We start from the raw sequence: 58,316 nt of genomic DNA on the forward strand, positions 1-58,316 counted from the left end.
TAAATTAAAATAGTAATACACTTAAAATAACAATATAAATTGAAATAATAATTAAATAATATCGTTAATCATGTGACAGTCTGGCCTAGAGAAGCGGTTTGATGAGGGCGAGAAGTGGACGCCGGAGCAAGAATAGGATGCCTGGACTAGGAGCGGCTTCCGACATGCTTCTAAGATTGCAGCACTCTAAAGTACGGGGGTACATGAATGAATTGAATTGAACATCGAAATGGGACGGGAAATTGTTGATATATATGTAAAGAATTGGAGCTAATCACATGAGGTTTTTTTTGGTTGTTTGACTGTAGAGGTATAAGAACTCTAAAGTTAAATGTGCTTGGTTCGGAGAAACTTTAAGATGAGTGACCTCCTGAGAAGTTCTTGAATCCCTCAAAGGGATAAAATCGTGAAGCCAAAGGGGCCAAAGCAAATAATATCTCATGTGATCTGGTTTCGAGTCATTATAAATTTATTAAGTGGTCTCTAAATAGCTATCAAGCCACGTAGTCGCTGTGTAAAAGGTAATTGGTCTCTAAGTAGTCTCCCATGTCAATGCATTAGTGACCAACTAGAGACTAGATAGATACCACTTTTAGAATAGCTGATTAGCGACCACTTTATATGGTGATTATTTTTAGAAATCGCTCTGATTTTTTGTCACTATTTTTATTAGCGATAAAGGTTACAACGACCACTGTATGCGGTCTTTAAAGTGATCGCTCTTTAACAACCATTTAGAGACCACATTGGATGGTCTTGAAACTGTTGTTTTTTATAGTATATTTTGACTCAAAAAATCAAATAAATTTTAATAATTAAAATATGTACAGTTTCTGACACGTCTGCTATCAAATTTACCAAAATCTTAAAAAATTTGAGTAACAATTACATAAAAAAAAACAGTCAAGATAATTTGCTAAATATCTATGTATACATTAATGTATTATAAATGTATATATAAATAATATAATCCATACTAAATATATTCGTGTCGCTGCAGAGTTTGAAAGTCAGAAATTTTGACTGAGGCAGCCTGGTGGGGATTATAATCTCATTCCATACTCAATATGCTTATTTTTGTCTTTTTAATGTTTGTCATGTTAAATAAAATGAATATGAGCCTAAACAACTCTTCAGCAAAACAAGCTTCAAAAATGTTTTTATTTTTTTTTATTTTTTTTATTATAGTCTTCTCCTGAATTTGAATTTCAACTTCAACACATAAACTTCCAAAATAAAAATCCAAAACCTTAATACTCAAAACCGTTATATATATATATATACACCCACAAAATCTCTTTCCACAATCACCAAAACTCTTTCATTTCCTCAGAATCAAAATTTTGAAGATGGAAAACCAAACAAAGAAGCAAAACCAGTTTATGGAGATGATATCGGTAAACATCAAGATCATAAGCAAGGCTACAAATTTTTACACAAGGTGCATGGAGGATTGTGCTGGCAAGATTGGCTATCTAATGGGGAGGTACTCTTTTCTCTTTCTCAAGTTACAGACATGCCAAAAAGCTCCATTGTTAATTCTTCAAAGGCCAGCTACATTGAGGAAGTTAGACTACTTTTAGATCAATGTTCACTAATTAAGTGAAACAATTAGAAGATCATTATATTCTTTTTAAATTATTTTTTTATTTTATTCTTTTCATGTATAGGGTAGATATTGTATTAAATGGACGAATCAAGATGCAGGCCTTCTAAATTGTAGATTAATTTCTGTATTTTGGGCACTAAAAATTTAATTATAGTATTATTAGTATTATGAAGTTTACTTCATATGCTTGTATCAATATAGCATTCTATTTTCATTTTCATTGCTTGTTATTATTGATATAATCATAATTACAGAGAAAGCTAGCTGGTTAGGATGAGAGCTGGATTATGCCAAAGTAGAAAGAATTATTTTTAATAAGTATTAATTTGATTCTTTTCTTGTTAAAGCATATTCTTGTTCCATCTAATAATTTCGTCTTAATCATTGTCTAGGATTCTTATGTAATAGTTTTTGTCTTAAAAAAAAAAGAAAAAAGAAAAGAGCTTGTCTAGGATGTAAACACATTCTTAGTTTTCTCTGAGAATTGGGAAAGAAAGAAAAAAGTCCAACGCGTTTGCATTCTTATTAATTTGATTTAAAATTCTAGATTACTTGAGCGAAATCAGTGAACTAATTTTAATTGATAATTCTCTTTAATGTAAGGAAATTGATTAACAACTATGGATCCACAAAAAAGTTTGGTAGAAGCTATAATAATGGCTTGCTATCAAACTATACCAGTAAATATCTTACTATCATGGCATCTGATCAATCGCAGCTTTTAACAAATACGTAAAATCAAATGGTTGTTGTACTGGCGATTGAACCTTCTTTTGATTGTGCAAGCAAATGCTGCTTTCTCTCAGGCCAGACTGTCAAGAATTTGCCTGGTTTTGACGATGGACTTCCATTTAAACTTGAAACTGGGTACTCTGATTCTCACAACTACTGTTCTGTTTTTTCTCTTTCTCGATTTGTGGATTCTTGTAAGAATATAATGATAGGCTTTTCTTGTTTCTTCTAAAGATGAAAATAGAGTATAATGTTAGTGATTCTGAGCTATTTTACTAAATCACAAGGGAATCCTGAAGAAGACCCTCTTTTTCTCTGGCTAACTGGTGGACCTGCTTGTTTTTCATTCCATGGATTAATCTATGAAACTGGTACTTAATTTATTTCCTCTCAATTTATATTTGTATTTATATTCATATATGAACTTGATAAAATGAAAAACAATCGAAAGAGAGGAAACTAAAACCAATATGGTGGTGGCTAGATTCTAAGGCTAAAAGTGGGGCGCACCCATTAAAAGCAATTTACTGTTTATAGTACCCGGTCTGAATAAGGATTAACCTGGTGCGGAAGACGCTAAGTGAAAGAAGAAAAAAATTGAACAAATCAATAAATGTTGCCTTATATATCGTTTATTACAATTGAATAGGCCCAATGGAGTTTGATAAAGATAACCGGGGCAGTTATCTTGTAATGGACGATAACCACAACTGAATAGGTGCAACATCTCCAAGTAATAGGCAGGAATTATCATGTAATAAAGTTCTGGTGGAACTTGGAATGGCAATGGGCACGGAAAGGCGACTGTTTGCCATTATCATTTCCCAGCCTTATCAGGAAAAATACAAGCATGGAACGTGCGAAAGTTATGAACATTTTTAGGACCATATCACTACTAATCTTCCTCAAATGCTAACTGCATATTTTTCAAACTCTGGATACAGTAATTGTGAAAAAAGAAAAGAAAAACAATGATAGATGTAAAGAATAGTTATATAATCATTAATTTAATAATTATTCTTTTATTTATCATGTTACTTCTGTTTCTATTTTATAAATATTTAATGTTATTACAATAGTACCAATCATTTTTCTGAACAAAATAATAATAAATTAGCATTTGTATCCAGTACTTCGGCCTACTGATAATGGACCTGAGAAAATAAATATCTAAATATAAGAAGTTCAAAGCTTTAGCTTAATGATACTGAAATTATAATTTGAAGCCATCTGTGCTTATTTTACTCTTAAATTCTACAAAATTCATATGTTTTCCACTTTGTAATCCTGTTTCTATAGCATTTATACTCATTATAAAACTAAGCAAAGAAGTGTGCTTTGAAAGAATTGCATACTTGTCTAGACAAAGTAACAGAAAAACCAGGGCCTCTATTAAGATAACCAAGAAGAGTAGTTGCTGCAGAGTTCTGTTCTGACTGGACAAAATGATAGAAAAATTCAGTATCACCCCCCACTCGTGTACCTACACCATAGAAGTTTCTATGTTAATTTTATACAAAATGCATTACAGAAATAGCAGGGAGAAACAACAAAAGGACACATATCCAGTTTCTAAGTGTAAATGGAAGTTCAGCAGAGAAACCTGCAGGCAGAGTTTTGACAATGGAATTAGAGACTGCATTATTGCAAGAAAGAAGCAATCTCTTCTTGCCAATTGGAATCTTTCCAATGTCTTTGTTCGAGTCCATTTTTTGAACAGTTGGCCCAGGACCCTTTTAAATAATACAAGAGATCAACTTGCTAAAGGGTAGAAGACGAAATATAAGGTCAAGCATTAGAGTCCAGTCCAAACAACAAATTGCTGAAATTATTAATAACAATAAAAAGCCCACAAATCAGCCCAGTACAAAAGAATTCCAAAATATGGGAAGGCAAACAAGCAAGAGAAAAAGACTCTTAACATAGATGAGAAACTAAGATAGAAAATTAAAAGGGTTTTTTTTTTTCATAAAAAGAAAAATATTAAATGAGGCTCTGGAAAATTTCCTCCTTATCCAAAGTTTTTGGCAATTAGTTCCTTTCATAATAATTATAATAAAACCAAAAATTTAAAAAAAAAAATTAAAAAAAAAATTAAATTAAATAAGAAACTATGACAGCCCTTTCCTCACAGTTAGGAATCCCACCAAACAACATTTACAAGATTATAATTTCAAATAATTTCTTCTATGGGAATGTCAGGTAACCGATAGTTTGTATAACAATGAGCATATTTTTCATATGCGTTATGCATAGTAGTTCCAACAAGTGAAATTCCATCCAATTTTATGATTAATAATACCCTTTAGATCATAAAAGAAAAGTTTATTTAATTTTCAATTTATAATGATAATGATGATAATAATAATAATAATTTTCAATCAATTTAAGATAATTTATCAAAGATATTCTTTTCTTTTCCGAAATATTAAATTGTGTGATTATACGAATATTATTGCTGAGTTATGAATTATACATATCTAAAAATTATTGCCATTAAAGAAAGAAAAGCTGAAGCTCTGCTTCTTGATACAGACTGACTGGTAGTTAACTTAAGAACGACCCAACTGTAAGTCCAACTGTAAGTCCAAAAGGTCTCTTGAATTAATTTGGTTAATATACAAATTTGTCTTATATTATTGATTCGAATTTAGATTTACAAATCAAACTAATTTTTTAGAATAAAATATTATTTGTATATATGTCAGATTATTATTATTTTTATCTCTCCTTTATGAATCATCTGAATATTTCATGTAATCAAACTGTAAGAAATTATTTATTTTTTTGTAATGGTTCTTTTTATAAACTCTTGTTTGTTCCTAATAGCTAAGGCATTAGGTGATAACTTAATAAAAAAGAAAAACTTGAACCCAATACCTGAAAATGCACAAGTAATTATTTTTAAACTCTGATATTAAAATGTAAGGCAAATAGAAACTGGTGGGCACCAACCATGTTCTGTTTGTAATTCAATGGATCAAATTCTGAACATGTTTTGTACTTATATGTTGACTCACAGGATCTTACGATCTAACCTTCTCTAACAATAACAGTAACTATTATTGCTGAAGAAAATTAATTCTAGTAACCTACATATACTCATGACTTAATTTGGTACAACAGGATTCTTCCTAACTTTCTAAAACCCACATCCAGGAGCCTGACATCTCTTTCGACCGGCTTTCATTTACAAAAGAACCATATATATATATATATATACACCATGGTGAACTTATAAAGACTATATCCTGTTGAAGCTTATTCCCCTCTTCAGAATTAGGGGTCTCTACTGGTCCCAAGTAGCACTTCTCCACCATGGCTTCCACTTCTACAATGTTCTTACATCTGTTGTTTCTGCTTCTTCTCTCGCAAACTGCTTTCTCTGGCGAAATTGTAACCTCTTTACCAGGCTTCTCTGGCGATTTGCCATTCACACTTGAGACTGGGTACGTATCTTTTTGTTTTTGTTTTGTCTCTTGCTACTCTTAAAGTCTTTACAGGGTAAAAGGGTTGTGAGTAGTTGACCCTGAACTCCTGCACAACGAGGCAGACACTTGACCACCGGCCTGTTAGGAGTTGAACCTTTACATCTTCATTGCTTGTCTTGAAATGTCATGATTAGTTTTGTTTATGTGCAGGTATACTACTGTGGGCGACATTGAGTTCTTTTCTTACTTTGTTCATTCAGAAAGTAACCCTGCTGCTGATCCTCTTCTTCTCTACCTTAATGGAGGTCCTGGTTGCTCTGGCTTGAATGGGTTCTTTTACCAAATTGGTAGGCATTTAGTTTATTTATACGCTCAAATAATGAACATTATTCCTAGAAAAATGTAGGAAAATTTGTAAGGTCAGAGGAAATGCATTGTTTATTTTTTTCTTTTTTATGGTTAAATCTTATGAACCCAATCTATCTTTTACTCTGCTTACTTCTCCACTCAAATGAGTTCCACTGAGCTTTCTTTCGATAATTGGTAGATACTTGGTAGGCACATAGTTGAAATTTTATTAGATAATTCCATATATGAAATATATTAATTAATAGGTAAGAGCTGCCAATCCCTCTCGACTAGTAAATGAACTTCTAAAATTTCTTGCCCTTGTTCTTAATTATTTTTGCCTCTATTTTCTATTAGGACCACTAAGATTTGATCTGAATAACTACACTGGTGGACTACCAACTTTGCTATCTGAACCAACTGCTTGGTCCAAGGTACAAAAAGACACTTTTGACAAATTAATCTATGATCAAAGCTTAATTAAATAATTCAATAATATGCCGTAGTTGACTTGCTATGGTTTACTAGACTGTCAACATTCTGTTCTTGGATGCACCTGTTGGAACCGGTTTTACGTATGCAACTACGACAGAAGCTTGGAATTCAACAGACACACTGACTGCAGTGCAAATATACGATTTTCTAAGAAATGTGAGTTACTGACATCTTCATGATGACCCAGAAGATAAAAACGTTCTGTCCTCCTTTGTATTTACCTTATTATTGTTTGAACTATGATGCAGTGGCTGACTGATAATCCAGACTTCCAAACAAATCCAGTCTATCTTGGTAGTGATTCATATGCAGGACTCATTGTTCCTATGCTTTCTATGAATATAATTAATGGTAATCCAATCTTCTGAGGCCTTAATTTATTGAAAATTAAGCCTTTCCTTTTTTTTTTTTTTTGGTTGGTTCTACTGAATAAAGTTGTCATGATATTGAAAAACTTGCAGGCAATACAGCAGGACTTGAGCCATTTGTGAATCTCAAAGTACGAATATGAACTCCATATGCACATTCTTAGTCTGCATCTACCATGCCTAATATTATTTTTTTCACTTTTCTTGACTGTTTGAATTAATCTTAGGGTTTTTCAATCGGTTGCCCTCATACTGATACCATCGTGGAAACGAATGCAAAAATACCATTTGCTCATAGATTGGCACTTATATCAGATTACATGTATGAGGTGATCCCCATACTCCTTTCGAGCTCCTACTTCTGAGTATTACCTTATTTCAAGTTAAAATAAGTACGTATTCTGTAATGAATATCTGGGGATTCGTTGAATTCTTACACTTTCATGTCTATAACTCAGTTCACCCGATTTCTTACTACTTACAAGGACGACGAAAATAAGAAATTACATGCGCAACTCTTTACTGAATCATTTTCTTTTTAAATAATGCAAGGCTTTGTGCTAATCAACGAACATTGTTTACCATTCTTTCAGTCGGCTAAAACTAGCTGCAATGGGACATATGCTAATGTTGATGCAACAAACACAGAATGTGTAGAAGCTCTTGATGATATAACTCAGGTTTGTTCTGCAAGGCTTTTTCCTTAATTTTATTTATTTTATATATATAATTAAATGCCTCCGACTCGGGTTATAATTTGAGATCCTCACAGCCCTGGAGACGACTTTAGATACATAATGAGCTACACCTGATTGGTGACTGACAAATTAATTGCTGTATTTCTTAGTGCATCGAGTTAATCAGCCGCCAAAATGTTTTGGAGCCAAATTGTGCTTTCTTGTCACCTAAAGAAAAGGAGAAAGCAGTTCGAAGATCACTAAGGGCAATGAGAAGGATCAAACCATTGCCCAACTTGGGGGATCTTTATTGCCATGTAAAGTTTCTCTCCTGAAAACACAAAGTTCTGCTCATAAATGCACATACTAATATAATATGATACTAGCATATAAAAATTTTCTTTTGAGTCTCTTTAATTTGTTTTTCTTGCAGAACTTCCAATATCTGCTTTCTGATATATGGACAAATTATAAAAGTGTACAAGAGGCTCTTCATGTCCGACTGGTAATCAAAGTCGCAATTTGTATTTAATTAACCCATAAATTTTAGCATCAAACTGTGAAAAACTAATTGTGATGTTCGTTTCATGTAAACAGGGAATGATCCCAGAATTTTACAGGTGCAATATTAGCATAACTTACACAGTGGATATGAACACAGTGATGCCTTATCATCAGAATCTCACTGAAACAGGCTTGCAAGTTCTGGTTTTCAGGTGATTTTCGAAATCTTCAAAAATATGAACCGAATTTTATGATCATAACATCATGCCATTGTAGTGATTTAGAATTTGATGTTTCCTGCAAGATACAATATATGCTAACAAGAAACCTTTTATGTCTCCTTCTTTTTCTGTTTAGTGGTGATCATGATATGGTCATGCCTCACAATGGTATTGAACTGTGGATAAAGTCTATGGATTTGACAATTGATACTGATTGGCGACCATGGTTTACTGATGGTCAAGTTGCAGGGTAAAATAATATTTTCTTTTAATTTATGAATTTTTATTTTCTATTTTGAGGTTCAATATTACCATGGGCTATATAATATTGATAACATTCATCTTAAATAATTTTAATTATAGAAATGAAAACTAATATTTGATAGATTCATAACAGGGGATAATGATATAAATAGTCACTAAATTTTATATTCAAATTTAATTTAATTATAGAATTTTAATTTATTTCGTTTCAATCATTCAAATTCAATTGTGTTTCAATTTAGTCAGTTCGTAAATTGAAAATTAACAGGTAACAAAAATAACAATAAAAAAAATATAACATATCAATTTCTTATTGGCCAGATAATTAAGCTGGAACCAAATATTAAATGATTGAAATAAAATAAGTAAAAGTTTTATCACTAAAATAATACTAAATATAAAATTCAATAATTATTTACTTTATTATTCTTTTGAATGGAGAGACTACAATCAGATTGATACACGATTGACATTTGTTGCCTAAATTTTCCAGGTACACAAGGAGATATACAAATACTGGATACAGTTTGACATATGCAACTGTTAAGGCAAGTTTAGAACAACATAAGTTTTTGTAAGAATTGAATAAAGAGCAAACCTTTTGATACGTTTGTCTTTTGTTTTCTTGGACATGTATAGGGAGCTGGTCACTCACCTCAGGAGTACAAACGCAAGGAATGCTTTGACATGTTTCATAGATGGATTCGACATTATCCTATCTAAAATATTACCCATTTGGCTGAAAATTTTGGCGTAGGATTTCCTCTATCATGACTGATTGCATTAATGAAGAAATTATTGTAAAGGCCTTTTCCAAGAATTACTAAGCAAATATTTGCTACTATGGAAATAACATTCATGGCCATGTGAAAGAAAGTATCAACTAGTTTGATAATTATATTTCTTTTTATTTTTATCATTTCTGCATTTCATTGTTGGAATTTGCCTCTCAGTACTCAGGGTTTTTAAGAATAAAAAAAAATCTGGAGTGAATTAAGATTTTACTTTTAGAATTCTTGATATGGTTGTCCAAACCCTTTGCAATGAATTCAATTATCGTTGTCAAGCAAAACAAAGCATAATGAAAAGACAATTCAATTATCCTTTTGTGTATACGTCTTAATAATGAAAAGCCACAACTTGTTAGGTAAAACAGTTAAGAACTAAATACAGTTCAATTTTGCCCTGTTGCACAAATAAGCTCCTGAACTATGGGCGAGAATGCATATATCACCTAAATGTTCACTTTTGCCTATACATACTCTTCAACTTTTTGAAAATTACTATTCAAGCCATTTATTATTAGTTAACTGTTTGCTGCATAAGAAACTAATAAAATAATATTGCGGGTTCCAATCTTTTCATTTTCTTTTTTCTTTCATTTTTTCCTTTTTTTTCTTTCCTTTTCCTTCTTCTCATTTGGTTGTTCTTTATTCTTTTCCATAGCCTCCATTAATGAATTCCAATCTAAATCCTTAATACCGATCAACTAATCATTATCTTAATTAATCCAATACTATTAACAAAGAGAAAAGATTGTAAAATTAATTTAAAATCAAGAAAATGAATTAAAAGTTATATATCAAATTCTTAATTATCAAAAAAAGACTGATAGTAAAGATGATGGCAATAGTATATCATGCTAGTTAAAATTTTATTTCTTAAAAAAAATTCATTTTATTGGTTAGGAACTAAAAAATGAGAGAGAGACGGTAAAAAAAAATGAAACGGAGTAGGATCCGCTATTTATTTTTTGATAATTTTTTTAACCAAATAAATGATTGACTGATGGTATAGTTAGTCAAAGTATTTGAATGATGAATTCTAAAAAGTATAAGGATCTTTATAGGCAAAAACAAACATTAGAGCGATATGTGCATTTTGGCCTATAGTTTAGGGGCTTATTTGTGCAATAGGCCTTCAATTTTAAATGACAAGGCTTCTACATTTCTCTGAATTTTATTTTCCATTTACTTGTCAAATTTCTTAGAGTAAACATCCTTATTATATCCGACCATATGAGGCTTTATGTGATTAATGATCAAGTATTTATCTATTTTATGTATAATAGAAAAATATAAAAAAATTCTCCATTTGCTTCAAATATTTCATTCTAGATAAATAAAAAATCTATTAAATAAATATTCATCACCTGTATAAATATATATTTTGAACATCATTTAATGCTCATTTTTTAAATATAAATGTAATTATAGGCATGAGAAGGTGATATTAAACTAAAATGAAACTTTGTAAATAAGACGAAATAAAATTAAAAATATTAAAATTTTTGAGATAATTGGAGAAAATTATAAAAGATATTATTATTTTCAATATAATTATCAAATTTAAAGTAGCTTGGTTATACTGTTACTAGAGCAAGATTTGGGAAGTTTATAAGGTTGTCCAACAAATCGAGTGCAAGCACTCTATATTACTTGTTTTTGTAATACTTGGAGAGATCAGACATGAAACCTTTCAAATTATTATCTTCTAGTTTTAATGCTATGAAATATTATATTTATGAAAATTAAATTTTTACCCACACGTGATGGATGTATAAATCAATAATTAGATTTATCATTCTTCGTATATGTAATGATAAAATAATAACTCAATCTATATTAATATTTTTATTTATATATAAAGACTTTTTATCAAAAAAATTATTATTTTTATATCAACTTTATATCAAATATTAGTAAATAAAATTGAAATATTAGTAAAATTTTATTAAAATTTACTAATGAAATTTAGAATTTTAAAACCATCCCTAAAATCATGAAACTTTATATTAAAATCTCAATCTGCCATTAATTTTATAATTTTTTTTGTATTAAAAACTAATAGTGAAATACTATAGGTCGAAATTTCAAAAATATTAAATTAAATCAATTGTAGTAAAGACCAAGGAGCAGAAAAATAATTGTTGTAGCTATACCAAAAAAATTCTCTTATGGAAATACCTGGTTTAATTGACAGAGTAGTGAAACGACATGGTTTAATAGAAAATTATTCTGATATAATATAATAAATTAACTCATTTTATTTTTAATCACCTATTTTGCGAGAAAAAAAGCTGAAAAAAAAATAAATTAAGTATCACGTGTCTAAAAATTATGTAGCCGTCATTCAGTTGATGGACCAAAGTCACCAAACAAAAACATTGCTCCATAACCTTACATTCAAAATCAAAACTATACTGAAACTTGCACTTCAATAAACTTAACATTCAAACTATAGAATGTTTTTTTTTTTGTGTATTGATCATCAACAATATGTCAAACTCCCAGAAACATTCTGGTATAACAAGACTTCTAAATATCCCAGTTCAATTATATCCAAAAATAATGATCATAATATTGATTTGTCTCCATCCCATAATATATAATAACCCTGCAAACTAGCGTACTTATGCAATTGTAGAAAAAAAAAAAAAAAAAGTATATAGAAGCAGCAGCAGTGCCTACTAACTGCTTGTAGAAGATGTTAAAGTCAAGTTCCGGCACCGGTCACCTGAATCTTGCTTGTTTTTTGTTGTTTCTTGGACTAGTTTTCTGGGCAAATGTTGCTTTCTCTGGCACCATTGTTAAGTATTTACCAGGATATGATGGTGAACTTCCTTTTACACTTGAAACTGGGTATGTATGTCTGTTTCTTTAAAATTATTTTTTTTCCTCTGTGCCCATTCATTTTCTGTCATTTGCCCAGGAAAACAGAGATTCTTCATGTCAAGAACACAAATTCTTGAAAACCCAATTGCCCAAATATGTAATTTGCGTGATTACGAAATATCCATGAAATCAAAGAAAAGAGAAAGTTTTCAATGTTCGTTCTGTCTTTTAGTTTTCCATGTTCTTATCTATGAGCATAACATTGGCAGCATGATTTTTCTCTTTTATAGCCATGGACGACAAGTCGTCTGCTAATTGATAGCCAACATTTGTGTGTTGTAAAGTGATGAGCAGTTTTATTAGGATTTTCTTTTTTTGAATTTTATGCTTTATGCTCTTTTTCATTTCAAACTGTAATATTATTTTTAACTGTAATTTTTATTTCTTTTAAAGAAATTTTTTGTTTTTCTTTTTAAATCAATGGAGGCCAGTTCTCCTTTTTCTTTTGCAATTAATATTTAGTACACTACAGAATCATAGAATTAAAACGCTTAAAATTGATGTTCTTTTCCTCCCTTTTCATGCACAGAAAATTAACGTTCTCTTGTTTGAATTTTTTAGGTACATATCTGTAGGGCCAGCAGAGATGTTTTATTATTTCATAGAATCAGAAGGAAACCCCAAAGAGGATCCTCTTTTGCTTTGGTACAGTGGTGGTCCTGGTTGCTCTGCTTTCAATGGTCTAATTTATGAAATAGGTATCTTTTATTTCAGATTTCAATTTCATAAATAAACTTTTTATTAGGAGAAACGACTAAATTAATGATTTTATACTACTTAAATTTAGAGTTTTACTACTAAAATAACCCATAAAATGAATTTTTAAGTTGCATTGACAAGACTTTGTATAATGTGTAGGACCACTAGAGTTCAATATCTCAGATTACGAAGGGGGATTACCATCATTGGCTTATTACCCATATTCATGGACAAAGGTAAAAAAGTACTGTGGCAGAGTTTCTTTTCTCTCTTTAAGAGAACAAGTTATGGCCATGTAATATTTGGTATTAACCACTATAATCTTTTCTTGTTTAATGTATTAATCAGTCTGCAAGCATATTATTCCTTGATGCCCCAGTGGGTACTGGCTTTTCCTATTCAATAACTGAAGATGGGTGGTCCATGTCTGACACATCAACAGGATATCAAGTTTATCAGTTCCTCAAGAAGGTGATATTAGAATTTATTTCCAATTAATTTATATTTGTCTTCGAATTATTAGTATAAAGTGAAATATACAATATTAATTGAAATGAACCTGATTCTGAACTTCAAATTTTGATTTGTTTTGCAGTGGTTGGCTGAACACCCACAATACATCAAGCTTCAATTGTTTGTTGGGGCTGATTCTTATTCAGGCATATCTGCTACTTTAGCTATTCAACATATTTTAGATGGTGAGTCTGTTTATTGTACTGACTGTAAAGGTTCAATGTTATGACTTGACTGTTATTCTTGAAAGAAATTGTTTTCAATTTATTTGAATTCTGGTTTGTAACTTCAGGAAATGGCTATGGAGCAGAACCACACTTGAACCTTAAGGTACATGACTTTTTGGTAAAGAACTTGAATGATCCAATTATCATTTTCCTTACTTATCTGTTGTTGAAATGATTTAAGGGTTACATTCTTGGGTGCCCAAGAATTGATGGACAAATTCAAGAGAATTCGAAGGTTATTTTTGCTCACAGACTGGCACTTATATCTGATGAACTTTACAGGGTGATTACTCCTGACACAATTTTATTGAATCTATCTACTTGTTTTTTCTGAACTAACATATTGAATTCCATCTTTTCTGAATGCTTACAACAGGCAGCTAAAAATGCTTGTGATTCAGATTACTATGGTGTAACCTCAGCTGATTCAGGTTGCTATGCAACTCTTGCATTAATAAAAAAGGTGACAGATTGTTAATTATTATGTAATTTGATTCCATGCGGAATGATTATTACTTTTCTGAAACTGGCTGTTGCTAAACTTTGTGAACTTGCAGTGCTATAAAGATATAAACAAGAATGATATTCTAGAACCAAAATGCACCTATGCATCTCCTAATCCAATCGAAGAATCGGCTCGCAGATCACTCAGGGGAACTACAGCAGCAGATTTAATCATGCCACCTAGTAGAACTGCTGAGAAATGGTGTCATGTGAGTTCTTATTTTTCTGCTTTCGTACTTTTCACGTATTATATGTTTAAATTAATAATTCAATGATTGAATGACTCTCGTACTTACCGTTCGCTCAGAAATTTAAAGACCCCATTAGTTTTTATTTAAAAGATAATGCAGAATCAGCTTACAAATTGGTCAAAAATTTGCAGAACTTTAATTATTCTCTAGCCTATGTGTGGGCAAATGATGCAAATGTGCAAGCTGCTCTTAATGTCACTGCAGTAAGTAACTAAATTATATCATCACAACTGAATTGAATTGCAAAATTAGATAAAACTGAAAATCTAACAGTTAATCTTTATGATCAGAAAACAGTGCGAGATTGGAAGAGATGCAACAAATCCTTAGATTATGATTATGACATTACCAGTGTTATTGATTATCATAAAAATTTCAGTACCAAGGGATTACAGGCTCTCGTGTATAAGTAAGTAGTTGGCAATTTCTGGCATTTCAGTTGCTACTTTGAAATATAGAATTTGGGTACTGATATAATTTAACTGTTGAAAAAAGTGGTGATCATGATTTCACAATTCCGAATGTGGGCACTCAGCAATGGATAAAGGAACTAGACTTGACTATTGTTAATGATTGGCGACCATGGCTTGTGGATGGTCAAGTTGCAGGGTAAATATTTCTTTCTTTTTTCTGGTTTTCAGCTTTTAATTTTACTTTTCTTTTTAATATTTCTTACTCAATTATCGAATTAAAGTAAAATCTCTTTATAGTCGTACAATTAGAAATTTTATGACTGTAAAAAGATTATAACTTAATAGATGTCTGTATTCTAAAACTTTCTCTCTTAATTTAATATTTAATTTTATTAGTTAAATGATAACAACCAGAAATAAAATATGTTAATATCCTGCAATATCATATAAATAAAATTAATGAGATAAAGTAATAATATAATAAAACATTACCATAGTATATATTTTTTATATATAAATATTACTATATAGAAGAATGTCTTTTGAATCGGAATATAAAAATTTATAATTTATTATAATACATAATTTATTTATATTTATAACTGATTCAAATTAGAATTAAATTTTTTCATAAATATATAAACTCTATATAGAATTTCAGTATATTTCTTTACGAAAGCAATTATGAAAGTTATTTATTTAAAAATTCTAATTGCAGGTACACAATCAAGTACTCAGAGAATGGGTATCGCTTAACATATGCCACTGTGAAGGCAAGAATTAATTTTTGTTTTTGTTTTGTTATTTTATGATTTACAGTGAATTTTACATTTAGTGGATTGGGGATTAATAAGACATTTATGGGTATGCAGGGAGCAGGGCACTCACCCCAAGAGTACAAGCGCAGAGAATGTTATGACATGTTTGATAGGTTTATTCATTATTGGCCTCTCTAGATGAGGATTTCTTTAGTTTCAATTTCTTGGATGCCTTCTCCCTCTATTGGAAAAAGTCCAATTATTTCTGATTTTCCCACCTTTGAATTTGTAATTTTGTAATGCATAAATTATGTAATTGAGATGCTAAAAGCTTTTGATTCTAGTAAGTTTACCAGAATAGATTTTCTCTTTAACATATATAGTAAATTTGTCTTTTTTTATAATATTTATTGTCCATCTCGACTTGAATTTTAAATTATTTTTTAAATTTAACAATTTTTTAATTTTATTCATAATGATAATACTTTTTTTCAATTTTAGTATTCTGGCAAAAACTTAATTAATATTTTGATTGATTTTGTTGACACAGTACTGGAATAAATTAAATAATCGACTTTCGAAAATAAATTGCAGAATTGTTGAGCCAACCTGTCAAAACTCACTTTAATAAATGGATTGAAATCCTTGCATGTTAAATTTTAAAAATTTAAATTTAAATTTTAGAAAATGAATAAACAGTCATTTTAAAAATAATAGTCAGAATATTATTTTCTTCCTCTTTGGCATCTACACTATATTATTTTCAAAATGTAAATTCTTTTACTTTTCTAACAAACAGTCAAACACAGTCTTATTTACTACAAGGTTTTGTGTAACAAGGAGTTAATACAGCGTTTTAGGCATTCCTCGAGAATCCCTATCAAATAGATTTTGTTGCTTCTCATTCTCCCCTTCCCCTCTCTCTCTCTCTCTCTCTCTCTCTTAATTTTTATTCGTTAATGAAATGATGATTTAATGGATAAGAAAGGGAAGCGAGATTACTCAATTCCATTAACAAACTTTCATGGTCATGCAGCCTTCTTTGGTCACCTGTCCATTTGACAGTTAAGTTGAAAGAGAATGGCAAACTGACACTTGCCCTCATAAATTCCATGCGACTCCTGTCTCTATAATTAGTGTTGCTTTTGTGCATGTATACATCAAAGATAGAATTCATACTATAGTAAATAAATAATGGCTCCACTGGATTTCTCCTATTTTTATAATTAAATATTTAAATTCAACCTTGATTTAATCGCGATTTCCAACTATATCCATTATTATTTATAAATTTTTCAAGTAAAGAAAATAATAATATTTTCATTAATTTGGTTAGTTATAATAATAAAAAAAATAAAAAAGAAATCAGATAGACAATCTTCTACTCTACATCAAATAAAATTTAAGTGATAAAACTTAGATTGTCTTTCACTTTCCACTACTTTCTTCTCAACCAAACACTTAATAAAAAATATTAGCAAAACAAATGTTTATAACAATTTCTGTTTTGTTGATCGACTGATGGTTGTGATACTACTTCTGTTATGTTGACCCTTAATTTCCCTCCTGCCTTCTACTGTGGAATTGTGGAACACAAGATGAACTAATCTGGAAGGAGAGGGGCTGCAGAGGTATTTTAGTAATTAAAAATTAGCACAAAACCACGTGCGAAAAATAATGGAAGGTTAGCTAAAAAAACCACGTGCAAATTAAGTCTCTCATCTAAGAAGGGTCGGTCGACTAGCAGATTGATAAATAGGCCTATAATAATGCCCATTTGGCGAACACTGCAAGAAGAAAAAGTCATTAAAACTTTTTTAATTACGATGAAATATATATCATTAATTAGTTATTACCTTTTTGAAGGCTATAATTATTAATTTTGATTTTTTAAATAGAATTTTTAGTATTAAAATTAATTTATTTAAATAAGAAAAATAACTGTGTACACTCATAATTTTTTTGCAAAATTTGAGTGTTTATTTGGACCATAAATAAAACTTTTGCATTTTATTTTTAAAATAATTGAAATTGGACTCGGGATTGGGTATTTGACATTTTATCCACAAGTCACTATGCATATTTATAACAGATGTCAACCCATAATAAGAAAAACTTACATCACTGATCTTGGTGTATGGGTTTACTTTGAAATTTTCTCAAGTACATTGAGAGTATGATATTTCTAAACAAATTAAATTAAATATTAATACATAATTATATATTAAGTGTTGTATTTCTATTAATAATTTATTTATTATCGTTAACCGTCTATGCTTACAAATTAACCATAAAAATGTGATAACTAATATATAATATCATATATTAATATTTAATTTAATTTATCTTTAAATGATGAGATAAATTGAGTCTATATAAGAATTTCTCGTTTTATCTATACATCCTGCTCAATTACTACTAATTTCAAATGCATAAGACACATGACACATGTTAAAGGCGAATACCAAATCTATAAAATTTCTTTCTTTTTCTTTGCCTGTATTAGGTTGCTAGAATGTTTGTTAGCAGCCATTTTGAAAGCACACAGTTCACTAGATTTTTGAAAGTGAGGTATAGTCCAGCTCTTGTACCTGAATTTCATTGCTGAAATGGTTAGTTATATTTAACCCATTTATATAATTCATCTTCAATTTTAGATTGTGGACCAATTGAGCCTTGAGGCAAAATCCAAAGCAAAAAAGAGCCAAAATGGCTAGGCAGAGTCAAACACTTCTGTGCAATTCAAGAACAGACATTCTTAGAATGTGTTTGAGTACACTTCTTTTGCTTGTTTTCTCTCATGTTGCTGCTTCTCAAACTATTGTTGACACTCTTCCTGGCTTTCCTGGAAAGCTTCCCTTCAAAATGGAAACTGGGTGAGTATTTTCAGTCTTTTTTTCTTTTTCTTTTGGAACAACGATAAAATCCCATGACAAGAGATTAAGATTGTCCCTAAAAGTTTTAGAGCCTTCTTTGAGACCATTTTTCCTGTTTAGAATCTCATTCTTTGCTGGACTGCTCGTAAAAGAAATATGAAAAAGTATGAAATTATTCATAAGGCAAGAGCCCTATTATACATGAAGCCATAAGAACCCAGTACATTTTGTTGCTTTGCTAGTCTATAAATGTAAAATTTGCATGTAATGGACAAATGGATATTACTGTGTTTTGGCTATTTTTTTCTCAGATATGTTGGAGTTGGAGAAATGGAGGATGTGCAGCTATTCTACTACTTTTTTGAGTCTGAAAGAGACCCAACTTTTGATCCACTTGTTCTTTGGCTCACTGGAGGTCCTGGTTGTTCTGGTTTCTCTGCAATTGCTTTTGAAAATGGTATGCCTACTTAGATTGTTTACTCAAGAAATGTTGAGTTTGGTACTGAAATTCTTAATTATTTCCTTAGTTCATTCATTATGGGCAAGAATTTTATATTTAAATTTATTTAGTAGTTATAAATACAATATCAATATTGGATTCTAATTCTTAATTTGAACAAATAAATGCTTCATAGTTTTCTCTTTTCTTTAATAAAAATAATAAGGCCGATAGGACAGGAAGAATGCTATTAATTGTATTGACAGTTAGGATTTGTCAATATTATATAATATACTTGATCAAGTAGTTTATAATAATCTTACCAATCTAAAAATAAATAAATAAATAAGATATATATTGATACTAGGTATGAATAAAAGATAGTGCAAGAAAATAAAAAGGCATGATTGGCAGACCAAGCTTTACAATTAATCAGGGGAAATTTATTTAAAAAAAATAACCATAAAAAAGTCCATTTTAACTCTTCTTCTTCTTCCTCTTTATGTTTTTTTCTTTTTCTTTGACAGGTCCACTAGCTATTGCTTATGATACATATACTGGGGGCTTACCATCTCTTAAATTGAACCCATTTTCTTGGACTAAGGTGCACTAAATTTTTATATCTTTCTGCTTAATATTTCATGAAATTCTTTTCCTTTTTATTTTCTTAGTTATGTTTTTGTTTTTATTGATCATAGGTTGCTAGCATTATATACATAGATGCACCAGTAGGATCTGGATTTTCCTATGCAACGACTAACGAGGGAGCCAATACTTCAGACACATTATCAGCACACCAGTCCTATATTTTCCTAAGAAAGGTTAGTACAGTGACAATGCATAAAAGTATATTACTCTGTGAAAGGCTTTATCTATCATTTGTGGAGAATAATTTTACAGCAATGATCTTTTTATTTTGTTTGCCTATAGCACTAGATATCATTTGAAGATTATGTTTTACTGATTACATATTGAATATTATATTCTGAATCTACAAGGACTCCTATTTCTTAAAAGCACAAAATTATAGTTGAACAAAGGGTAAATTACAAAAAAGAGGGGGTAATTCTTGTCTTGAAATTTTATGTTGAAAGCCATCAAATTACCAATCATTGAATTTGTGCTTTGTAACAGTGGCTAATGAATCACCCCAAGTTTCTTGGAAGTCAAATATACATTGGTGGAGATTCATATTCTGGCATAATTGTTCCACTCCTAGTTCAGAATATCCTAGAGGGTAAGATCAATTAATCAAAATAGTTATATTCGTACTCAGGATTTTACAATCATTTCTTTTAAGTTGCAATTCACAATTTCTCTTTCAATAAATTGCAGGGATTGAAAGTGGGTTGAAGCCAAGTATTGATCTCCAAGTACATAATCTAACTACACGTATCTGCTTTAAATTTAGCTTTCATTTTCGTTCAGCAGAAAATTATCAGAGTTCTAATATATATATATATATATATATAATGCAATCTGACATGGAACAGGGGTACTTGCTTGGCAATCCAGTAACAGACTACTACGTTGATCAGAATTCAAGAATACCATTTGTTCATCGAGTATCACTTATATCAGATGCATACTATGATGTAATTCTTTTACCAACCAGCTTAATAATTTTTCAAATATATCTTTAATTTAGGCTTTATTCCATTTTTTTTTTTCTCTTTTTGGGTACTTCTAAAATTGGTTAAGATCGTCAACAGAGTTTGAATCCCTGAGTTCCTGCACTCAATCACCATGGCAGTAGCCCAGTGGTTTAGATTATAATTATTAAATTACTTGTTCTGCAATTCCAGGATGCCAAATTGTATTGCGAAGGTGACTACATGAACATAGAGCCCAACAACACACTATGTGTAACAGCTATGCAAAACATCAAACAGGTTAGAAAATTTGCAGCCCCTTTTGATTTCATTTGATGATGCATTGTATCTCAAGTTCCAATTGGCAAGCATTGGAAATGAAATATGGCTAATTTATATTTGATTTCTTGCAGTGCCTATTACAGATAAAGCTTACTCAAATCTTGGAACCTCAATGTGCTTTCTCATCCAAAAAACAAACAGATTTAGAATGGGATATCATATCTCAAGAAGCAAATGTTATCAATTCTCTCGAAGCTAACAAACTTCCTGAACTGCACTGCAGGGTAAAAATTCATCTACCTACAATATATTTGCTTCATTATCAGTCTTTTTTGACATTACTACATTTTCCAATTCTGTTTCAGGAATTTGGTTATGCACTCTCCTACAAATATATGAATAACGATACAGTCCAAAGCGCTCTCGGGGTTCGAAATGTATGTGATGTTAATAACAAGTTAACAACAACACTTTTCTAGAATCAAAGTAATTAAATTCAGTGATGGATTATATTTCTTAATCTTTTCATTTCTTTTTTGGGTTATGTCATCAGGGAACTGTGGAAACATGGAGCAGGTGCTTGAAAACATTCCCAACTTATACTGAAAATGTTGAAAGCACGCTTTATATTCATAAAAATCTCTCTAAAACAGGACTCAGAGCTCTGATATACAGGTCAATTCAAGATTTTTCTTTTCTCATCTTATATTGGCTCTTTCTTATAGATCTATATTTGATCGAGAGGACCTCATTACATTAATTTGGCTTTTGTTTTGCAGTGGAGACCATGACATTTCTGTTCCATACGTGGGGACACTGAATTGGATCAGGTCCCTTGAAATACCAGTTTTTGATGAATGGAGACCTTGGTACCTTGATGGTCAAGTTGCAGGGTGAGTCCAACATTCTGATACAGTTCCTTTACTTCTTTTCTTCTCTAATATAATCTAATCTCAGAAAGCATTATTAATTCTGTGCAGATACCAAGTAAAGTTTATGAATGAACATTTCCGCCTGACATATGTGACCATAAAGGTTTGTAAACTTTTGGTAAATCGTAATCGAACAAAATAAAATTATTATAGGAGCGAACCAACTTTAGCCTAGTGATACTCAAGTCATCTCCAGAACTGTAAAATTTACGAAATTTTAGTATCTACATACTATTTCTTATGGTTCAGTTGTGTTAAAATGAACAAATTCGGAGTAAATGGCTCAATTTTTGTGGTGTGGTTTTGTGTAGGGAGGAGGTCACACAGCTCCAGAGTACAAACCTGAAGAATGCCAAGCCATGGTTGATAGGTGGTTTGCTCGTTATCCTATCTAATTACTGGAGCAACGGTTGTATTTAATTCTGTAATCACATTACGGACAAAAAGAAAAAGATCATAATCATTTGTGATCTATGTAATATCAATTTTTGATGTAGAATTTTTAGTCCTACTTATGAGTTAATTAAGTCATTAATCTCTTTCAATAAACAACAGCTGCATCACATTGTTGTGAGTTCCTCTGTTTTTGTTCTTCTATATCAGAAAATTTAGTCATCAGGCTAGTGATTAGTTTAAACTACGTATTAAACCATTTTTAATTAAAATTAAGATAAATTAATAATAATCAATTGAATTTCAGTTTAATGTTAATTTATTTGCTAAGTTAAAACTGGACTCCGTGAATTTCAGTTTAATAGTTAAAGTCCAACAATAACTTCCTTAAAAAGTCTAACAATATTACCAAGCAGACCTATAATATATGTAATAATAAACTGAAAGTCATATTACTGATACTTAATGAGAAATCATTATAGTAAAATGAGTAACATATATATGCAAGAGATGTGAACAAGGAATAGACTAAATTATCCTCCTACTTAACCAATTAAATAACTTTGAGTAAGCTTTAACTATCTTTAGGGTGTGTAAAATGGATTAGGATCCTCTCATATTATTATTAACACGATAGATCATGTTTAATTTGAACCATTGGATTTACAATTAATGGTTGGGATTTGTTATTTGAAAAGTAACTATATCTTTAAAAATTAGACCATTTTAACCATTGAATTTACAATTATTATTACTACTATTATTATTATTATATATAGTGTTTTTAAAGATGTTTTATTCCACTATTGAAGATCAAAAGAATGAAGCTTTACCTGGTCCAAAAACCAGGGACCAAGGACAAAGAGATTTAGAGACCAAGGGGCATTGGCCTCAGGTCTGTACAGCTTTAGGCTGCACAGACATGTCATCACAGGCTTGCAAAAAAGGAAAAAGGAGCAACTTTCCTTGTCGTTTCAACCCTTCCAAATCCATAAGTTAACATTAACATAGATCATAGGAGTTCACTAGGTAGAAAGCTTAGCCATGTATATAACATATCAATCTCACACTGTAAATCTTAGAATTCTTATTGTAAAGATTCATCATAGATCAATTACACTATAAACATAATTTCTACATGGTATCAGAGCAGGTTTAACCTGTGATCATCTACCCCCAACCTCAAACACAAAATTTCAAAATGTCTCACAATGATGTCACAAAAATAACCAACATTGTGCTAAAAGGTAACTAGAATTACTTTGAATGGTCAAAATCAATGTATATTGGCCTCAGCGGCAGAAAAAAGCTGGGGTTCATCACTGGAACCAAGCAGAAACCAAAATTAGAAAGGCCAGAGGTCCCAACAGAGGAAGAATTAGAAAGAAAGGTGGTAAACGACTGGCCATTTGGTCATGTCAATGATCACCAACACCATGGAAACACAAATTTTCTGACTCTGCATTTCAATGGAGTCATCAAAAGCTATCTGGGAAAAAAATGAAGGGACTTTATGGCCATCAACACAATTTTGCCCACATATTCAGACTCAAATAAGAATTATCACAAATCACACAAGGAACGAAAAGTTCCTCAGATTATGCAACAGAAATCCTAACAAGATAGAAAGAGTTGCAGAATTACCTTCCACCATCAAACAATCCAGAAGAAATACAGAGGAGAGCGGAGCAGGATCTCGTTTATACTTACCTTGGGGGTTTGGATTCCAGTTACGAAGTTTTGCGTTCGCAAATATTTCTGTCCAACACACTCCCGAAGATCGATGCGGTCGTAGCCATCATCCAACAGGAAGAGACTAGACGCCCCATGATGAGCATTATTCCCAGCCTCGAAAACACAGAAAATTGGTCGTTTTTACTCGACACTCAGACCCGACCAAAGCGCTGCGCGCGAGGGGAGCGCCTGTTCCTATCGAAAGGTACGACCACAACCGAAAGCAGGGTCACACCCACGACAGGTGCTGGTACCTTCACCATCAGTTGCGGCCGTCTCATGGTCGGGGTGACCGAGGGAATAGCGTGACCAACAGAGTTGGAGGCGGAGGAAGCAGGGAGAAGGGAAAAAATAGGTTTGGCAGCAGTTATCTCGCAAACCCTAACATTTACAAAAATGACGAGTGGGGGTCGAGGGGCATCATATGCAACCAATCGCTCTGGTCGGGTTTGCAGCCTGGGTCAAATCCTTTTAAAAGATCCGAGCCCGCAGACCCAACCCAACCCGAGCCCAATAACCCGACCCGACTTTACCTGGACCCGACCCGACCCGACCTGAAAGTTGGCCCAATTCGGATCCGACTCATTTTTTATAGCAGACCCGACCTGACCCGGCAGAGAATTTGCACCAGCTCATTTCTCAGCTCCAATCACTTGTGAATCACAAACAATCACATGGGTCAGGTTCAGTTTCTAACCCCACTGATTCCTCTCAATTTTTTAAATCTCAAGATTGGATTATCGATTCCGGTGCAACTGATCACATGACATGGGACGCAACAAAATTACACAATTTTGTTCCAATTACGTCTCAACATGTGATCGTTGCAAATGGAGGTTAAGCCAAAATTTCTGGTTGTGGCACTTCCTCCCTACTTAACAAAAATATACATGATATATTATTGTTGCCTGATTTTAAATCCAACTTATTGTCTGTTGGAAAAATTACCCGTCATTTAAATTGTAATGCTATATTCTCACCCACTTCAGTAATGTTTCAGGATCGCATCACAGGGAAGATAATTGGTGAGGGGTACCTTAAAAATGGTCTTTACTACCTTAGAGATTCCACCACCCAATGCCTTGTGTCAATGAGCCCGGTCGATCAAGGGATGTTGATGCATCGGCGGTTTGGACACCAATCTGATCAAGTTTTAAACAAGTTTTTCTCTTATAAATTAAATTCTAGTTGTTGCGATATTTGCAAATTTTCTGAACATACGCGATTACCTTTTCTTTTATCTACTAGTGTCTTTAAAAAAATGTTTGAATTGATTCATTCTGATGTTTGGGGACCTGCTTCCATCACCGCTTACAATCATTTCCAGTATTTTGTCGCTTTTATTGATGATTACTCTCGAACTACTTGGCTCTACTTGTTAAAAGGGAAAAATGAAACCTTTACTTGCTTTCAAACTTTCTTTAACCTTATCCGCAATCAATATACTGCCAATATCAAAAAATTTCGTTATGACAATGGCACTGGATATGCAAACAAAATTTTTTCAGAATTTTTTACCAAAGAAGGAATTTTACACCAAACTACATGTATTAATACTCTTGAACAAAATGGAGTTTCCGAACAAAAAAACATACATTTTCAAGAAATCACCCGGACTCTACTTTTTCAAAATAATGTTCCCAACATTTTTTGGTCGGATGCTCTCCTAATCACCACGTATCTCATCAATCGCTTGCCTAGTGTCAGATTGAAAAATCTCACTTTCCTAGAAATCCTCAAAGGACAAAAAATCGAGCTTGGACATCTCCGAGTTTTTGGTTGTACCAGCTTTGTCCATATCAAACGACATCACAAACTTGACAAAAGTTCGGTTAAAACTATATTTTTAGATGTAATTCCCGGAATTTTTATATTTATTAATTATAATAATAATGAGTTTTTATTTGAATCAATTTTATTTTATCTTTATTTGGTCTTGTTGGAATGATTTAAATGCAAATTTTGAATTTTAATATTAGACTAATAAAGGAGTCATTCTTTCTATATCCTATTAGTTTGAATTTTTAAGAAATTAATTAAGTAAATTATTTGAAAAATAATTATATTTTGGTTATTCAAATTTTTCCCAAATACATATTTATATAAATAAAATTATATATTGGAAAGTTGTGGAGAAATTGTAAAGGGTGTTTTTATAAAAGGAGTTTAGGGAAAATAGGTATTTTAATTAGCTAGTGGTATTAAATTTTAAGTTGGAAAATAATTAGTAAATTGATTATTTAATTTAGTTATGTGTAGGACTTAATTGGAAAATTATTTTTGGATGAAGACTAAAAGTATAATTTCATTAATATGGGGTTTCAATGGAAATTTGTATGCTTGGTATTTTTATAAATAATTGTGTTGGCAGGTGTATATATGTAATTTTATATTTTTAATAATTCTAATTTGACCCAAATTAAATAGTTAGGAGCTTAATTGAAAGGCTAAAAAGAAGTTTGGGGGTTACATTGAAATAGGGAAAAGTTCAGGGGTCAAATGTCGGTATTGAAAGGAAAGGAATCGGGGAAAAAGGAAAAGAAGAGAGAGAGGTGTCGGGAAGAGAGAGAATCGCGCGGGGATAAAGAGATCGGCCGGGCGTCAGGCCAGGCCGGTGAGAGGCTGGCAGCTTGGTGTCATGAGCGCGCCGGCTCAAGTCGGCGAGCGGCCGCAAGGAAGGCAGCGGCTTTCGGAGGCCGTTCCGGCCGTTTCCGGCGGCGGTAGCTATTGATCTTGGTGGCGATCGACTCCCCTCGGTCTTGGCTTTGTTTTGGCGACGGCGGTGTCGACAATGGTGGCCGGAAACAAAGGTTCACGGTGGAGAGAGAAAATGGAGGCAGCCGACGTTTTTGGGCATTTTCGACGAGCTCCGGTGAGCTTTGGACGATTGGAGGGTGTATCCCGATTCTCCTCAGCTCTAGCTTCGCAATGGCACCAGTTTCATGGCGATCGAACTTCTTTTGCGAATAGATGGTCGAGATCGTCCGAAAATCTCTCCGGATGATCGGGGGTTAGATCGAAAAATCAGAAGCGGGGATCGTTGTCAATGCGTCATTTCGAGTCCGATGGTGTGTTCGGATCGTCGATCAGACTCCGGCGGCTGGAGGCGAGTCGACTGAGCGATCAAGCGTCTAAGCAATTTTCTCTGGCCCGTTAATTTTTGAATTCTTGGTGTAATTGTGTGTCTATTGATTGTGTTGAGTATTAGATGATATTTGTGAGTCAAAAATAATTGTCTGTCAGTTTACCTGCCTCGTGTTTTGTGCTGTGTAGCGGAGTCGAAAAAAATAGTGCTGTGTAATGGACTCCCGTTGTTTGGATTATTGGATATTTGAAGTGTTTTTCTGGCAGGTCTTGAACCCGTTTTATGGGGGGTAAATGTCCGTGTTGTAGGGGAGGTTCTGCCGAATTTTCGGTAGAATTTATTGAGTCGAGATTCTTAGACAGTCAGTCCTAGGAGTCTAGACCTAGGATTAATGATCGATTGTTTCAGCGCTTTGATAAATTATTTTCCGTGATTAGATGATCTGTCTGTTCGGCTCGCTCCAACCGAGGCTCCAGAGCAGAGCTAGGAGGTCGCCCAATTCTGGGAGTTAAAATCATTTAATCATTGCACTATTGCTAAGTCTGATTTTAATATGCTATTTTAGAATTTATGCTTAATATGATTATTAGTATCGCAATATAAATATTATTATTAGTAATATTATAATAATACAAACGTTATTATTTTTTCACACGAATTGCACGTTGCTTTACCATAAATTTTTAATCTTTATTTCAATATGTGTTGAATGATTTCATTAGACAATAATATTTATTAAATGTGATGATTGCGATTTGGGAATGTGGTTTTCTTAGAACATGCCACCTGATGGGTTACATCAGGACCGCTTGCGTACCGGTAATAATCATGGACAGGTAAGAAGATTATTATGAGTTTTGCCCTGATCGAGCATGGCTCTCTGGGCTGATTTAAGTAAATTGCCAGAGGTAAGGCTCCTGGTCGAGCGATGCTCTCTAAGCGTCGGCTTGGTTGGAATTAAGTGTTCAGGCCAGAGTTAAGGTCCCTGGTCGAGCGATGCTCTCTAGGCGCCGGCTTGGTTGGAATTAAGTGTTCAGGCTGGAGGTAAGGACCCTGGTCGAGCTTTGTTCTCTAGGCGCCAGACCTGTTGGATTAAGAGAGCCGAAAAGCTATTAGAATTTTGGGTTAGGGTTCTACTGAGCCACTCGTCCCGCAAAAGTAAAAATATATTTTTATTTATTTATGTATTTATTATGGTATGATTATAATATGAGTTGTATTTACGTGCATGGTTTAGTATACTGATTCGAATAATTAATATTTTCTATGAAGACTGCAATAGTCTCTAGATTATTTGATTTTGACTCACTCTCAAGACTGATAGTCTCATTTTTACTTTTTTTTTCAGATTCGGGACTGTTAGTCTTCCCGCGACTCTTACTCAGTAACCCGACTTCTTCATCATCGGGTGGTGTTTGATTTGGTATGTCAAATTGTAAAAATCTTAGACTCTCCGCAGTAGTAATAGTAGAGGTATCAGTGATAATTTTCTGAGTTTTGGGTCTCGCCTAATTCTTCTGGCAGACCGATTCAATTGTGTAAGATTTAATGTTAAAAAAATTTATGGCTTTAATAATATTAATTTGAGATGAAATTTGATTGAGTTAGTGAGTGTCGGGCTTACTACGGGATTCAGTAACCTTAAGCCTACCCATTCCCTAGTGCCGATCACAAGCCCACGGATGGGGTCGTGACATTAGGATACTCCTTTGGAAAAAATGGGTACAAATGTCACGACCCTTCTACTCACAAGACTTACATTTCTCGAGATGTCTCCTTTGCAGAAAATGAACCCTATTACCCTCATAATCCAATAAGTACCAATGGGCCCCACACTTTATTATTTCCGCATAATCTTTTCTTTTTTTACAGTCAAGCACAGTACATTCATCCCGAGGGGCAGTCCACTCCAGACTCCCAAGCAATTCCTTCAGGGGGAAATACTGAAGATAATGAGCCACAGGAAGAAATTTCCTTACGAAGATTCACTCAATCCACCAGGCCTCCTGTCGGGTTAAGGGACTATTTGTCCCATGAGGTATCATATCCTATCCAACACTTCATTAATTATGAGTCAATATTCAGCAAGTATAAAGCCTACCTAGAAAGTCTCACAAATCACACTGAACCCACCTCCTTTTATAAAGCTAACACCAACCCTAATTGGTGCAAAGCTGTAGAGGAAGAGCTTTAGGCTCTACAAAGAAATGGCACCTGGGATCTTATCTCCCTACTGCCAAATAAAAAACCCGTTGGATATAAATTGGTGTACAAAACAAAATATAAGCATGATGGAACAATTTAAAGATATAAGGATAGGTTGGTAGCAAAGGGGTTCACCCAAACCTATGGGGTTGATTACCAGGAAACTTTTGCTCCAGTAGCTAAAATAAGCAGTGTTCATATTTTATTGTCTGTTGCTACTAACTCAGGATGGAGTCTATTTCAAATGGATGTTAAAAACACATTCCTCCAAGGGTCCCTAGAAGAAGAAGTCTATATGACTCCTCCTCCAGGTTACAAATCTACATCCGATCATTCCTTGGTATATAACCTAAACAAGGCAATCTATGGGTTGAAGCAATCTCCAAGAGCATGAAACGCCAAGCTAAGCCATTTTCTCTTGAAAATCAGTTTCAATAAATGTGCCTCTGATTCTTCTATGTTTGTAAAATACACTCACACATGCACTATCATTATTCTTGTATATGTGGATGATATTATCATAACGGGTGACAATAATAAAGAGATTGAAGAGGTCAAACAAAAACTAAAAAAGGAATTTGATATTAAGGATCTTGGTCAGTTATCTTATTTTCTTGGGATAGAAATAGCCAAATCTCATAAAGGCCTTTTTCTGTCTCAAAGAAAATACGTTCTTGATTTATTAAAAGAAACAGGAAAAATAGGAGCCAAACCTATAAATACCCTAATGGAAACTAAAACCAAACCTAATTTGGAAGATGGTGACCCCTTAGATAACATAGGTCATTATCAGTGTCTAGTACGAAAATTAATTTACCTAACTGTTACTAGACCTGACATTGCTTACGCAGTAAGTATGGTAAGTCAGTTTATACATGCTCCCCGTACCAGTCACTTGGATGCTGATAGAATTCTTAGATATCTCAAAGGCACCCCAGGTCAAGGTATTTGGATGAAAAATAATAACAATGCTAACACTATAGTTGGTTTCTCCGATGTAGATTGGGCAGGAAGCTGTTACAGAAAATCAACTTCAGGATTCTGCACCTTCATAGGAGGAAACTTAGTAACATGGAAAAGCAAAAAACAAGTAAGATCCAGCGCAGAAGCAGAATATCGAGCCATGACATCAACAACCAGTGAGCTCATTTGGATCAAACAAGTGCTTGATGACATGAAAATAGAATGCAAAGGTCCGATGAAAATGTACTGCGATAATCAAGTAGCCAGACACATCGCATCAAATCTCATGTTTCACGAACGAACCAAACACATTGAGTTTGACTGTCATTTCATAAAAGAAAAGGTCCAATCTGGAGAGATTGAAACCCCGTTCATCAGAAGCCATGAACAGTTGGCGGACATATTCACAAAAGCGCTTGACAAAGTAAAACATCAAAACCTTCTTAGCAAGATGAGTTCTATCAACCTATTCGAACCCATCTTGAGGGGGAGTGTTGAAAATCAAAAGAATGAAGCTTTACCTGGTCCAGAAACCAGGAACCAAAGGATAAAGAGATTTAGGGACCAAGGGGCATGGCCTCAGGTCTGTACAGCTTTCAGCTGCACGGACATGTCATCACAGGCCTGCAGAAAAAAAAAAAGGAGTAACTTTTCTTTCCAGAAGTTAACATTGACATAGATCATAGGAGTTCACTAGGTAGCTTGAAGACCGTTACAAGCTTAGCCACGTATGTAACAGATCAATCTCACACTGTAAATCTTAAAATTCTTATTGTAAAGATTCATCACAGATCAATAACATTATAAACACAATTTCTACATTCACATTCCTAGTATGAAAGACCTTCTAGTGTGTTTTATAATTAAACTTTCCTCATTAAACATATAAAGATTCCAGTGGGAGTTCCAAATCATCTATATGAAAGAAAGAACCATAATCTCTATCATTTCAAAACAAACATAAACGAAAAGAAATCACTGAATCTTAAGTGAAAAAGGCATCTAATTAACTATAAGTTAGGTGTTTATCAAAAAGTATTTTGCTAATTGAAATAACAGCAAACTAAGAAAGAATTGATGGGTATTCATTTTATCAGGTTGGTGGTTGCTGAGGTGAAATGCTTATTATATTGTCTTCTAATCAATTGTGAGATTCTACGTGACCTGCCAAAAATGGGTCAGACGAGATTGCCGGTCCTCAATTATTAATTCCATCAATTATGTGGCTAATGCAAACCTGATAAATTAAAAAAAGAAATTCTACAGAATAGATCGTTCTGGCAGCACACATATTTTATTTGTAATAATTAATGTATAGTTTCAACTGAAATAAATTTGATGATCACCAGCTACAATTTCAATTCCAAAACTAACTTTCCTTTGACTTGCTGCAGATATTGGATGCAATTCTACCTAAAACATTACCGTCTGACATATGCTCCTGTTAAGGTAAGAATAACATTGTGTTTATTTGGCAGATTGGAGAATTAATTCTTTTTCTTTTTTTAAAGACATGTTTTCTTCTTGTTTTGGCCTTTTGCAGGGAGCAGGTTACACAGCTCCAGAGTATATGCCCAAGGAATGTTTTGCAATGATAGATAGATGGCTTGATTATTTTCATTTGTAATTTGTCATTTTGTTTGATACTTCCACCTTATGTGAAAGTGTAATAAAGGAATTACTACTTCTTTGATATGGATTCACTTATATGCTTTAGCAACAAAGTCTAAAATTCTTGACCCAGTGCTTTGCTATATCTAAAGATTTTACTCGACACATTTTAAATTAATTTTTAAATATATTTTTTTAAAAAATAATTATTGAAAAGATTTAGTTTACAATGAGCAACATTAAAAGTCTGCAACTCGATTGCATTCTCTAAGAATATCTGAACATTGCTTCCCAATCTTGAGCCAAAATTCGATGACAAATAATAAAAAGATTGGAATAACAATTGCTGCAATTGCTCTTTGAAGACCACCCTCCAAGCGATTTTTGAAATAATTTTTATCTCAGGTCAATTTTAGACCTGGAATTACTTAGCCCAAGGCTCAACATCCATAGCTGGACAGTATTTTATATAAAAGTGAGAAACTCTCAACGATGTTGACAAATGATTGATGAAACATTCGAATTTGAGACCTTTGTAATTTTTCTCAAGTAAGGATCTAAACAGTTTTTGTGAATTAATTATCTTTTCCCATATCTATCTATCAAGCTGTTTGACTTGACTCTGCCACTTTCAACTTAAGGCTATCCACATTCTTTGTCGTTTAAAAGATCAAAGTAGATAAGATGATAAAAGTTTTCTCTAACTCAACTAAAGTCTAAAGTTCAAATTTTGAGTTCGTATTTTACTAGTAATATAGTTCTGCCCAATACAGTATAGATTAACTCTAAATATATATACACCGAAAAGAAAAGGCGAGGTCGCTGAACTGGGCACAAATAATGAACCACACCCGATATTCATCAATGCGCACCTTGTGCCCTAATATTAAATACGATATTACCAATGAATTTTAATATTTCTAACATATATAAACATAGTTTTGTGTTTGAATTTTATCATTAATTCACCAAACTTGTCTTGCAAATGTAAGTCTCCAATATTAAATCATGTGTTTTTCTAGTCCCCGTCAACAAACTTTCATGTTGGGCTGATTGTTGGTTATCGATCTCTCTTCATCTGTTAGTCAAGCATGTTTGTTTGACAGGTAGACGTTTCTGTTCTTTGATAATGGATAGAAAAAGACAGACAAGATGGGGAACAACACATCAGAAAAATGATACAAGCTCTGGCTTGCATACTCATGGATGGAACACACATCTTAACCAGAAGTTCTTAACAAAAACTTTGCACTTTGCCAATGTGTCTATATACTTTTATACAACGCAATTCGACTAATAGGAACAAACTATAGACTTACAATTTTGTTCATGCTATTAATTGTAATGATTATTAATGATTATATGCTTTATTTTTAGCATTGACCTAGCGATAGCGTTTAATGTTATTTTTTTCTAATTAATTTTCCGGGGCAGAAAAAGTAAGATTTTAAATTTTAATATTTTTTATTATTATAAGATAGACACTGGATTATAAGTGGTTAATTAAATTCTGAAGTTTTTCAATTACATCAACCTATCGTTATGGACTTTAACTGTATATAAATGAAAGAATAAGTGGGGTACACAACACAAGCATAAAAGTAGCATTTCTGCGCCTATAATCAATTTAACAAAGTCCCAACTCCATGGCCACTTCAAGCTGCAACTTATTTGCTACAATTCTTTCCTTTTCCATTGTCACCTCACTCTTCTGCAAAACTGCAGTTTCACAGTCAATTATCAAGTCACTACCTGGGTTCGATGGAAATCTCCCCTTCTTTCTTGAAACCGGGTAAGCATATATATATATACATATGTCTACAGTAGCTATACGGTACTGAGTCTGATTTCTGTATACATATGTACAGGTATATTGGTGTGGGTAAGATGGAAGAAGTGCAGCTATTCTACTACTTCGTTGAGTCAGAAAGGAGCCCAGAAAATGATCCTCTAATGCTTTGGCTCACTGGTGGTCCTGGTTGCTCTGCTTTTTCGGGTCTTGTTTATGAAGTTGGTATGCTTTCTAATTCTACTCACTTCTTTAATTCCTGAAATCCTGATGGCACCAAATATGTGTATAATGAAACGGATATTAACGTAGTACATTTGGTCTTTAGGTCCATTAAAGTTCAATTATGTGGATTCCAAACACAACAAACCTGTCTTTGAATTGAACCCATACTCATGGACGAAGGTGACAGATTTATCATCATCTTGGAAATGATTTTCTTTTATTATTATTAAGTCATTAATAATTAAACTGTGGTTAACTTTCCCATTTGGTCATTAATTTCTTAATTTCTTGGTACGTAATTAATTTTTCCAGGTAGCCAATATAATATTTTTGGATTCTCCTGTGGGTACTGGATTTTCTTATGCAAAAACTGGGGAAGCTTACCATGTTAATGATACAATAGCAGCTGCAGAAATTTATGATTTTCTAAGGAAGGTGAGGAATCTGGTTAAATCACGAGATATCCATTCACAAAAAAAAGAAGATAGAAAGGAGATAACGAAAAAGGCAAAAAGCAGATATTGGCCCCTGAATCTCTGCATGTTCTGGTAATTGGACTCCTGAGCTTCATTTGGGTGAAAATTGAATTTCACAACTGCCAAAATTTATTACTTATAAACCCTTTTGCCATCCTTAATAAAAGGCTTAAGAATAACAAGTTCAGAGTTGAAAGACCCAATTGTACAAATGAAGTATAGGAATTCAATTTCAGAAATGCCAATTTTCAGAAACCAATATATGCATATTACTTGAGGTGAAATGCCATAATGCCTCCAGCTAGTATAACATAATAATAATAATAAAACATCTCTACCGTGATATTCTATATATAAATAATTTCTACTTAATAATAAAAAATTATAGTATATTACATTCTTATATTATGTATATGAATTAAATTACTAATTAATTGGTTAACATTCTGAATTATATTATGGAACAGTGGCTTGTGAGTAATCCCCAATTCCTTGCAAATCAACTCTATATTGGTGGTGATTCTTATTCCGGCATCATTGTCCCCATAGTTGTTCAAGAGATTCTTAATGGTAATGTGTGTCCATGAAAACTTGAAGAAACAGGTTTTTATTTTTATTTATTGAGCTCTGTTTTCTCTTTTAATTATTTCCTTGAAGGAAAGGAAATGGGACTTCAGCCACCAATGGATCTCAGAGTATGTCATTACAAATTAAAGATCAAATTATTTCAATAATGTCAAATTCATATTTAATTTTGCTAGTTTCTGCATAATCGGTATTATATTGAATTTTGACAGGGATATCTGCTTGGCAATCCACTAACAAATTATAGAATTGACTTAAATTCAAAAATATCTTTCGCTTACCGATTATCACTTCTGTCTAAAAAAATATATGAGGTAAATTATTTTATATTTTATATTCTTTTCTCTCTGTCTTTTAACAAAATTAGATTACCATTTAGTCTAATTAACTTGAAATCTTATTAGTTATCAAAAATTCAAGAATTGTACACTTGCAATTTCAAGAATTGATATTTATCGAAAGATTTAACCTTGTAAATGTTCTTCTAGTCCTTCAAGATAAATTGCAAGGGTGAATATGCATATCCAGATCCCAACAATGCATTATGCATGCAAGATATTCAAACTATCAACGAGGTGAGTTCTAAATATTTCAATATGTGTACATACAGCAGCAGAAGATTGATTTTTCATATTTGATTTGCAGTGTATTAAAAAATTAGATCCAGCACAAATATTGGAGCCTGAATGTAGTAGAACTTTCTCTCCAAATCCCATGGCATCAAGATGGGACCCAACTGCTATCTCTGACTATTCCATTGATGATGATATTCTGCTTTCACCTTCCCAAATTCCTGAACGTTGGTGCCGGGTAATTTCTGTTCCCCTTTCAAATTTTCGCTCCCAGTTGAATATATATATGATAATTTCAACAAATGTTTGGTTAATATTGCTTAAATGAAGTTAAAATTAACCTTAATTTTTCCTATATATATATAATATTATTAAGTGGTAACTTAATTCACTGGATGGTTATGCAACAAAAGAATTATTTTCTATACTCGTAATAAAAATATTAAATTTTTAAATAATAAATTTTTATTAATATTCTTAGACAATGACTGAAAAGTAAATTTAAATTTAAAATAATTTTTGGAAATGAAAAAATCAATTAGGGTAAGTTCCTAATTGACATATTATATTAGATAATTGATGCAATTGCTGGCTCTTAGTTCGAGCAACTAGTAAGTATTAAGTATTTGTTTTTCCCTTTTTTACAGGAATACAACTACCTATATTCCTACACTTGGGCAAATGATAAAAATGTTCAAGAAGCCCTACGCATTCGTGAGGTTTGTCATAAATTTATTGATCACACTTGCCATTGACAGAATAATAACACATATATCAACTTTGTTGACCATTAAGTTACTAAAAGATTTTCTAATTAAATAACATGATATGAAATCGACGGTCAGGGGACCATAAAGGAATGGGCAAGATGCAATTACAGTTTGTCCTATTCGTACGGTGTCATTAGCACCATTGATTATCACAAAAACTTCACCAAGACAGGACTCCAAGCGTTGATTTACAGGTAATTTAGGCAGTCTCTTCAGCTTAACATTACTGCTGGAGAGCATTATTCAGCTTCGATCCAGTGTTTTAAAAATTGGATCAGTCCGATAAGTTTAATCGATAATCCGTGATTAATCTGGTCGGTTCGCCATATATCGCTCAATTTTATAGACGATTAGCATGCCGGATTAATGTTCATCTTTTGGCTAATTATTGATGCACAGTGGTGATCATGACATGGCTATTCCACATGTGGGCACTGAAGAATGGATAGAATCACTTAACTTGACAATTGCCTCCGATTGGCAACCATGGCTGGTTGATGGTCAAGTTGCAGGGTTAGCATTTTGCATACAATATTTCTACTTGTCTGTCTTGAGTTCTATTCTTTCATCATAATTTTTATAGTCAGTGAATACTCAATTTCTTGATGTCTTTATAGGTATACGGTGGAGTATTCATATGATGAATATGCGTACCGTTTGACATTTGCAACTGTAAAGGTGAGAGTAATTAAGAAGTTACTGTGGTAATTTTATTATTTAATCAAAAGATGAATCATAATTATGCTATTGTAATTTGTCTAGGGAGGGGGTCACACTGCTCCAGAATACAAGCCTAAGCAATGTCTTGCCATGGTTGACAGGTGGTTCGCTATTTACCCTTTGTAGGGTCATTTACGAACTAATTATCTATCTATATTACAAGGCTTGTAAGGATGAACAGTAGCAATTGAAATTGATTTAGCTGTGTTGATTTACTTTTTCACCCACTGCCTGGTTGTAATAAAATAGATAACTTGAGCCAATTAGGGAGTACTCAGGTAACAGCGTTTGTTTTTTGAAACGAGAGGTTCCAGTTCGAGTTTTTTCTTTCACATTATGTGAGTTTTTACTTTTACAGTGAATGCAAAAGAATAACTACCCTATATTGTATAGTCAATCATCTATTGGCCCCTAATAAATTAAAAAAAATTAAGACTTTTTCATTTATGTATTATATTCTTAATATTAACAAATATGAATTTATACTACTAATTATCAATGAAGGCCATTTATGAATTATATAAAATAACGTAATCCTATTAGGAGAATGATTGAGCTAAATGATGATTTCGTACTCGTCCATTTATATGAGAACTGGACACAGTAATTATCATTTCCTGAATTGGAGACAGACAGGGTAACAGTAGTAGCGATTCCTAGTAACCATTTTTGTCGTCACTAAAAGTACAAGGAACGATTTCATTATTATTATTTTCTTTTAAGGAGACGATTTTATTTCTTTTCTTATTAACATGACCTATCTTTGCTCAAGATTGTGATTACTTACATAGTAAGTAAAGTTGGAAAGATGCATATATGGCATCAAACATCCTGCCCATCTACTGTATGTTTCCCAAGTTTTACTTATTTACCATTTAAATTTTCACCTAACACTTACCATTTAAATACTGATTCGATACTCTATTAGACAACTCGACATCTACCCACTGCCAATTGGAACAATCATGTAATTATGTGTTGCCAATTGCAATTGCACCTCTATATATAAAAGAAGGCATAGAGTTGTGTCTCTTCTTTTTCTTCGCCTAAACTGTGGAAGATGATGTTAGGTTATAGCCTTCTTGTATTAAGCATTTCAGGCATTGTTTTGTCCCAGTCCATAATCAAAACTCTACCTGGGTTTGATGGAGATCTCCCCTTTCATCTCGAAACTGGGTTAGTAAATCCTTTTTGCAAGCTTTCTAATGAGATCATGGACTTTCTGAATGATTTTTTGTATCATGTTAATTAAGATATGTAGGGGTTGCGCACAAGGAAGAGGTGCAAATGTTTTATTTATTTTTGGAGTCAGAAAGGAGTCCAAAAGATGACCCTCTTATTCTTTGGCTTATTGGAGGACCTGGTTGCTCTGCTCTTTCTGCTTTTCTCTATCAAACTGGTAAGTTTTTAGTTCTCTTGCTCTGCCTGAAACTGAAAAAAATAATAATAATAAGATAGAAAAATAGAATAAGAAAACAAAACAATGATACATGATTTAAAACAAAAAAGGAGAAGAAAAAAACTTCGTTTCATTTTTTTTTCATCTACGTTTCAGATTAAAATGTGGCTCACATGAAAAGCACTCATAAGTGGACCTTTCTCACCAAATAATGACAAAAGAACACCAAATTTTAGTTTCAAATGAAAGGTAAAATACATTTTAAGCCCTTTGATTTTTATTTTATCTCATTGGGTCCTTTTATTTTTATTAAGGACCTAATGGTCAATAAAAATTTCTTACAATATGTATACTTTTTTCAATAAAATTAAAAATAAAAATACAAAGACATAAAAAAAAACAAATTAAAAATATAAAAGCTTAATAAAATAAAATAAAATAATTCAGAGACTTAATAAATAGGATTCTCCAAAATAAAATTATCTTTGTTGCTTATTAGCATATTAAAAAAAGAAGAGCGAACTAATGAGACAATGCTCACTGAATGCATGTGAAACATTTGGATGTATCTTTTTGGTCCTGCAAGCCCTGAAGCCACCTTATGTTGAATGAAAAAGGTACATTTTAGTCCTTGTATAAAAAAAAGGTACATTTAGATTTATCTTCTTAAAATTAACAAATTTTCGTACTATATAAAATTTTACATCATTGATACCATAATAAAGAAAAATGTTAAATTACCCCCATTAAGCCCATAACTCTTTTTTTTTTCTTAAGAGAAAAAATTTTATAAATTAAGTTGTTCGAAACTTTGTATTTTATGAAAATTTTATATATTTGAAATATGTTTATCGAAACAACTAATAATTTATGCACATCTTTAAAATCACATAGAAGTTTTCTATAGAAACCGCAGTTGAATAGACACATCTTGTTATCTCAACTCAATTAGTTCATTGTACATTTTAATATTTTATATTTTGTATCACTAAAATGAAATAAAATGAGTTAAGAACCATATAGAATTTTAAAAATAAATAGCATAAAATAGCGGAATTAACAAAACCTGTAATTCTCCTAACCACCAAAATTATTGAATAATAAGTGACTAGAAATTAGGTGAAGAATGCTAACAATTGTGATCCGAGATAGAAATTTCATATCGAGCAAGCTTTTCAATAACTTTAATTTCGTGATAAATATGAGACTGTGAAATTTATGTTACTAACAGAATTCAAATATTTAGACCATTGCATTTGAAATTTCATAAGTGAGTATGAAAGAGATTAGCGACATACAAAGAGTCGCATTCAAGCCATATTGGAAAACCGTTGCAACAATGTTGATGATGCAAGCCATGTTTTGTCGTTGTAAACTATATTTTCTGACACTTAACTCATTTCGTCGCTAAAAATATCTAAAGCTTTTTGCAAAGGATTTTGTCTTCTCCTAAAAATGGTGCCGCCGCTAAATACTGCAATGGATAAGTAAATGGTCGCCAAAAGTTATTTCCTGGAAGAATCATGTCTACCCCAATGTCTGTATCTCACATGTATAAACTATTACTGATAAATAATTTAATCATAACATTGTTGGAAGATTTTCTTTACAATGAGGTTCCAGATGTTACTAAAATGCAGCCTTATAAATTTGTTTGTTACATTTTTTCAGGGCCACTATCATTCAACTATGCAAACATCAGTGGGAATAAACCAACACTTATGCTAAATCCATATTCATGGACAAAGGTCAGACACTTCAATTTTGCAGTTTCTTTTCTTCTTTTTTTTATCCGAATTAGTTCTCCGAGAACTACATAAATTGGATACTAAACCCAAAAAATATATTACAGAAATAACAGTTTTCTTGCTATAACATAGATGTCTCCCCTTAATATAATAATAACGAGAGAAAAGAAATTTCAAATTAGTTCAAAAATGGATGTCCTCTTGGAGAAATTATAACAATTTAATTTGACAGGTTGCAAACATGATATATTTGGACTCACCTGTGGGTACTGGATTCTCATATTCAACAAGTTTTGAAGGATACAGAACGGGTGATCGGTCATCAGCAGCACAGCTCTATGAGTTTTTGAGAAAGGTGTGAAAAATATCTCAACATGTTAATACCTCTTGATTGAGCTACCCAATCGCTTTGTATATTTATCTAACAATTATGTTATTAGACTAGTAATCCAGTATTGAGTGTCTGTCTTATAGTGTAGAACTCGTTGCTTGGTAATTTTCAAAGTGTTAATATTGCAGTGGCTTGTGGCACACCCAAAATTTCTGTCGAATCCATTATATGTGGGTGGTGACTCTTATGCTGGCATAGTTGCTCCAGTCGTTGTTCATGAAATATCTAATGGTACAAAAACTTAAATCTCAACAACTTATATTTGACAGCTAAAATTCCTTTTTATTTGATGGAAATGTGGTCTCTCTTTTTATTGCAGGGAATGATAAAGGGAATAAGCCTCAAATGAACCTCAAAGTAAACTATATATTAATTTCTGTTAAATTACGATTATTTAACTTGTTTACCAAAGCCTTATTTCAATTATCTTTCTGTTAAACTACTTGTTCTTCTGAAAAAAAATCAGGGATTTGTATTAGGCAATCCAGTTACTCATTTGGACATCGATTTGAATTCAAGAATACCTTATGCTCACCAAAAGGGTATCATTCCTGACAATCTCTACAAGGTGAACGAAATCAAGTCTAGTTGTCCTGGTAATAAAACATATCATCATTTCAAAGTATGCAAGCTTTTTAATGTTGTTACTCAATTAGGCAACTAAGGAAAATTGTAAAGGCGAGTATAGGCATCCAGATCGACGCAATGAAATGTGCATCAACAATCTTCAAGCTGTCAATGAGGTGATATAGTAGGGTTAGCAATTTTCAGAATTTCTCCACTTCCTGTCTTTCAATTTCTTTTGTAGACTTGGAAATAATTTGATACATATGATTCAAAATGTAATGATAGACGTTCGAGAAATTATACATGTACAACATCGTGGAACCAAAGTGTACCTGGGATCTAAGTGCTTTGCTGGGAGAGAATGATCTACTTGAAATCATGAGAAAAATTGATGTCTATACAGCATCTCAAAATTCCGTCGAGTGGTGTCGGGTAAAACATTTTATGTTATTTTTTCTTTATGCTACGTTCGATTGAAATCTATTAAAGAATTCATTTTATTTAAGAAGAAAAAGACATAAAAGAGAAAGTAAAATAAAAATGATAAAATTAAAGAAATATTTTGATATTATAGAATATATTGACAAACTAATATGAAATTTATTTGAGAATCTATATGTTTTATTAGAATGTAATTTAATTAAAACCAATCCTATACAAATTTGGTTACATAGAGTTTTGAATTAACTTGTACTTCATTAAAAACATATAAATTTTAAATTTATAAATAAATTCTATAAATTTATAAATTTCAACCAAACGTAAACAAACATCTATATGTGAATACTGAAGCAACTTATAATATTTTCTAAGAATTTTCTAAGAATTTGAAAAGATAAATTTTTACTATTCCACTGACCCAATGCTAGATGTGGCACTGCCATTGCATGTACTCACATTCATATTATTAACATAATCTTCTCCTTCTTTCTTTTTTTTCTTTTGTAATTTGGTTTAATAGGATTTTATGCTAGTGTATGTCCACTTTTGGGCTAATGATAAGAGTGTCCAAGATGCTCTTCATGTTAGAGAGGTATGCAGTACTTTTACATACATATATCATCATATTCATGTTGGCAAATTAATATTTTGGGAACTTTTTGATAATTCAGGGAACAATAGAGGAGTGGATAAGGTGCAATTCAAGTCTGGTTAGGTATGAATTTGATGTTCCAACCACTCTGGAATATCAAAGAAGCTTCACTAAGAGGAGCTACCGTGCTTTGATTTTCAGGTAAATTATATCAATTTCATTCTTTTTCTTTCTAGCAGTTAAAAAGGAGAGAAGGGCGATCACTACTAGAAACCTTTTTTGTTTATTTATGGAAGGTGCAATGAAATATGCTTACTTCTTCAGCCTATTAGATATAGATTATGACAAATAAAATCATACGAGTATATATTTTCATGTATTAAGATTTAGCAACCTTGAAATTGTAATGTTTCTCCCTGACAGTGGCGATCATGACTTGGCTATTCCATATGTGGGCACACATCAATGGATCGAGTCCCTAAAACTGAAAACGACAAGTGATTGGAAACCATGGTTCGTTGAAGATCAGTTTGCAGGGTAAGTAATTTCTACCCGAACTATTAATTATGAACTTTAACAGACATGTTTTCTAGCCCTCAAATATCTCAGTTTCATTAAATTCGTTATCAATTATTCTTTTTCTTTCTCTGCAGCAATGTGATTACATATTCAAAGAAGAAATACAATTTGACATATGCAACTGTTCAGGCAAAAATCACTTTCTTCTTGGCTGATCTTTTAAAATATTTCATTTCACATAATTAATAAGGGGTTACTTAGAATTTTGTTTCTTTTTCTCCTCTCTTTCTGCAGGAAGGGGGTCATGCAGCTACAGAAATAAGGCCTAAGGAGTGTTTTGCCATGATAGATAGGTGGTTGGCTTATAATTCACTTTAGCAAGATGATTCTATGGTAAAAGAGATCAATTTGACAATATAATCTATTTTACAGTATAATTGTTCTTTATCTTCATCAAGAATTTCGATTGCCTGCATGGATAAAGTATTCTGGTTCATCTTAGAAATGAAATGTAATGGGAAATTTATATTTGCTGTTCTGAAATTCTTTTTCAAAATTTGTTGAGATGCTGGCCTGTCCTACAGCATAATTTATTATCTAAAAGAATATAAATTAATTAAATTAACATAATCTATTAGGCAAAAGTGTATTCTGAATTGATATTTGAATGAAATTCTTAATTATCGTGATCGTTAAGTTTTGTCTTCGATCTATTTATTATCTATTATTTGATTGACCAATCTTTCATATTGAAATGTTTACAAGTGAAAATATCATGAAAACTGAGGAGTTCACTAATATTTTGAAATCTGATATCCTTGCGAACAATGTGTATGAATGAGATTAAGTTAGCTAAAGGATTATGTTCTATCTGTACATATATATGTATTTGTATTATTAATAAAAATTAAAATATAAATAAGAATACCGGATCAAATTACTAATATTTTTTATTAAATATTTATGTTGCTAGATATCACTTTATATATTATTAATTATTATAATCTATTACATAAAAATATAAATTAAATTGACATTTGAATGAATATTAATCTTAATTTCCATCAAAACTTTTTTTTATCTCAATACATTAAAATAATTTAGTGTTTTGGGAGGTATTTATACTGGTTTATTTTTATGATTCAAGTTATTTTATTTTTATTCAAAATAAAATAAAAGTTGATCTTTTATTTTCAGACCATTGAAATTATTTTTTATTTTTATGTATCTTATTTCATTTGTTTAAAATAAAATAAAAGTGGATATCTAATTAATTAATTAGTTATTGATATTCTTAAACATTATTACCAAATTGTGCTAAAAATATAAAATTAGAGCAAGTAAAATATATTATTTCATTATTTTTTTATAAGAACTAAGATTAAATTCTTAAAATCAAAATTTGAACTCTAATTTGATAAAATAACTAATTATTATTTAGTTTGATATTTGATATTAAGTTTAAGGACTAAATGGAACTTTTTCTTAATAAATTCAGTCCTTTTGACTAGTTTGACTACTATCAAAAACTAACAACTAACCTCAGTGACTTCATAATATTTAATCCAGTTCTTAATCATTATAATTGTTTTCATTCTCATTTTAATATTATATCCGCACTACTTTGGCATGCAATTAAGAAAAGAAGAAGAAGAAGAAGAAGAAGAAAACCTCCCTAACATACAAACCTAAAATATAAAGATTGTTTCTGGTGGGAATGGTAGGTAGTCCCACCAACTTTCCAATTATGTGGCTGATATAATTAAATATTTAAAATGATAATTAAATATTTGTACAAATGATAATTAATTGTGATGCATTAAATACAAACTGTTATTTGAATTACAATTATTTTTAATTCACTACAACAATAGATATATTTATAATCATATCTTTTAAAATGACTTTTACGCTATGTTTGGTTGAAATTTGTAAAAAAAAATTATTTTATTTTAAAAAAAGACATCAAAAAGAAAAGAAAATAAAAATAATAAATTTAAAAGAGATATTTTAGTGTAATAGAATGAATTGATTTACTAATGTAATATTTATTTGAAAATTCTATCTATTTTGTTATTGGTTATAATCAATTCAACACAAATTTAATTATGTAGAATACTAAATTAACTTTTACTCTATTTAAAGCATATAAATTTTAAATTCATAAATAAATCTATAAATTTATAGATTTCAATTAAAAACTATTTTAATTTTTTAAGTTTTTTTTATTTATTAACTACTTATTTTTAAGATTCTAGTCCTTAAAGAAACAAGAGTATTTAATTATCTATTTAATGATATTGACATTTTCAGAGTTGAGTGGATTATAAGAAGCATATGCATTCTCTTTTTCTTATATTATTATTATAATAATTATTATTGTTATTGGCTTCAACTTTCAGCTTTGTACTAAAAAAATGATGATAGATAAAATTTATTAAAATCTTTATAATTGGTGGCGTTTTATAATAGTCACTAATTTATATTTTTATTCACCTATAATTAGTTTCTAATATAATTTAAAATTTTTGTTATTCATAAAACCATTCAATAATTTATATAGATTTTATTTATTAAATAATATTAAAAATATAATAACTTCATTTTGTTCATAAAAACTTAAATATGCAATGCATGAGCATAATATTAATTTGGTCATATTACAATCAAATACGACAAACGCACAAACCAACCTTATCTATATTATTATTATTAATATTTATTACTATTACTATTATTTTATTTTGGAATCCTTTATTTATAAGCTCTTATTATTATTATTATTATTATTATTATTATTATTATTATTATTATTATTATTATGTCAAAGGGGCATGGATAGGTAACTTTTCCAAGAGTAATAAATAGAAATAATTTCCATTAATATTTAATAGATGAAAGAATTCAAATATGAAATCTCTTAAAATTCTACACTGAAGAACAAATATAAGTGTCTATTGATGGTAAATGAGAATTAATATATTAAATACCAAAATAATAAAGGCCAAATTATGTATAAAAAGCAAGGGAAAGTAAATAACCAAATTTCATAGGGAATTAAACTAAACTGAGCTCTTTTATTTTTTTTTTATTTAATATTTTTCTATATTAAATTATAATCCTTTTATATTTTATATTTAAAATATTTATTTTAAAAACCTAATTACTAATTAAATTTCAAACTTTATACTTTTTAACAATTTTATCCAGTTGTTTTAAAATTTAGAATAAATACTCATGCTTTTAATTTATTTTAGAAGCACTTTTCGATAACAATTTTTAAAATTTTACGATAAGAAAGATGACATAGCACGTCAAGTGTTTACTAAAAGAATAATAATTGTGAATCAACAAAAAAAATTATTCTAAATTTAGCAGTATAGACATTAAAAGTCTTATATATATACATTATTTTACATATACATCTAAACATAGTATATCTTTTGTTGACTTACTAAGTTTTTTTAGTAAACAAAATTAGCTTGCATATTATTTCTTTTAATTGTAAAATTTTATGAATTATCTCATTAGAAAACTATTTATTAGTTAATATAATATTATAATATAATATACCACTTTTTCTTAGTACAGAATTAGTATCATTATTTGATTAGAAAATTATTTATTAATTAATATAATATTAAAATATAATTAATATTCTATCTCTTAGAATTAGAGCCGGTATTTAATTAGAAATGTAATTTATTAATCGATAAATTAATAGAAGAATTATAAAATTAAGCATAAGCTTGAATATCATGTGTCAAAAGTAGCACACATGTCAAAATAAAAATCTTATGTGTCAAAAATTAAGGACACGTGTAAAAAAAAATTTAGTATTCAAAATTAATATATATATTTTAAGATATTATTTTCTAGAAATAAATTTTTTATCTAATTAAAAAATTAATTTATTAGTTAATATAATATTAAAATATAAATAATATGTTATTCTTAGGATAGAATTAGTATAATTATTTTATCGGAGAATTATTTATTAGTTAATATATTATTTTTTAGGATTAGAATCAGTGTTTAATTAGAAATGTAACTTATGAATCAATAAATGAATAGAAAAAATTATAAAATTACACATAAACTTGAATTCTATACGACAAAAGTAAATAAATATATCAAAACAAAAATTTTATGTGTCAAAAATTAAATATATATATTAAAAAAATTTAGATCTCAGAAATTAATATATATAAATATCAATTAGATCTCTTTGAAAGGATACTCATCTTTCCTATAAATACAAAATAAAATATAATTAATTTTTACTATAAATTAATTAAATAACATAGGTACGCTTTTTAATGTTAAACTTGATAAAATGTTTATGTATTTTCATAATATACGTTATAGTTTCGCTTAAATTTAACCAAGAATTTCTTATTCAAAACTGAACCAAAATTACCTCAGTGAAACCTTTTTACCGGTTCAATTTGTATGTTTTCAGTTCTTGTTCAGTTTTGCTTCCTAGTATACGAAAAGAAACTAAAAGGACATTTATTGGCAATTAATCGGATCAAATTTCAGCATACAAATGAAAACAACAGGTGCTTTGATCACATGGAGGCTGGCAGGTGCTTGCTTATCCATATATCTGATGATGATGGATAGCTGACCAAGCGACAATGGCTTTCTTATACACAATAAGACTATTAATTTCTTTATGAAATGTACCATGTTTTGCATATGTTTGTCCTTTTTAGGGTTGTTTCTCTCCTAACATACAGTTACAGAACCCATTCGTCAGTACCAGAGAGGAAAGTTAGCTACACCTTTACAAGTATAACTAATTTTCAGCTCTTACTCAATTTTGGTGCTATCCAAAATTGATCATTTGTATACAAAAGCCAAAGGAATCGACCAATTTTCGTTACTTAGACAAAGAAGAACAATATATGGAATATGTATATATAGCATTTTAGTAACAGTGGTGGCTATAAAAAGAAAAAGTTTTGAAACTTAAAAACAGGGATAGATTTTATTTTCTTCTTTTAGGAATAAAGGGTGTAATAGTATGGCATCAACATTATGGCCTGAATTACGAAATTGTTCATTCTGTAGGTATGGAAGGTATGGTTTCTGGGTTTGCTTCAATTTTTTACTACTACTACTTGCATCAAGTGTTATTTCTTCACAGCAAATTGTTGAGAGTCTGCCTGGTTACAAGGGTAAACTTCCATTCAAGCTTGAAACTGGGTAAGTCTAACTCTTTCAAGTTTGTATTTTTCTGGATTTGCAGATGCATATAATGTTCTCTTTGAAACTGCATTCTTTTTAATGTCAATCTTTTATGAAGTGCAAATGTTTCTTGGTTTTTTTTTTAGTTGAAAAATGATTTGAAGAGAACCTGTATTTTTTAGTTTATGGTGATGATGAATGATGTTGGATTTGTGTTTAGATATGTGGGTGTAGGGGAGTTGGAGGAATTGCAGCTTTTCTACTACTTCATTGAGTCAGAGAGGGATCCTGTAAGAGACCCTCTATTGCTTTGGCTTACTGGTGGTCCTGGTTGTTCTGCTTTCTCTGGCCTAGTTTATGAAATTGGTATGCTCCTTTTATCTTTGAACTTGTTATGTTTGTGTCAAAATAAGTCATTTAATTTGCTGTTCTATTAGAATTATTAACGCACATCTACAGCACAACTTGCAATAAGTTTGATCACAAAACCATCTCGAAGCTCTCAACTTTATGTTTTATTAGTCTAATCTCAACTTTGCAAATATATTGGTAGAATCTCATCTGTGATCTGCAAAGGACCAAGTCATTTCCTAGCAACCTTTTAATATGTTCAGTGTTCTACCTCTTCCGTTCCGACTGTGCATGAACTCGGGACAAGAAATTGTCCCCCTTCCAGGATTTAGCTGTCTTAGAAATGATCATTACTAAACATTTTTATGTTCTGGGCATATCTGATGGACTTCTCAACCATTGTGCAGGTCCACTAAATTATGATTATGATGCTTTCAATGGAAGTTTGCCATCACTCGTAGCAAATGAATTCTCATGGACAAAGGTGCCAATTAAGTTTCCCTTTGATCTTCCAGTTTCTCTGTAGATGTTAAAATCAACTGCAAAATTTCTTTATCAATCTTGTTTACATTCAGCATTGTTAATTCCTCCAGATTGCCAATATCATATTTTTGGATGCCCCAGTTGGCACTGGCTTCTCCTACTCGAAGTCCCAGGAAGGTTACTACACCTCAGACACAGAGTCATCACAGGCAATTTATCAGTTTCTTAGGAAGGTGAGCCTGAGGCCCCCATATTTATATGTTTATATCTTTATGCAGGAAGGCATGTTGCTTCTATTCTGATGGCAACTCATTGAAAGAGCTGCATCAAACTATCCCATTCTAGTTAAAATGATGGATTATCAAGTTTTTTTTACTTTGCAAGTTGTGTTGCAGTGGTTAGTAGATCATCCCAAATTTAAGAACAATCCACTTTACGTTGCGGGTGATTCTTATTCCGGCATGATTGTTCCAACGGTTACTGTAGAAATAGCAAAAGGTAGCCTAACTCAGCATACGAATTACATTGGAGCTTTTATCATTCAATTTCAGTTTTGTGTTGTTTCTGTGCTGTTTTATCATCAGGCTCAGATATTGCTTGGTGGTTGTGTTGCAGGAAACAAGGCCAAACACAGGCCATATATGAATCTCCAGGTTCTGCTTATAATAAATACTAATTCCTTGCTGTAGTGTTAGGTTTTTCCATTTCATTAATGTCATATCCATTTAAGTTTATTCTGTATGCTGAGGGCTAAGATGTTGCTTATATTTGAATCAGGGTTACATGCTTGGCAATCCAGTAACAGATTTACATAATGATGAGAATTCCAGAGTGGAATATTTCTACCGGGTGGGACTTATATCATCAGAACTATATCAGGTAATTTGATTTCTGCAGAGATCAAATTAAGCTCATATTTCTCTTTTGTATTGGTATAATAAGTCTATAGATAAAATTATTGCTTTCATTCAGCACTTATTATGTTAATTAAAGAAAAAAGCTATGAGAACAATTTACAGCTGGTTTATGCCTTTCCAGCAAGCTAGAGAGGATTGCCGGGGTGAATATATAGCACCAAATATCAGCAATGTTGATTGTATGGATGTTATACAGCAAATTGCAGAGGTAAGAGGAAGTACCACTTTCAGGTTTTGAGTCTCATACTTCCATCAGAATTTGTGTCCTTTTCTTAACTAATGTGAATGTATGACTGTTAAAAATGCAGTGCACTTTAAAAGTATGTGATGCTCAAATATTGGAACCAAAGTGCAGTTTTGCATCTCCAAAACCACAGGGGTTGAAATGGGGACCCAAATTTTTTCATGACCCTCCCATTGACATTGTTTCATCATCAGAAGAGTCTCCTAACAATTGGTGCAGAGTAATCCCTCTCTCCCTGTCTCCTCCCTTCATATAGATGCACAGCAGTGCTTTTGATTTTCAAGAAATTGATTCAACTCAATTAGATATCATTCCTGAAATACAAAACCATTAAATACTGTCACATTTTGCAGAATGCAAATTATGTGCTCTCTTACATCTGGGCAAATGATGAAGATGTGCAGAATGCTCTTCATGTTCGAAATGTAAGTCAGTTCCAAGAGTATTGTTGTTGTACTAGCTGAATCAGCATGCTAATTTCAAATGGGTATTTAAATCCAAATTTATATATTCAAAGCTTTTTGCTTCTACTGGAAATCAGGATACCATAATGGATTGGAAGAGGTGCAATAAGTCTCTGGCTTATTCTTATAACATGTTGAGTACTGTCTTTTATCATAAAGAACTCATTATGAATGGCTATCGTGCTTTGGTATACAGGTAAGTTTCATAACACAGACATTTATTCTGGAACTTGAAACATATAATTCTCTTCAACTAGCTTATGCATGACTATCACTCCAGACATTTCTATGGTGCTGTTATGTTCGTCATTTCTTATCCTTTTTCACTTTCTTGCAGTGGTGACCATGACATGCTAATTCCTTACACTGGTACAGTACATTGGATTCACACCCTCAATTTAACCACTGTTGATGAGTGGAGACCTTGGTTTGTGGAGGGTCAAGTGGCAGGGTTAGTTTCTAAAATTGTCTATTTGATCATCATTAGTTTTCTTTCAGAATGACTCGTTTTGTAGTTACAATTCCATGTAACATCGTAACAAGATTTGTCATTTTCCTTTTCCTTTGTAGATTCACAGTCAAGTATGCTCACAATATTGGAGATGGTTTAGTTTTTGCTACTGTCAAGGTAAGAAGAACACTCATAAAACTTGCCTACAGTGGCTGTATTTGCACCTAACCAACAAAATGATTGCCATGTGGATTGAGTGTTTGACACTTGGCTAATAATTGATTGTCACAAATCCTGAGTGAGTATTATATACTCATCCATCCATGGCATCATCTATTGGCCACTTTAGGCACCTTTTTCCCTGTATATTTTCCAGTATTCCTTGCACAATCAGAAAGTTGGAATACAAATTTTAAGTCTGTTCTTTGGCATTTTACAGGGAGCAGGTCACACGGCTCCAGAGTACAAGCCAAAGGAATGTTTTGCAATGGTTGATCGGTGGTTGTCTTATTACCTTATGTGATGAACACCTTGAACTCAAAAAATCTGTTAAAAGGATGTATTGTGGGGAAGGTTATTCAAGTAAAGATTAATCTCCTGCCAGTCTGTCAAACTAATTAATTGGTATAAATTTTTCAGTAAGGTTATATTTACGTCCAAGGTATTAGTAGCACCTTACACTGATCCATTATCATGTCTCCTTGAAACCAAATTCTGCGAGTCAATTTTGATTATTTGTATTTTTGTTAATGATTGTGATAGTATAATGCCAAGCTCTTCTCTGCCATATCTTGCATACTGAATTGTACGTTTGCTCATACCACTACTATTACTACTATCATAATCATCATTTTAAATTTAGAGAGCTATTTTAAATATGGTAATCACAAAGAGGGAAAATGTGAATTCATATAATGGAAACCATTTATTGGATCAAATGTTAGTCAAGGCTGACACGAAGGTGACAGTGGAGATACAATGACATCAAGAAAAGACAAGACAGAGAAGCCTAGTGATAAAGCATGGCATACAATGTCTGCAAGAATGTGAGAACCAAAATCACAACTGCACCAATAACGGAGATGATTGACCAAGGAGTGTTGAAGTAATCTCGCGTTAGTCTTGTTCGCCATCGAGGCCAATGAGAATTGTAGTATGCAATAATTTCTAGTGAAACTTTTGTGAAAGGGGAATGCACAATATGAACATCATTGTAGAGTCTGTTGAAGAAAGCAGAGACGTCCTCTGCGCTCAAGAAACATGTTACAATTCCTTTCCGACGGAGATAATCAATATCCTCATTTGTGTTGATGAGATTATCTAAAAATCCAGCATAAGATGTAATTCTATCTCCTAGATTCTTGTCACATTGCTCATATGCAATAAGATTTCGCAATAAAGATTCTGCATTGTCCAAAACTCTTACTGGTGGGATTGTCAGTACTCCGTTCTTGAATGTTATATTCATTAGGTTATGCGTTTCTCCAACTGCAAAATCCACTCCAGCTTGTAAAAGCTCAGTCACGCAAGGAATTGGCAGAAAGTGTCCATCCTCAAATTCTTCGCTCCCCAAGAGTATGATATTTCGTTGAAAGTCAAGTAAATGCTTGTTCTGGAGTCTCAGGTCCACTTGGATGACTCGTGTTCTCAAAGCACTCCCACGGAAGAAATTATGAGCAAGCTGAGGAAGGGGGGTTCTCTCGCTGTCATTGTCACTCTTGGTAAGGTTGAATAAGCAATCTAAGACAAACCAGGGAAGCTGATTCTCAAGCAAGAGCAAGTCTGTCACCAAAACTTTTCGTACCCAAGGCATTTTAAATAAAGGGTCATCTGCATTTGTTGGTACTATCTTTACAAATCTACGAAATAACTCTATAATAAAGCAACCATCAATTACCAACATCTCCACAAAGTGATCTCTAGGCATTTTCACTTCATCTCCATAGAATTCCAAGCAATTTTTCACTTTAGCAGCAATTGATGCGAGGAAACATTCCAGAGTTGTGTTAGGAGTTGGTGCTCGAGTAATAAGACAATCTAAGTACCAAAGCTTAGTCTTTTCTGCAAATTGGAACTTGTGTAGATCTCTATGATATGGACCAATTGGAACCAAATTTGGCCTGAAAAGTTGCTCATCGTGTTTACGAAGTGTACTGGGAACTCTAAATATGCAGCAGGAAACTGACATTGGAGAGTTGCGGAGCAATCTACTTCGAACACTAGATGACATTTGATCAATGTTAATATCAGTCTGCCGCTCCATTCTTTTCAGATTTTCTTGCCTCTCTCAGCTCCTTGTGACTATGAGATTATTTTTTTCAACTGCAGCAAAGTTCATCGAGACAGCAATTTGTTTCAAGTTGTACTGAAATTTTCAAGATCGAATTATGTTTAATCTATTTTGAGAAAGAAAGTGTAATTCTCTAATTTCATCAAGGTACTTTTTCAGCAAGAGCTATAACAAATAGCTAACAGCAATGCTCGTCAGCTTTTGCATTTATTCAGTTATTCTACTAAAACACCATGATGTGAAATGAGTTTCAGCTTTTGCATTTGCATTATACTTCTAACTCTTTTCTTTTCTACACAGAAACATCCACCTTGAACTTAAAACCACCGATACGCAGAGGCCAACTTCAAATTCTGATACTGAAATATAACTTTAAGATCTCTTACATATATAGATTATATGTTCATGTTAGCCAGATGAATAAATAAGCACAACACAGTATGATTGATCATTATCATAACAGCAAATATAAGGAGAGAAAAGGGCACCCGCTGTTGAGACAAAGTACAGTACAGGACTGGAGTTGGATTTAGACTGCTGCTAGTTGTGTGGACAGATGGCTTCTCCCAAGAACTTCCTGTTTTGAAGTGTATATTTGATGCAAAGGGTCGAGAGAAGCGGGGCTATCTTTTGTTAGGTTTCCCCCCTCTCTCTGTCTCTATTTGAAAGCTTTCATTTCATGAGGTCAACGCTCAAAGGTTTGGTCCGGCCACGAGTCAGTTCAGGTCTAGAATCAAATCGGAACCGGTTAAACTGGTACGAAATTAGGGAGATTGGTTAGGAGTTCTTATTCTAATACAAAATTTTCATTTATTTTAATTAGTTTATATTCAAAATTGATTATAATTGGTTGAAATCGGAACCGGAAGTCAAAATCGGCCGGTTCTAAAGATTACAAAACGGTAAATCGAGTGGTCCAGACAGACCAGATCTAATCAAAGTGCAATGTTGTATTGGATACCTAAAATAAAAGAATAGCCGAGAGCTGTTCATGGTATAGTCCTCATGCTGTAAACTCAAGGCATGTGAATATCCTCAAGCTAAGACCACAAAGAGGCACCTCGCCATGGGGGGTCTTTCTGCTCTTTTAGATTTCGATAGCCGAGTTAGCCCTTTTGGACAATACCAGAAACAGATCGTAGCAACTATTAGTTCATTGCCATTGGATCGAGGAGAAGATAGGGGAAGAATTTAGAAGGCCATGAGAGAATAAGAAATTGATTAATGGAAAACTTGCTTCTCTTTATTCAGAATGACTTCTCCTTATATAGGGAGGAGAGTCTCAACAAGAGGACAAAAAGAGGCTAAGTGGGAATCCCACTCATCCTCCACTCACAAGACAATAAGGACGATTCATCTTTCACTCACATGTCTAGTAGGACAATATACAATAATTCACTCCACTCCACTAGGTCCAGTCCAACTCGTCCTCAGCCCGCTCAGTTGGGATAATAGGCCCATCCGACTCCATCAGTCCGACAGGCCCAACAGCACAGTCAGGCCCACATAACGGCCCAGGCCCAGCAGCTCAACCAGGCCCACATAACAGAAATTTTAGCCCAACTTCAGGCCTTGGTTGAGCAACCCCATGGGTTCGGGTCTCCCCAGTTTGATAGGTCAGGTTCGGCTCAAACCATTTTAAATTCAGTTCAAAAAATTACTAAATCCTGTCAACAAGCCTGGATTATTGACTTTGGAGCAATAGATCACATGACTTGGGACCCACAAAATTACACAAAATTAATTCTATAAGGGATCCCCAGCATGTGACAGTTGCCAATGGAAATAAAGTCAAAATTCAAGGATATAACACCACTAATCTATTTAATTCCAATCTTATAAATATTTTATTCCTGCCTGATTTTAAATTTAACCTCTTATCTGTTGGCAAAATAACTCATGATTTAAACTGTAACGTTATTTTCTCACCATCTTCAGTTATATTTTAGGATCGAGTTTCCGGGAAGACGATTGGTGAAGGATACCTAGAAAATGGCCTTTATTATCTTCATAATCCTCCCAAGAAATGTTTTGTTTCGACCAATTCCATCCAAGGCATGCTAATGCATCAAAGATTTGGGCATCCTTTCGACAATATTTTAAATAAATTATTTTGTTACAATTTGGACTCTAGTAATTGTGATATGTGTAAATTTTCTAAACACTCTCGATTACCTTTTTTATTATCATCTAGCATGTCTGAAAATATTTTTGATCTAATACATTCAGATGTTTGGGGATCTGCCCCTGTTATTGCATACAATCATTTTAGATACTTTGTTACCTTTATCGACGATTACTCTCGCACCATCTGGATCTATTTATTAAATAAAAAAATGAAGTTTTTTCACTCTTCTAAGAATTTTTTAATTTCATCAAAACTCAGTATAATGCAAATTTAAAAATCTTTTGCTCCGATAATGGTACGGAATATATAAATCAAAATTTCTCCACTTTTTTTAAATAGCATAGAATTTTGCATCAAACCACAATGTGTTAATACTCCCGAACAAAATGGTGTTTCTGAACGTAAAAATAGACATCTTCTCAATGTCACTCGCACTCTTCTTTTTCAAAATAACGTCCCCTCTATTTTTTGGTCGGATGCCCTCCTAACCACTGCCTATCTCATCAATCATTTACCCTCTGTCATTTTAAAAAATATGAGCCCCCTAGAGATCCTCAAAGGTCGGAAAATAGAATTTGGCCACCTTAGGGTGTTTGGTTGTACCTGTTATGTGCATGTTAAACGCCAACATAAACTCAATAAAAGTTCTGTCAAAACTCTCTTCCTAGGATATTCCTCCACTCAAAAAGGGTACAAATACTATGATCCCTTAACTCATAAGACCTATGTTTCTCATGACGTCACTTTTGTCGAGACTAACCCCTACTTCACCAATCCTATCAGTGGTGACTTGTCAGTCATTATTTCCACTTAACTCTGATTTACCTCTTAGCAGCTCTAATCAGGATCATCAATTTCAGGAAGAGTCACCTCCTGTCTCAAGGCCACTTCCTTCAGGGGGAGAAACTCAACCTCAAGAAGAAGAAGAAATTACATGGAGAAGATCCACTCGTCAATCCAGACCAGCTGTAAAATTTAGAGACTATGTGTCTCATATGACAACATATCCTATTCAGAAGTTCATCTCCTATAATGTCTTATCTAACCAATATCGCAACTATCTTTGCCAGATCTCAAATCACACTGAACCCACAAATTTCTACGAAGCCAACACCGACCCTAAATGGTGTAAAGCTATTGAAGAAGAACTTCTTGCCCTAGAAAAAAATGATACATGGAGTATTGTTCCTCTTCCTTAAAATAAAAAACCCGTGGGATGCAAATGGATTTACAAGATTAAGTACAATAGTGATGGAACCATTGAGAGATACAAGGCCAGACTTGTAGCCCGAGGCTTCGCTCAAACCTATGGAGTTGACTATCAAGAGACATTTGCTCCAGTGGCCAAAATGAATACGGTCAGAATCCTTCTCTCAATAGCAATCAATCATGGCTGGAATCTATTCCAAATAGATGTCAAGAACGCCTTCCTACAAGGCATTTTAGAAAAAGAAGTTTACATGAGTCTACCTCCTGGACATAAGTCAACCTCAGATACTTCCCGGGTATGTAAGCTAAAGAAGGATATCTATGGCTTAAAACAGTCCCCGAGAGCATGGTATGCCAAACTCAGCCGTTTTTTATTAAGCATTAATTTCAGTAAGTGTGAATCTGATTCATCTATATTCGTTAAAAATACTCACAATCACACTATTGTTATTTTGGTGTATGTTGATGATATCATAATAACAGGGAATGATAATCAAGGGATAAAGAATGTCAAACAAAGTTTAAAAAGGGAGTTCGACATCAAAGATCTTGGTCAGCTGTCATATTTTCTAGGCATAGAAATGGTAAAATCCAACAAGGGCTTATTCCTATCTCAAAGGAAATATACCCTTGATCTTTTAAAAGAAACTTGAAAAATAGGTGCTAAACCTGCCATCACTCCTATGAGAACCAAAATTAAACTTAACTTAGAAGATGGAGAACCCTTAACAAACATAGGGCATTATCAGCGCTTAGTAGGAAAACTAATTTATCTTACTGTCACTAGGCATGACATCTCATTTGCAGTTAGTATGGTGAGCCAGTTCATGCATGTTCCTCGCACCAGCCACCTAGAAGCTATAGATCGGATCCTCAGATATCTCAAAGGAACTCCCGGACAAGAAATCTGGATGAAGAAGAATAATACTTCTAATATAGTTGGTTTTTCTGATGCAGATTGGGCTGGAAGCTGTGACAGAAAGTCAACAACCGGTTACTGTGTCTTTGTAGGAGATAACTTGGTAACTTGGAAAAGTAAAAAACAAAGTGTAGTGGCTAGATCAAGCGCCGAAGCTGAATATCGTGCAATGGCATCCACTGCAAGCAAACTCATTTGGATCAAACAAGTCCTCAAAGATATGAGAATTGAAAGTAAAGAACCAATACAAATGCATTGCGATAACCAAGCTGCTCGACACATAGCATCGAACCCAGTGTTTCACGAACGCACCAAACACATTGAAGTTGATTGTCACTTCATCAGGGAAAAGGTTCAAAAGGGAGAGATTGAGACTTCTTATATCAGAAGTCAAGACCAACTGGCAGACATATTCACAAAGGCTCTGGACAGGCAAAATCACCATTCGATCCTCAGCAAAATGGGTTCAATAAATTTATTCGAACCCACCTTGAGGGAGAGTGTTGAAGAAAGAAGAAAGTCAGAAGCAAAAGCTGAGGTCTCAGAGGCTGCACAAGCTAGGTTGCTTGTGCAGACCTATCATCACAGACCTCAGGGTAAAAGGAGCAACCTTTCTTGCATAACAGGAAAGGTCACTTCAACCCGTACCCTTAGCAGAAAGAGTCGTTAGGCAACCGTTAGAATAGATTTCTCAATCAAACAAATCATGTATATATACCTTTCACCTTCTTGTAAAGAACTCAGAATTGACATATACAAAATACACACAGTTATTCGTTGTTTCACAACATTCTTCATTGTTCTTCTTTTCATAATAACACCTTGAACTCAAAATTTCAATTATAAGGATATATTGTGGGGAAGGTTATTCAAGTAAAGATTAACCTCCTGCAAGTTTGTCAAACCAATTGGTATAAATTATTCAGTAAGGTTAGGTTATAGTTACGTCCAAGATATTGGTAGAACCTTACGGTGATCCATTATCATGTCTCCATGAAACCAAATTGTGGGAGTCAATTTTGATTATATGTATTTTTGTTAATGATTATGGTAGTGTAATGCTAAGCTCCTCT

The 58,316-nt window shown here is 32.3% G+C and overlaps 6 protein-coding genes across 10 annotated transcripts; 5 read left to right on the plus strand and 1 right to left on the minus strand.

Annotated features, from left to right (window-relative positions):
* Window positions 1-5,560: 5,560 nt before the first annotated feature.
* Window positions 5,561-16,066, plus strand: LOC8273844. The gene is made up of 28 exons (XM_015721110.3): window positions 5,561-5,790; window positions 5,983-6,119; window positions 6,478-6,554; window positions 6,649-6,771; window positions 6,864-6,966; window positions 7,077-7,114; window positions 7,211-7,312; window positions 7,577-7,663; window positions 7,831-7,977; window positions 8,094-8,165; window positions 8,258-8,376; window positions 8,522-8,635; window positions 9,143-9,197; window positions 9,289-9,369; window positions 12,133-12,290; window positions 12,885-13,021; window positions 13,182-13,258; window positions 13,371-13,493; window positions 13,618-13,720; window positions 13,828-13,865; window positions 13,944-14,045; window positions 14,139-14,225; window positions 14,320-14,475; window positions 14,649-14,720; window positions 14,808-14,926; window positions 15,013-15,126; window positions 15,649-15,703; window positions 15,803-16,066. Exons 1-28 carry the CDS (start codon window positions 5,660-5,662, stop codon window positions 15,884-15,886), a joined length of 2,811 nt encoding a protein of 936 aa, XP_015576596.2. The 5' UTR covers window positions 5,561-5,659; the 3' UTR covers window positions 15,887-16,066.
* Window positions 16,067-18,242: 2,176 nt separating this feature from the next.
* LOC8273845 (serine carboxypeptidase-like 2) lies at window positions 18,243-22,383 on the plus strand. Its single transcript, XM_002522087.4, has 15 exons — window positions 18,243-18,259; window positions 18,346-18,564; window positions 18,876-19,021; window positions 19,531-19,607; window positions 19,702-19,824; window positions 20,138-20,240; window positions 20,339-20,376; window positions 20,497-20,598; window positions 20,809-20,895; window positions 21,009-21,161; window positions 21,243-21,314; window positions 21,431-21,552; window positions 21,657-21,770; window positions 21,858-21,912; window positions 22,121-22,383. Exons 2-15 carry the CDS (start codon window positions 18,398-18,400, stop codon window positions 22,202-22,204), a joined length of 1,443 nt encoding a protein of 480 aa, XP_002522133.1. The 5' UTR covers window positions 18,243-18,259; window positions 18,346-18,397; the 3' UTR covers window positions 22,205-22,383.
* Window positions 22,384-33,336: 10,953 nt separating this feature from the next.
* LOC8273847 (serine carboxypeptidase-like 7) lies at window positions 33,337-37,269 on the plus strand. The gene is made up of 14 exons (XM_015721124.3): window positions 33,337-33,592; window positions 33,669-33,814; window positions 33,918-33,994; window positions 34,127-34,249; window positions 34,758-34,860; window positions 34,948-34,985; window positions 35,088-35,189; window positions 35,364-35,450; window positions 35,521-35,685; window positions 36,095-36,166; window positions 36,293-36,411; window positions 36,617-36,730; window positions 36,835-36,895; window positions 36,980-37,269. The coding sequence occupies exons 1-14, from the start codon at window positions 33,447-33,449 to the stop codon at window positions 37,061-37,063; spliced, it is 1,437 nt and encodes a 478-aa protein (XP_015576610.2). The 5' UTR covers window positions 33,337-33,446; the 3' UTR covers window positions 37,064-37,269.
* A 525-nt stretch (window positions 37,270-37,794) lies between these two features.
* On the plus strand, window positions 37,795-43,124 carry LOC8273848 (serine carboxypeptidase-like 17). 2 transcript variants are annotated; one of them, XM_048375701.1, is made up of 14 exons: window positions 37,795-38,113; window positions 38,199-38,336; window positions 40,008-40,084; window positions 40,317-40,439; window positions 40,604-40,706; window positions 40,795-40,832; window positions 40,942-41,043; window positions 41,132-41,218; window positions 41,328-41,474; window positions 42,004-42,075; window positions 42,155-42,276; window positions 42,499-42,612; window positions 42,729-42,783; window positions 42,889-43,124. In XM_048375701.1, exons 1-14 carry the CDS (start codon window positions 38,083-38,085, stop codon window positions 42,970-42,972), a joined length of 1,293 nt encoding a protein of 430 aa, XP_048231658.1. In that variant the 5' UTR covers window positions 37,795-38,082; the 3' UTR covers window positions 42,973-43,124. The 2 variants fall into 2 exon arrangements, with proteins under 2 accessions (XP_048231658.1, XP_015576611.1); XM_015721125.3 differs by having other exon boundaries at window positions 37,799-38,113; window positions 38,191-38,336.
* On the plus strand, window positions 42,962-51,484 carry LOC8273849 (serine carboxypeptidase-like 18). Of its 4 annotated transcripts, none has more exons than XM_048375699.1 (15): window positions 42,962-42,987; window positions 47,671-47,805; window positions 48,008-48,153; window positions 48,546-48,622; window positions 48,732-48,854; window positions 49,017-49,119; window positions 49,237-49,274; window positions 49,399-49,500; window positions 49,660-49,746; window positions 49,847-50,002; window positions 50,136-50,207; window positions 50,324-50,442; window positions 50,584-50,697; window positions 50,817-50,874; window positions 51,137-51,484. In XM_048375699.1, exons 1-15 carry the CDS (start codon window positions 42,977-42,979, stop codon window positions 51,218-51,220), a joined length of 1,425 nt encoding a protein of 474 aa, XP_048231656.1. In that variant the 5' UTR covers window positions 42,962-42,976; the 3' UTR covers window positions 51,221-51,484. The 4 variants fall into 4 exon arrangements, with proteins under 4 accessions (XP_048231656.1, XP_025013655.1, XP_048231657.1 ...); XM_025157887.2 differs by lacking the exon at window positions 42,962-42,987 and adding an exon at window positions 47,155-47,183; XM_048375700.1 differs by lacking the exon at window positions 42,962-42,987 and adding an exon at window positions 47,261-47,279.
* A 151-nt stretch (window positions 51,485-51,635) lies between these two features.
* On the minus strand, window positions 51,636-53,080 carry LOC112535313 (UPF0481 protein At3g47200). Its single transcript, XM_025157881.2, has one exon. The coding sequence runs from the start codon at window positions 52,958-52,960 to the stop codon at window positions 51,707-51,709; it is 1,254 nt and encodes a 417-aa protein (XP_025013649.2). The 5' UTR covers window positions 52,961-53,080; the 3' UTR covers window positions 51,636-51,706.
* Window positions 53,081-58,316: the final 5,236 nt, after the last annotated feature.

Source organism: Ricinus communis, chromosome 6, assembly GCF_019578655.1.
Source record: "Ricinus communis isolate WT05 ecotype wild-type chromosome 6, ASM1957865v1, whole genome shotgun sequence".
In the NCBI taxonomy this organism is placed as follows: Eukaryota; Viridiplantae; Streptophyta; class Magnoliopsida; order Malpighiales; family Euphorbiaceae; genus Ricinus; species Ricinus communis.

Bases quoted from the DNA above. Each gene is read 5' to 3' on its own strand.
- LOC8273844 (XM_015721110.3), top strand. From the start codon at position 5,660: ATGGCTTCCACTTCTACAATGTTCTTACATCTGTTGTTTCTGCTTCTT. The intron at 7,978-8,093 runs GTAAAGTTTCTC...TTTTTCTTGCAG, and splicing joins TGGGGGATCTTTATTGCCAT to AACTTCCAATATCTGCTTTC. The intron at 13,866-13,943 runs GTACATGACTTT...AAATGATTTAAG, and splicing joins AACCACACTTGAACCTTAAG to GGTTACATTCTTGGGTGCCC.
- LOC8273845 (XM_002522087.4), top strand. From the start codon at position 18,398: ATGGCTAGGCAGAGTCAAACACTTCTGTGCAATTCAAGAACAGACATT. The intron at 20,896-21,008 runs GTTAGAAAATTT...GATTTCTTGCAG, and splicing joins CTATGCAAAACATCAAACAG to TGCCTATTACAGATAAAGCT. The intron at 21,553-21,656 runs GTCAATTCAAGA...TTTGTTTTGCAG, and splicing joins CTCAGAGCTCTGATATACAG to TGGAGACCATGACATTTCTG.
- LOC8273847 (XM_015721124.3), top strand. From the start codon at position 33,447: ATGGCCACTTCAAGCTGCAACTTATTTGCTACAATTCTTTCCTTTTCC. The intron at 36,167-36,292 runs GTTTGTCATAAA...ATCGACGGTCAG, and splicing joins AAGCCCTACGCATTCGTGAG to GGGACCATAAAGGAATGGGC. The intron at 36,896-36,979 runs GTGAGAGTAATT...TAATTTGTCTAG, and splicing joins TGACATTTGCAACTGTAAAG to GGAGGGGGTCACACTGCTCC.
- LOC8273848 (XM_015721125.3), top strand. From the start codon at position 37,998: ATGATGTTAGGTTATAGCCTTCTTGTATTAAGCATTTCAGGCATTGTT. The intron at 38,337-40,007 runs GTAAGTTTTTAG...ACATTTTTTCAG, and splicing joins TGCTTTTCTCTATCAAACTG to GGCCACTATCATTCAACTAT. The intron at 42,277-42,498 runs GTAAATTATATC...TCTCCCTGACAG, and splicing joins TACCGTGCTTTGATTTTCAG to TGGCGATCATGACTTGGCTA.
- LOC8273849 (XM_015721123.3), top strand. From the start codon at position 47,624: ATGGCATCAACATTATGGCCTGAATTACGAAATTGTTCATTCTGTAGG. The intron at 48,855-49,016 runs GTGAGCCTGAGG...GTTGTGTTGCAG, and splicing joins TTTATCAGTTTCTTAGGAAG to TGGTTAGTAGATCATCCCAA. The intron at 49,120-49,236 runs GTAGCCTAACTC...GTTGTGTTGCAG, and splicing joins TACTGTAGAAATAGCAAAAG to GAAACAAGGCCAAACACAGG.
- LOC112535313 (XM_025157881.2), bottom strand. From the start codon at position 52,960: ATGGAGCGGCAGACTGATATTAACATTGATCAAATGTCATCTAGTGTT.